The sequence below is a fragment of the Cladophialophora immunda genome (genome assembly GCF_000835495.1).
Source record: "Cladophialophora immunda strain CBS 83496 unplaced genomic scaffold supercont1.4, whole genome shotgun sequence".
NCBI lineage: Eukaryota > Fungi > Ascomycota > Eurotiomycetes > Chaetothyriales > Herpotrichiellaceae > Cladophialophora > Cladophialophora immunda.
The window spans coordinates 1,463,640-1,528,508 of record NW_015622544.1 but is presented as its reverse complement, the minus strand read 5'-3'; the positions used below and the strand labels follow the sequence as shown (position 1 = coordinate 1,528,508).

The following is a 64,869-nucleotide window of genomic DNA, read 5'->3' as shown; positions in this document are numbered from 1 at the left end:
ATCCTCGTCTGAGATGCCCTCGCCTGCTTCCAAGCGCGTCTTGCCTTTCAGGGCCGGTATGTCCAGAAAAATTCCTCTGCACACCATGGGTTTTATGGTCTCTACCCCGAGTTGCACGTAAAGTCCTCCGACACAGGCGTCTGACACGGCTACACCTCCGCAAAGGACGCCATCTCTTGCAACGTGACAGAGTCCATCGATGTGAGTGCCGACATGATCGCCTGTGATGATGACGGCATTCGAGCCACTCCCTCCGGAGTTGCCAGCTCGGACCAAGTCGCCGTGTCGTTTGGAAATCGCGAGCGAAAAAGGGACGTTCGAAGGAGATGATGGCATTCCATTGTGCATTGGCACTGAAAGATCAAAGATGCGAGTGCCTCGCTCAACTGCTTGTAGCAAAGACATTGTGATCTGCTATGGTTTAATATGTAGTGCTTTCGAGGCGAGAAGCCCTGGTCATGCACCTTATAAAATCGTGTGCTTCTACTCAGTAAAAGAGCATTTTTGTTGAGAAATATTTCGGCAGGACAAGGATCGGTCAAGGAACATGTGAAGAGCGATCGGAAGAATTTCGCATCAGTGACAGCAATCGGCAACTTGGTTGGGACTAATGCAATGCACCCACATCCCGAGTCGCTCACTTGGTGCCGATAGACCTCCAATTTCCGACGAATCTAGCGATCTCGCCCCGAGACAGCTCTCTCGGTTCTTCTCTGGACAATACGTGTGACTCTTGATGGCGAACCGCTGGTCATCCTGGCTGGTTCTTGTGAACCAAGAAAGGAAAGAAGTCGCACTGGCCAGAAAGCCAACGAGCTCATCAAAGTGTAATTTCCACACAAAGCCTGAGTTGAGACAACGGCTGCATTCAGCGCTATTCCAATACTCTACGCCTCCGAGGCTACTATTTATCACCCGCTCTATTGTCATAACCAGTAGAAAATCTGTCAGTAAGGAAAGCTCTGGTCTACTGGCAACGAGCACCTTATGATGTTGGACTCCTTCTCGGCTTTCTTCGGTCCGCCTTTGCAACCCTCTGCCGATGCTCTGATCTCGAGCTCTCATCAACCCTGAACCGGCATGACCAGGGGCGGATGGCCGGTGACTCCGGGGTAAGGCGGGGTGATTGCGACTCGGAATGTGCTTCTCCAGAGTCTCCACAACGGGGTCACCCCATACTCTGGGGAACATTTAAGGAAGTATAAGCCATCTCCTTCCCAGCAAACCCATTCTTGCCCACTGTCGGTGACTTTCCTATCCATCCCTCTTCTGCTCCAGACACAATATCTTCTCGAACCATCATGGGTGCGGACGAAATTGACTTGAAAGAGTCTGCATTTAACATTGAAGATACCGGGGTCGAGAGCATCAATAACAGCACTGGCTATGCTCTGCAGCCGAAGGATGGCCCAAGAGTTGCCCCGTCTGGACTCGAAAGGAAACTGATCTTGAAACAAGATCTCCTCCTACTGCCGCTTCTGGCTCTGGTTTACTTTGTCACGTACCTGGTACTTTGCCTCTGAATTGACCCCATGCCGGGGCGCTATGTGGCTGACTTGGTACAGGACCGTAACAGTTTCGGCAATGGACGCAATCTGGGACTTCAGAAAGAACTCAACTTCTCGAATCAAGACTACTCAAACGCGGCGGAATTCTTCTGTAAGCTGTTCCTCTCGCGTAGGACCCTGCGATCAAGCTGATGAGATGCAGTCATAGGATACACTATATTCATGTTTCCCGGCTCCATTGGTCTGCGATTCGTTTCTCCCAACCTGCTCATCGGAGGAGCAGTTGTGTGTTTTGGGTCGTTTCTTTGCGGCATGTCTGCAGCCAAAAGCTACGGCACAGTCCTCGCGATGCGCGTGCTCATTGGCTTCGGCCAGGCATTGGTACAGAGTTCAGGTGTCTACAGCAGTCTCTGGTATACCCGTCGCGAAATCGGATTCCGCAGTGGTGAGTAGGACATGACCTCATGCAACATATTTTTACTGATCAGACACGTAAGGCATTGTATTCTCCTTTTCCACTCTCTCGGGCGCCTTTAGCGGTTTGATAGCTTACGCGCTGGGCAAGCGTCTGAACAAAGAAAACAGCGGACGCTCTCCATGGCAGTGGCTCTTCTTGATTGAAGGGGTCATCGCCGTTTTCGCAGGCCTGTTGGTCATAATCCTCCTTCCAAGATTCCCTGACCGAATCAAACACAGCAAGAAGCCCAGGACCTGGCTTTTCACAGAAGAGGAGATCAACCTCGCCGTGGAACGCAGTGCCAGTGAGTATCATCCATGCGAGCAATTTCTCGGTATCGGTGGGATCAGTGAGCTGACATTCACTCCGTTCAGCCCTGAATAAAGAAGGAGCAAAGGTTGACTTGTGGCAAATCTGGGCCTGCTTCAAGGACCCTAAAAGCTATGGCTATGCCATTCTGAATGGTACTACCGGCCTCTGTCTCTCGTCCGTGGGTGTTTTCCTGCCGACCTTCATCAAGGATTTTGGCTTGAGTGCCGTCGACTCCCAGTTGTACTCGGTCATCCCCTATGCATGTGCATTTGTCACGCTTCTCGTCACATGCTTTTTGAGCGACCGGATCAACATCAAGGGGCCATTCATTTTCTGCGGGTTCCTGGTTTCAGCAATTGGCTACATCATGTTGCTGACCGTCAAGCCAACCTCTGTCAAAATATTGGCAGCTTGTTTCATTACCAGTGGAATGTACCCATCCACCGTCCTGATGGTCGCGTGGCTGGTGATCAATACCGGCGGCTTTACCAAGCGAGCTTCGGTCTGGGCGCTTGCCGAGGTCTTCAGTCAGTGCTTTTCTATCATGGGCGCCAACATCTACGTCAACGGGCCCAGGTACATCAAGGGGCACTCGGTAGTTTTGGCCTTCCTGGTGACGGCAATGGCGACCGTCGTGGCGCTCTCGCTGACTTACCGACACCTCAACAAGAAGCGAGACCGGATTCTGGAGGAGTATGCACAGCGAGGAGAAATCCATCCACACATGAACAAGAGTCTGGAGGAACTGCACGATTTCCACGTCAACTTCCGGTATACTTTCTGATCGGATTAACGCCGTGGGGGAGCCAGATCGGCTTGCACGAAACTTCTTTGGCCCGTGACAATAAGTATTACTATGGCTCAAATGGCTCTCCTTTACCATTTGTGCCGCCTGCCACATAGTGTCATCTAGTCAACACGCCTTGTGACTGGCGTGGTTGCTATGGTGATGAAATACCTGTCACACTTCAGTAGAATTCGACCGCAGCGCCCGTACTAGGGCTAACCACCCTGTCACCCTTTTATTGATTACCGATAGTATGCTCTTCCTGGTATAGTCCTTTCAGTCTCAGCCTTGGGACGCCTGAGCCACGTGACCAGGCTCCGCGCACAGCTTCGTGTTTGGCCGCCGAGTACTCGGTACTTCGTAGGTATTTATGCTCGCTTGTTCTCCGACTCGCAATGCAGGCTTCGCCGCATCCCCTCTCTCGCTCTCTCTGACCGCGTCCCACGCCTACATCGCTCCAATGTCAGCTCCCACCGAACATGAGACCCAAGGCATGCATCAAATGTCGTCAATGGAAAGCGAGATGTGAGTACGACGACATCGCGGGCGGTTGCACACGTTGTCGCGCTTACAACCAGCCATGTGTTTTCGACGCCAGTTTCAAGAGAACCCCGAAGGCGCTGTCGGTGCAGCGGATGAGCGCCGAGATCGAACGCCTTCGAAAGGAGCTTGAGGAAGCTCAATCAACCGCAGCAATTCCTGCGATAACACCAGCGGAGTCTCGGAATGGTGCTCTCGTCTCTCTGGACTGGACATCGCTCTTCCCTGGCGCACAGGATGAAAGCGCAGAATCAGCTCCAGCGGTCCAGCCATCTCAGCCGATATACCTTCACACAGCCGAGAGTCCTTCTACGGAATATCGATCCGTGGGAAACGTCTCCCTTACCAGGGCACAAGTCAACGAACATTTCAAAATCTACTTTGCCCGCTGTCATCCTTACCTCCCCTTCAAAATGACCGTTCGGACGCCGGAAGCCGTTTGGCAAAAGAGCCCACTGTTGTTCTGGGTAATATGCAGTGCAGCTGCTCGTTGGAAGGTCCGACTGGAGCTCATGGCGCCTGTGAGATCAATGCTCGCTGATACCATTCACTCATCACCACGTTCGATTGAAAAGGTGCAGGCCCTTCTGATCATGGCCATGTGGCCATTTTCCATCAAAGCCATCATGGAGGATCCCACGGACTACTACTGCAGCCTGGCAACTCAGATGGCCTTGCAGCTGGGCTTGCACCGTCCCAATCAAACCCATCTACACGATCATGGTTCGGATGAACGAGCCAATGCGCGAATGGTTGATGAGGAAGTCAAAACCACAACCTGGCTGGCATGTTTCATCATGAACCATAGGCAGTCGCTCTGTCGCGGGGTGCCGCAGTCAATCCGAGTGGACTTCCATTTACTAAAAGCCTTTGAAAACAAGGCCATCGAACCCAGATTGTCGGGTCTCTGTCGAGTCTACAATCTGGCGATGCAAGCGAATTTGGCCATCGGTGCCGACGCTCCCACAACATCTGGGATGCTGGAGCCCGAGAAAAGGCTAGAAGCCGTAAATCTGTGGACCGAGCGTTTCGCATCGCTCCAGACAGAGCTTTTTCGAGATCGGATCGACGATGTGGTCAGAACTAGCTTCTTATACCTAAAACTGCAAGTCCTATCATTCGCGCTGCTCGATGATATGCCAGTCTCACCAGGGATCCTCGACTGCGTGGAGGTTGCAAAACAGGACGCATACGAACTTGTCGATCTCTGTGGCAGCCAGAACCTGTCTCTAACTCCTGCCAGTGTCCGCTACGCTATCTGCTTCGCGGGCTTTGTCTTTGTCAAGATTCTCCGGTCGTCCTATAACTCTGCGGTTGAAGTACTCCAGGATAACATAGAGCGCGTCTTGGAAGCACTCACCACGACCACAAGCTCCGCGGAAGATACTTTCCGCAAAGCTTGCATTACGATACAATCCCTCATGTCGATCGAGGACAGGAAGCTCTCCTCCCCCATCTGCACTAGACTCGGTGCATCGATGGTGTATGACTTGTTGCGTATATGCGCGGAGCACAAGTACGGACCGATAATAGACGAACAAAGGCTGGACCTTGATTTCTTCGAATGGAACCTTTAGACTGGCTTTTGAACAGGCTACAGCGAGGCTCGACCCAGAAGATTCCACCGAGATGACCACCATCTCGGACTATTTCGCCGTCTACCATGTCTGTTATGATCTTTTGCCAACGTTTTGTCACAATCTTGGCAACCAAATCTGCTGAAATCGCACCGATCTGCAGCTCTTTGAACGACTCAAATTCACGCGAAACCTTATGTTAGGGCCTGGAGTTCGAGAATGATTGATCCTTGGTCTGGCATAACCCAAATTAGCCTTTGTCTGACAAAGAGACATGTGATGGCCTGACGCCACGCATCCTATGGTGCGAAAAGAAGTCGAGCACAAGCCTGCTCATATTCGTCCCATCTAAGAACTGAAGTCTCCCATAGGCACGGACGGAGCAGAACCCCATGACGTGTTCGAGCCTTGTGCACCCCTCACCAGAGAGATGCCCGAGATGTATCTGTTCGAGGCTGACTCCTCCGAAGCATGTATTGCTCTGGGAGCGGCGACAGGGCTCAATCTTGGCAGGAAAATGCCCGGAAAGGTTTGCTCCGCCTCTGTCACTTTGGCTGCTTACAAAAGGAAGAGTCTGCAGGTCCTTTACAAACAGCCGCACGAAGTCCGGTGTGGTGCTGGATGCATTCGACAGTCACCACGTGGAGGACCCCGTGGGATGCTTGTGCCAAACATGTGCAGAACGACTCCCGAGGACTGCATATCACTGCGACTTTGCTCGTTTGTACTGTGCTGAACCGCGGTCCCGTGGCTGCTGGCATTGGTGCTGCATCGTTTGACCATCAGCCGTTGGAGACCGAGCCACTTGTCCAGATTTGGATCAGCAGCTTATGCTCCGGGGGGTATTCGCCATCATCAAAAGAACAGCCACAGAAAATCCGATGAGGAATAGACCGATGCATGGTACTCGGCACGTCGAATTGTCCAGGCGCCGAAATGGGCCTAGTAAGCCTGGATCGGCATGAAGACGCCGAACTCGGCCTCTTCAGCCTCGTGCGACTGGCAGAATGCGGCGAGAGATATACGCCTCCACAAACGATTGACCTCTGGCCGCGGCGAGGTGATGGATCTCGATGCTATTGAGCGGTGTTCGCGGGAGGCCATCATCGCAGGTGTCTCCTGTGTCGAGAATGGGCATCATCTATCGTGCAGATAAACACAACCGCTGCCTCCCTCCTCTTAAAAAAAAAAAACAAGGCATCTCCATTCGAGCCATTTGGGATTTCATGGTTCAGTGACCTGAAAAGATGGTTTGCGGTGCGGATGAGTAGTGGTTGATCGCTGACAATGTACTACACCACCATACCCAGTGTGTAGGAAGGAGAGGTGAACGCACGCACGTACACACGTATGCATGGATACACTTGTAACGCACCATTTCTGGCCCCTCGTAGACGATCTCAAACCCAAGCTTCACCAGCCCAAGCATCATCCATCTCAGTCACAATCTCTCTCTCTCTCTCTCTCTCTCTCTCACTCACTCACTCACTCACTCACTCACTCGCACCACTGACACGTTCCTGCGCGGTAGTAGTATCGCCAAGACAGTGCTACATAGTCCCCTCAGCCTTGCATAACCTGGCACGCCCCACTTTTAACCGCGAACAAGGCTGAAGTGATATATACTACTTCCCTCTGACAAGGTCCGGCAGTCCCAGCAGCAAAGAAAAAAGGGAAGTGATATATTTTTAACCCCCCAAATATCTCCCAACATTAGCCCCCCCAAGTGTGAGAAACCACACACACAACAACAACAACAAAAAAAAAGGACCGGCCAACCAACTGAAGTTCGAACCAGCACTTGGAGACCCCTACAACTTCAAGTTGAGAGGGGGGGCTATGTTACAGACACGGAAAAGGTCTAGTGGGTTAGGTGGGAGGGGCCTTCCAAAGGGGACACGAGCTTGCGGTAGGGGTCTCGCTCATGTCCCTGCCAGAGTACCTGGTGGCTGTTGTAAGATTGCTCGAGAACGCTCTCCACCGGGGAGAGGCCAGGAGCCGCAACACCTGCGAGGGAAATGGTGGAAGGTATACTAGAACCCGCCACTAGATCTTTTTGTTCCGTGGGTGGGAGAGGCCAGGGGAATTTCCGCTGTTCAACTCCCAGCCTCAGAGGTTCATATACATAAGTTTTTTTATTCTCCCTAGTTGCGAATGAATAAACGTAGGATTCAGCTTCACTAAAGACCCGCCCTGGACGACTTGACAGTGGCGAGAAACCCAACTCTTGGCTGTGTTGTGTCTCGCGCAGCCGTTTGAAGGCGATCCCTCTGCTCAATCCGCGACAAGGCACAACTTCCACATTCACCTGGTCCAGACTCCCCAAGTTCCATACAAATGGATATCCCCAAATTGAACTTCTTTTTCGCCTGATCGCTCAATGCAAAGCGCCAAAACTGAAAGTCACAAACAAGGGCGATCCTGTCATCGGAGGCCGATCACGCTCTGCAAAGAATATAAGCCCAACGTCACGTCACGTCAGCTCGGCCAAGGGGATGCTTACCATCTCGAGAGTCCACACTCTTCGAATCCATACTTTGAGTTTCCCGTCAACTCCCTCCACATCAGTCAACTCAACACCCTCCCACCAGCATCGCCGAGCCGGCTTGCGCCAGAAGAGGAGTAGCTTTTGAGCCATGCCCACCACGTTGCTTCCTGCCAAATCTCCTTTGATGTCAGTCCGCAGTCTTGCAAGCGCGAGGCTGCAAATGACGGCCTTGTTTGGTTCTCCAGCTCGATGGCCCCAAGCGTCATCATGATTAAAGCCGCTACATGCGTCAGTATATCCATCTCGGCCGATCATTTCGTGGAACATACCCTGCCGTCAGCATTTCAATCAGATGTTGCTCGGTCGTGCCTGCTTCTTCACTCCGCTTAAGACCGGAGAAGATTCCGTCTTGCTTGAGTAAGGACTTCCCAGCGGCGCGCTTGATTTCGGTCATTTCCGGCTGCTCAATGTCGGCACGAGGAGGGATGACGTAGAAGTCAAGATCCTCTCTCAAGACAATGATCCCCGCTCGATCTTGAAGCATATCTTTGGTCGAACCCTGTAACGGTTCGATCGATATGGGGTCATGTTCTGGCGGGGTGGTTGGGGAGGGAGATGTGGATGGTATTGATTGAGCCACATCTCGGAAAAAGTTTAACATATACTGAAGGGAGGCTGGGTCATACTGTGAAGGATATGTTACATCTCCGATATAGATACAAGGATTGCTAAGAACAACAATGGGATGGGGACTTTGAGAGGGACGTACGTCGACGGGATAGACATCGCCCTCATGAAACGAGTTCATGTGGCCGTCTGGGAGGAGGCCATTGGGGAATAATGATAGTAACACAAACTCGGGCAGAGTCAACAATTCATCACGGGAAAGAGTGAAATGTGTTCCCCTGTACCATGGTCAGCCTTTTGTTTGCTGGCTTTCAGTGTATTGGGGGAAACCAACCTCAAGTCCAAGGTGATGTGTTCATCAGCTGCCGCCTCGCCTGCTAAATGCCCACCAAGTCAGTCTACATCACCCCCCTTGATTGGCTTCGCCACTCACCTCCTAGGGTGTTGATTGGTGGGCCTGTTTGTTGAACTTGTGTGATGATGCTGGCCGCACCGCCTGCTGCCGCCATGAGGTATGTGAACGACTCTAGGGGACTAGAACCTTCGGTATATGGGGGCGGCGGCTCTCCGTCGTCAACAGCTTTGCCCGAGGAAGACTGGGCCTTGGTATCTTGTGGTAGGGCAGCTTTTGTCTCGCGCTCAGCCTTGGACCCGGGTTCGTCTTCGGCGAGAGCCTCCTCGAAGGAGGGCGCCGGGGCAGAGGCTAAAAGCGAGTCGCAATAGGTCTCGGTGACAGTAGCTCTGATGCGGTCGAGCTCGGCGTCGGAGGGGAAATAGAGAGAGGAGAAGGGAGGTGGTCGTGGGGAGGGAGGACTCGAGGAGGACGCTTCGGACCGGGGGGAATGAGGCGGCGGAGCAATGTATATCTTGTCCTCGTGGTCGAGCTCGGTGTCGTCGTTGTCGAAGGAGTGGTTGAATCTCGACAACGCCGTGATGGGCGAGTCTCCTCGATCAAATGCCGGAGGTGACAAGGTGACTGATTGGGTGCCGCGAGTGTGCAGCAAATAATCAAGCGACCAATGTGGAAGTCGTGTTGAATAAACGAGGCAAAGCGCAGCAACGGGAACGGGCGCGGAGCAGGAGATTTGATCTTGACCGCGGACAGCGATCGTGCGAGCGAAGCGATCGCGAGGTGCGATGTTGATCAAGGAAGAGAGGGACGGTAGAACATTGATTGAGTCACGTTAAGCTGGACATTGGCGTCTGGAGGTTGGGATTGTAGTATTGTACAGAGTTGCAGCAGAGTCACGAAGTTGGCGAGGCGAGTTGGATCACAGCCGCCAGACCAGACAGAGAGGGTCGAGTGCACCGTTTTCCCCATTTCCACGGCAGCCGCAGATGGGACTGTTGTCCGTTGGTGTGGCTTATAAGCGCCTCCCGGGCGCCCAAGTCCCCTGGCAGCAACCACTCGTTACCTGGTGAGGCCCAAGAGGAACCCGTAGCGCCTGCCACGCTTGGGCTTGTCAATGGTCGCGCCACCACCGCTTGCCCATCTTTAGCACGTACGCGGTCCGCCACCCCTCTCCTTGCAGTTAAACCCCCCCTCCCTCCCCCGATGGTATTTTCCCGACTTTGGGAGGATGGTATGCCTATGTGCTTTTATTACTGGGACGAGATGAAGATTCTACCGATTAACCAGTCGAAGGAGTCGCATTGGGATATCTCAAGCATGTTTGTACAGTCGTTGATGGCTTCTTCCCTTCTCCTTCAAATCTCGAGGCCAACTTCTTGCCTGCTCCCCGAGCTGCTGTGTTCCTCCTCAACACACTCTCACTTTAGCGGGTTCAACTTGTCAAAGACGCCCTTCTCTTCGCCAGCCGGTCTAACATCTCCGGTTCCTTGACTCGGAGTGAGAGTCTCGCCGCCAGATCCGGTGACAGTGCTGCTCTTCCCTCCCTCTGCGACGCCTGCAACCCCTGCGCTCTGAATGGCGCTCCCTGTGTCGAGATCGACGCCCTTGTTTGCCGCTCCAGCGTGCCCGCTCGTCCCGATGATGCCTGATCCTGCTCCAGCGCCTGCGGTTGTCGATGCTCTCTTCTGGCCTTGCAGGCCAAACAGTTCCGAGTGCGAGGATGCAGGACCTTCTGAGGTGCCCGTCGTGTTTGCCGCCTGGCTGTCCGCCATTCTCAAGACCAGGATCAATTAAGTGCAGTAGACAATGTTGCGGTGGTTTGGTTTCTGGTTGTCAAATTTCGCTTTGCTTATGGATTGATTTCTTGCGGAGTGTCACCCACGGCTGGTTACGAGAGACGCGCCACCCACAGATATATCATCCTGAACGCACCTACACAGCCCAGTCCCTTGTTGAGTGTCGCTGCTACAATGACTTCACCTGGCATTATCTGACGACAGCAGCATGACGATCATTGCAAATGCTGGAGGGCAGGGAGGGGCGCTGTGGCTTCGGAAGAGTTCTCCGATCAAAGCGGAGGAAGCTGCCCTGAGCCTTGTCACACGACAAGCCATGAGCCGGAGTCTAATAGGAGCAGTCCGCCATCCCTCAGCTTCCCGGTCGTGCAGCATGATCAGCGAAAGGGTCCTGGTGTGCCCAAACAAACAGGCGTCTCAGGACGTGGTGCGAGAACAGAGCTTGATAAGGAAAAGATTCAGCATTGTCGAAGCTGACTCGCCCACCAGGAGGCGAAGGGTAGATCGTACGCGATCCTCGTGATCGTCTAGAAAAGCCTAATCCGATGCCTCTTGCTATCTCGCTCAAGAAAGCTTGCTGGAAGCTTTTTTGAAGAGCTGCAAAGCGTTCCTGCTACATAGTTTCTCCTTGTCGTCGTCACTGGCAAACACCTGGGGCAGGTATTCGTCGTGCTGCTTGGACAAGGCTTGAACCACCGGCAAGGGTGTGTATGGGAAGTCGCTCCCGAACAGCATCCTGTCGACGGTGACATACTCCAGCAGCCCCTTTGCCTGCTCCGGGAACGCCCAGCCCGCCGTGTCGAAGTAGAATTGCGTGTTGAGCCTCTCCTTGACCCAGGCCGGAGTGACCTCGTTGGCAGATCCCCCCAGCTTCATGATCTCGGCCACGCTCGAGAACCGGTTGATCAGGGGCGGGAATGCCCCTCCGACGTGTGACATGTGGAACGTGATGTTGGGACATCGCTTCACGGTGCCGGTCAGGAACAGATTGATGACTGCGCGGGCACTGTCGAACAAGAACTCAAACATTGGCCTTGGGAACTGAGGGAGCGGAGTCGCCGCGGTCCCGGACGACAAGCACGGCGTGGTAGGATGGATGAAGACAACGGCGTTCCTGCGGTTCAACTCATCGAAGACGGCATCAAAGTCCTTGTGCCCGAGATACGTCCCGTGGAAGTTGGTGAGCACGACAAACCCATCAGCATTGAGGTGATCCAAGGCATAGGAGATCTCTTGCAGGGCGCCCTCAACGTCCGGCAGAGGCAGAGAGGCAAAGAAGCCAAACTGGTCGGGCATGCGCTTCTTCAGGTCTGCCCCGACCTCGTTGACATGTCGGGCAAGCTTTCGGGCAAGCGCATCGTCTCCGGCCTTGAGGTGGACTCCAGGTGTGCTGATGCTGAGGATTGATTTGGTCACGTTGATAGATTTCATCATGGTGAGATGACTCTCTTCGCTCCATTCCTGACCCGCCGTTAGCTAGCTATGTTGCTTGGTTGGCGCCCTGCAGACATACTGGGACCGCTGGCATGCCGTCAGGATTCTTGTGGCCATTTTCAGCGAGTGCCTTGCGGTATTCTCTGTTGGATGGCTGATTAATAGGACTTCGCGCCTATGAGAATGAACTCACGCTGGCAGGAAGTGGGAGTGGCAGTCGACTTTCGGGTAGGGAGACATTTCTGGATTGCGAGGAATGCGCTACCGAGTGTGTGAGATTTCAGTGCGTCAGATTCTGCAAGAGACGGCCAGTCTCAGATTGCCAGGTCAGATCTCGAGAGTGCTCAGGGTATTGATATAAGATGGACGTGTCCGAATATCGCGGGGTTGAGATGTGCGGAGGCCCGCTGGTGCCCGCGATTTCCCACATGCTACCGTAAGGACCGATCTTTACCCGCCTGGCTGCCAACTTGTGGGACTGGAACAGTGGTGGGCGAGTTGGGAACAGCGAGCTTTTGGAATGTCCCACGGCTCACGGGGATTTGTGCAACACCCCTCGCCTGTTCGACTGAGGCTGATGACCAACACTGGGAACTCTCCGTCGAGTGTGTCCCTGAATTGCTTCAACAATGGAGGCTGGTAGATGATGTCGTCCCTCCCTTTGCAATACCAGAACCAGCAGATCTATCGACACCTGGGGACGGCCAAGGTCGTGGTCCAAGTGTTGAACGCAGGGTATGATATGGCCGTCCTCGACTCCGGCTGGTCTGCTCGAGCACATTCAAGCCAGACCTGCCTCCCATCACCCAGCCAGAGCCTTGCCTATCATCTCCTTTGCCCTCTCACTCAGATCCATCGCCAACGCCAGCTCCTGCCCTCTCTTCCCCATCTTCACCCATGTCTTCTGCAATATCCCGATGATCTTCTCCTCGTCGTGCCCCTTCTCGAACTCGTCAAATTGGTCGTCCAGAAACACCAGACAGGCCACGTCCTCGATGACCTGCGCGTCGGCGTCGCCCTTACCTTCCCCCTTTTTCAGGTCCTCCTTTGCAATCAGCGCCGCCACTTTGCCCGCCTCCTCTTCGGTGTACGAGCATTCCACACATATCTGCTTGACCTGCTCGGCCTGTCGATTTTTGAGGAACGTGCGCCAGGCGAAGTACCCGGCTTTGGTGCGGGGGTAGCTGTCTCGAGGCACTTCCCAGCGCCGGAAGTGCTGTGCCCGGGCAGCCGTGACAAGCAGGGGACCGGCATTTGGGGTGTGTAGGTCGAGGAATTTGGTCATTTTCTGAGCATAGTGCAGCTCGTAGGGTACTTTTTCGCCTTTGATTTCAATCGTGTTCGGGTCCTCTCTGTGAGCGGTGTCTATTAGTTCCAGTGCCTTTGACACGTCGGGAGCCATGACAAGATATAGCGATAGTTGGATCGTGAGTTATACTCCAGACAGGCACCAGTCTTGTCGATTTGATACCGTTGTAAAGAATCGCAGGAGGGCAGAGCGCAATTGAGTTTCGCGGCCGAATCTGCCGAAGGTTTCCCTCCAGCAAGACTATGATGTCACACTGCAAGTCGTGGGATATCGATGCGATCTTCCCTTTCATGTGTTCAACCCGGCATTGGGATCCCTACACAGTGTACAGAAATGCTACCCAAGAGCTCAGCAGGTTGGAAGAAATATCTTTTGCACTCACGAAAAGGCGAGCAGAATAATCCTGAGTTGAGGAACCCTACGCCCTAATCTATAATCGCTCGAGACGCCTGACAACCGTCCGGCGCTCTGCCCTGGCTCAGTTCTAGCTGACACCAGGAACCTGTTGTTCCCGCCGTATTCAAGCACCGCCCTCCCTCTTCGCGTACTCGTCCTCCATACGCTCCTGATACAAGGCATCAGCCTCCTTTGAGGTAATCCTCTTCTGCTCGCCCACTCCTCCACTGGTAATGCGTCCTTGGGGAGGCTGTCCCGCCCCTCCGTTTGCAATGTAGTACTGTTGTTGTTCTGCGGGGAGGGTAGTCTTTGTTTTCGTCGTGGTTGTCTTCTTGTGGCTGGCCGAGGCGCCTAGTGACAGGGACCCGGAAACAGCGCCTGCGATAGAGGCGCCGGCGTTGGCGACGGCCTCGGACGTCTTTTTGAAGAACCCAGCATCGTCCGACATTTTGGCGTGACTCTGGCAAGTTCGGGAGGTGGAGGAGGATGGTTTTTGGAGAGTTAAAGACTTCTCGATCACAAGGCAAGTAGACGGTCGGTGTATCTTCAATCTGGCTACCCAGTGGTTAGGGTGAAAGTGGTTTGGATGGGGGGTGGTGTTGGAACTGGAGAGGAATATATTTCCTTCAAAGGTGGGAACTTTCCTTTCTTTGCACGCCACAAACGTTCGACCCAGTGCCACGAGGGAGGGGGGCCTTCAAAAACAGGTTTTGGGTGCGATATTACCCTTTTTCGGGTGGTGCTTCGCACATGTCAAGGGCTCAAGACGAGGCACCGACGATGTGCCTGAAGATCACAGGTTGATGTCATAGGGGATCTTCAAATGACAGGCAGCTGAGTGTTGTATCCGTTATTACATGTCATTTGAATTGCTCCCCCCCAAAACTGCACGTTGGTCGGTATTTTACGGTACGCTGGTTACGGGTCGCTGTGATTGGCCCGAACAGATAACTCAACCTTTGTCGCAGAACAATCGACGAGGCTGTGACTCTGTACGGAGTACAAAGCTGGGACAAAGCGCTGAACGAACAGAATAGATCTTTGTCCCGTATACATAGAGCTGCCTGAAATAGCAAACACCCATGATAGATTGATTAATGCGTAAAAGTCCCCGCTACACCCGGCGCAAGAGAAAAAGCACAAGCACTTGTTTCCACCTCCTTGAATCTTCAGCCTCGCGGCCCTGTAGAAATATATTCTATATTCATCAAGATCCACCGCAACGCTATACGGCATAGTCAAAGACTACAATCCATCCATAAGCCGCCCGTCTCGCTCTCTGTTGGCGCACAAGGCTGCCTTGCAAATATTGAGCTGTTCGCATAGCCTGGTGTTCAGTACAATCAACGGCCCTGCAACTGCCTCACCCATTGATTCGCTCCGGCAGCCTTCGAATAAAAATTCGATATGCCTATTCACTTCATCAAAACAATAGAGCCCACTTGCATCTGCCTCTACCCTTTATTCCTTCTCCCACAAACATCTTTCCCCCAAACCTAGCGTCCTTTCGAGCCCTTACCATCCAGCGCCCACTCCTACCAACGCGAGAGAAACACGGTCGCAATCGCCCTCGCAAATCGTCGAGTTCACCTCACGAGAAACACTTTCACCTTCCGCAGCTGTCGTAAGCCCGAGCAGAAGGTTAGCGAAAAGCACGAGAGCCTCGCACCACCCCATCTCCTGAAACCGCCGAACAACTTCAACACATCCCTCAAACACCTCCACCATGCTGTCCTTCAAGTGGACTCTCCTCTTCTTAGTCTGGCTCATCAGCAATGTTGCAGCCATACCTCGCATCACCACTCAAGACATTGAGATCTTCGTTGGTGCAGCTGGCACAATTGGCTTTGCGGGCGTTCTCGGCTGGCACCTCCTCAAAAATCCAAAGAAAGCAGAAGAACAGCTTGTTGCAATAGTCCACTCACAGAAAGGTGGTATCCCGGTCATGCATCCCACTTCATTGCCTGCACCAACACCCACACCCACGGCCCTTAAAGTCCCCAACATTATCGAGACAATAGTATCGAAGAGCAGCCCAGATGTGACTCCTCGGTTCTTCGCGGTTGCAGCATGGCACAATGGCACAATCATCCAGGTTGAAGAGATTGTCAGATTCCGAACTGGCGACCTCAACGACAGATATCCTACCAGCTCTGTTACTGTGAACAACGAAACTTGCATGCCTCATGAATGGCTCGATCATGAAATTCCCCAAGCTAGCGATGTTTTCATGGACATAAACATCTCCGAGACTAGGCCGTCCGCCCTCAACGTATTCTCTCCTCCATGGGACCTTGCATCTATCTTCGTGAATGCACATGCAGACAGAAAAATGAAGCCGGTCATTGAGTTTGCCAGGAAGAGGTTCTTCGTCGTCCGAGACTTGTTGAACAAGGCACTCGCCATTTTCCTGAGACTGGTACCTACTCATCCAGCAAAGGCTGCTTTTATTCTGGTCGGCGTTCCACTCGTGACCAAATTCGGTCCTGCAGCGGCAAGGAAAGGCCTCGTGTTGTTGTGCCGCTATGCTCCTCTCGCCCTCCTCTACCTGCAAGACAACCTAGACAGGTTTATCGAGTGGCATACAGGGAGAGAAGAAGAGCCGGAGCCCATCGTCGAAGCCGCCACTGAGCCATTGTCTGTTGAGGGGGTAGTGCCTGCCCCGGACTCGACGACAAATATTCCACTGGACGCAACAATTGCCACTCAAGTCACGTCGAATCTAACAGAAACTCGCAAGGACGATGATGAAGAGAGCCTCCCCCATCAGACTGTGGATGTCGAAGAGAATCTGCCAACAGCATCATCATCGGAAGACCCTCCGCTAATTGACCGCGAGAATTATACCGAGACGGGAATCTTCAAAACCAGAAAGTCGCCGTGGCAGAGGTCCAACAGTCAACACCGAATACCCCGGCGCATACCCCTGAGGTCTAGCAGACTGGAAAAGACAGCTGTTGTGACATCGACCCAGGAGTCAAGAGAACTGCTTCCCAACGAAAAGCCAGAAGTGCAGACTGAGGCTTCAAGCCTGCGGTTGGCAGACGTTTCAATTGGGAGTCTCGAACAGCCCCGGCCGGCTCATCTGATCGCGCAGGGACCAGAAGATACCGTTGCTCCCGAATCCGAAAATACGCCTCTCTCACAATCGAGTATGAACGTTTTACCTGCTTTGAAAGATATTCCCGTGCTCGAGAAATCGCACGAGAATGAGCCTGCAAATAGTCAGCTTTGGCCAACCGCTGTCAACGAACATGACCTCGTGGTGCCGGAAGACTTCATAACAGATGATTACGGCCTTTCGACAGACAAGTGTCCCTTTCAGCCCGATCTAAATCCCACTCCTCTGTTACAGCACGAGCAAGAGCTAGCTACCGTTCATGATTCCGAGCCCAGTTTCAAAGAGCAAAGTATCACGATGGTGCCTGAGTCTGTCGACTCTCCCGCTTGTGCACCCATCTCGTCGACTTACTCGGAGGACGACAAGAAGGACGAGGATAATGAGCCGCAGGAACAAAGTAGGAGGGGAGAATATTCCCTACGACATCCGACTGTAGAGGATGACGAAGAGGAGGACGTTAGTCCAAAAGCCTCTGGTCCGTCAACAGGTATCCTCGAAGCAATTGCGGAGGAAGAGGGGCCTACAGAGAGCAGAGACAAGTCTCTTCAGGACGACGCTGGCAGCAACAACAGCCAAGCGAGTGACATTGGTTTGTGCAGCGAAGGCATTCACTCCCCGAGCCAGCTTGGCACGGTTGACATAGAGGAACGTTTCCAGGAACCGACTGAGTCTCCTGCTGGATGGACCGACAATGCAACCGGAGCGACCGACGACTCTATCGACTTAGAAATCGCTGACTTTGGCGGCTTATTCGATTCGGACACTCCTGTCTCGACCCCGTCAAAGCAGCCGGTTGTCGATCAATCCAGCGGCGCAGGAAGACGTCGTCCTGGTGGACTCCGCAGTCAGACTCGAACAGCACTACCGAAGACGAGTCGGCCTGAACAAAGCCGTGGAGTGACATTCGCAACAGAGTCTGACGGGTCGGTGGTCAGCCATACATGTCATTTCCGCGCAGAGGAGGCGCCTGCAGCATTGCGAGAGTCGATGGTTATAGATGCGCAAGGTCCAACGGCCACAGGTGTTCGTTTATCAGCCGAAGAGTCGATTCCGGTGATTGCTGCATCCGCTGGTGAGCAACAACAGCTCAAATTTGCTGCAGAGCGTCCCGCTCCTGAACATCAAGCCCCAGACCAAGAGCAGTCCCTCAGTACACCTGGAATCGATCCTGCCTTCTTGAGGTCCTTGCAGTCGTTCAGTCTCATGTCTGCTGAGTACCAAGCGCAATCTATCGCAGAGACTGCGTCGAGAGCTGCGGCCTTCTCTCCTGCTAGCGGCCAGGCGAACTCGGGTCCCATAGAAGGGATTGGCGATGGCGGTCATGCGGACTCAGATCCCATGGAAGTGATTGAAGATGACGACCAAGCGGACTCAGATCCCATGGAAGTGACTGAAGATGCATCAGAAACCGACCCTTTGCATCTCAGGCCGCACAAGAGCGCCACAGATGACGGCATAGACGAATTCTTGTCAGCCTCCATGAGTGGTTTATCTTTGGGGCTAGGAGCCGTGGATATGGAATATGAACATGACGGGCCTGCAGCTCAGATTCCGTTGGCCAAAGAAGCGCTTCAGACGCCCCCCTCGCAAGTGCAACCGCCTGTGATACAGGAACAGGCTGCTGTGATAGTGCCAGGATATGAGCCCGCACTCCCGACTGGCATGGACATTGAACGGGATGGCTCAGCCACTCCGGAGCAATATGACCTTTTGGAATCCCATTTGCATCCTACGGAAATGCAGGAAGAGTTAATGACGCCGGAAGAGGTGGCCGCGCTCCTTGAGTTCAATAGTGGCGCAACGTTTGAGATTCCCCAGGCGGCAAGCAATGACTCTGCTGATCAATCGACATACCAACCCCGGCGGTGCGAAGAAAACCCCCTTCAGTCTCCACTTCCTGGTCTACAAATCCACCACGAGGCAGACCTGGAAGCTGAACGTCGCGAAAAAGTGGGGGGTGTTAAGCGCAGGCGGGACGACAACAACCTGCTACCTGGAGAACAGTACCCTGGCATACTTGCACACAACCGGGCCACTCGATATGCGGGTCTGGGCCGAAAGCTCTTGCCAATGAAGTCTGTGTATTTCCGATGCGACCCTTCGCTGCGAGATATTCTTCTTGAAGACTCGTCGCAGCAGACCGTGAACCCTTTTGCAAACCTGACATACACGGTGGCGCCGGTGAATCCTGGTAGCCAGGTTTCCCGGAATAGCGACGCCCTACCGGGTGGCACACAATCTCAGGATAGAGCGAATGAGATGAACGAAAATTCTCAATACATGGTTGCAGGCGGTGATGGTGACGATGGGTTCCAAGGACAAATCGACATGGCAAGCCAAACCACTCCAGGTGAGGTTGAGGGGGACACTGAGAACCAAGGAGAAATGGTCAGCCAATATCCTCCACTTGATGACGACGTCTTCGAATACACGACCATGTTCCCGGAGCCCGAAGACGATTCTCAAGGTCATTCGGACCCATTAGACGGTGAGTTCGAAGCGGCTCAACTTGCATATGAAAGGCAAAGAACGATAGCCGAGACTCACCGCAGAGGAGAAGAGACAGGCGAGAACCAAGATACGACGTCCTCCTACTATGCCTTTCCTGCCAACGCCGAACGCGGTATTAATGAAGATGAGGAAAGTGGGACAGAAGAGAAATCGGATGAAGAGGGTGGAGAGGACCCTTGGAGCTATAGCGATGAAGAAGACAACGACGGCTATGGTGGAGGATATGGGTACGGTGATAGTGGAGGATCTGAAGACAATGGGGAATATGGGGACGGTGATAGTGGAGGATCTGAAGACAATGGGGAATATGGGGACGGTGATAGTGGAGGATCTGAAGACAATGGGGAATATGGGGACGGTGATAGTGGAGGATCTGAAGACAATGGGGAATATGGGGACGGTGATAGTGGAGGACCTGAAGACAATTGGGAATATGGGGATGGTGATAGTGGAGGATCGTCTCAAGAGCGAGGATTGGGTGACACTGAGGAATTCAGTGACGAAGGCGAAGAGGAGGAAGAAGAGAGCGACGACGACGACGACGACGACGACGACGACGACGACGACGACGACGACGACATCCAGTGGCGAATCTTTCCAGGAGAAGATGACGGCTTGCCTTGCAGGGAACGAATGTTCCTTGAGCTCGACCGGCTTCAGGCAAAGGTCCCCCAGCCTCCCGACATCCAGGAGCCAAGACGAATATTCGTCAACCGTCGGCGGGAATACCAGCACGCGTCTGTGGTTAAAAACGTCTGGTGGTTTACCACACCCACAGGCAGTGAATGGTTGTGGAATAATTGGGAGGGGATCAGAGAACATGGCTGGGATATGATTTACCGTTGCCAGGACCTCGTTGAGGACCAGGAGCAATTGGAAGGCAGAGGGTGAAGCGCATGATTGATGGCAGCAAGAAGATGCCGGCGCCCGTCCTAACACACAATCGTAGTTGTGCCAAAGAATCCATGCTCGAACATTTCCACATACCTCTTGTTGTTCGAGCTTCTCGCTCTCGCTCTGTTTAAAGGCACCGACAACGTGCCGACTCCGGAAAGCAAAAAGCGACGTCTGGTCACACGAGTGTTAGATCGGACTGCGGCCACGATAATCTGCGAGGTCTTTTCTACTCCCCGGGATCTAAGTAACTGCCGAACTTCGCTGCTTTGAGATCGACCAGAGGAAGACAATAAACGAAAAATGGCTCATACACCCAACCTTGTGCAGAATATGGAGTGGAAGACTAATTGATTTAGTCAGCCGGCCACCTTTTTCCTGGACCACCACCGCCCCATGATTATGATGGAGGCCGCCGGGTTGGCTTACCAGAGGCTGCCATGTGAGGAGCCACTGACGGCAGATTCGGCCGAGTCGGTTGGGGCCGAAGTCCAGTTTCGAGAAGAGTCGAACATTGCGAGAATGTGCATCCGAGAAATCGAGGGGAGGAGAGGGCAAGATGAGGCCACTCGGACCATTCATCGGGTCCGCCGGTGCGAAACGACACCGAATCCGACAATACGATCGAACGGCGCCATGTCAAGCTTTGCAGATGTCTGTCTGCAATTGGAGGAGAGGCCGCAGAAATTTACGGAGACGGAGGCGGAGCTCGCTCGAGGGCGGAGCGGATGAAAGGAAATTTTGGATTGAGTTGTAGTCCGTCCGTCTGCGATTGAATGTGACCTTTAGCTGAGGGTCAATCGAGAGAGGAAGGGGAGAGAAGGCAGATGCGGAAATACGTAGGAGGGAGGCAGGCTTGCCGTGAGCCCCCTGGCCATGGAAGCAGGTGCCAATGACAAGAAAGAGACCTCGTTCACTCATGCGGGAGACCGCTTCGAGGCTGATGAAACTGATTTGTCGTGGCGGGAAAGGTGAGGTGAGGGTTGCGAGCTGCAGAGTTGCCCAGTTGAGACGGAATTGTCGTAGTCTGATACATCCCGGGGGGAATCCATGGACGAAGCGAACGAGCGGTACAAGCCATAGTGTCATGGGCTATGATGGTCCCATGTTCCCATGGTCCCATGGTGGTTCATCTTTTGCTGACCGCAGGCGGGAACTGAGAAAGGAAATAAAGCCTTGGTAGCATGCCAGTCTCCGGCCAAATGCCTTAACCCCGGGGACCTACAGATGGCCAGAAATGGGATTGAAGCATGAAGAGTTGATCAATGATGGAATCGTGAATGACTGGAAGTAGCCGCTGGGCGTGGCGCCCATCGAATGAGAATGGCGGCAAGACACCGGGGGGTTCAGGACTCTGGAAATGCAAATACTGGTGCCTGGAGCCTGAAGCCTGAGAGTTGGGGGGCTTCGGTATGATGCTCCCCTTTGAGCATGGGTAACCCCCACCATCTGGTACAACGGGCCCCTAACACACGCAGGGCAGCAGTTGGCGGGCAGGGGGGAATTCACTTCCCACTCTGAAACCCGCAGGGCTGCCCGCCATCGTCATAGCCGGCCGACCGACTAACAAACTAGGCTTGGTGCCCACACGCTCAGCAGCTATGGTGATGGCGAGATGGGTCCCCAATCCCTGCCCACTGTCTCCCCTCGTAAATCGTATCTGATCATGGTCCTCGTTGTGACTACTTGATACACTTTCAACCTTCCTGAAATTCCTGAATCACAACCTCTTTTTCTGCCTGAATTATCGCCTTTGTACCACGTCCTCCTTTTTCCTTTCTCGTCTTCCATTTTTCCCAGTGCCTTTGGTGAGCTTTGCCGTCCGCAAAGCCTCGTTCCTCCTCAGGCATCTCTGTCGACCTGCTGCTCACTCAATATCAATCCTGTCCCATGCCCCAGTGGCGAAGGGCCCCGTTTCAAGAATTTCGCGTACACAATGAGTCCAGTGGCTTACTCCTCCTAAACTATCCGGATCTCCGTCCTCTCCCATCTGGGTGCCTGCATTCAGTGTAGTTCCACGAGTCCCTCTTCAGCGTATACGAACCCTCCTTGAGATACTACGGGCGGTGGCGGCGACTCCGGCAAGTCATCATGGACCCTCGTGGCAGCATTGATGGCTTGGGTTATGACATGTCCCAATTCGTTTCTCCGCAGCCTCCGCAAATCTTTGGCGCATATAACCCAGACGGCACTCCTATACCCCCGACCCTACCACCTGGTGCATATTTTGGCGATTTCAATGATGGAGGAGCCGACGAGAATGATCCCAAACGCCGGCGCATTGCAAGGGTGCGCCTCCATACATAGCTACCCAACAAGAACCGTACCTTCTGACGGTGACTACAGGCTTGCGATATGTGCAGAAAGAAAAAGATCAAGTGTGACGGCAAGATGCCCAAATGTGGCCACTGCATAAACTACAAGACGGAATGTATCTTCACACAGGTCGAAAAGAAACGTAATCCTCCAAAGGGGTATGTAAATAGGGTCCCGCGCAACAACATTGCTGGGGTACTGATAGCCGTGACAGAGCCAAATATATTGAAGGCCTCGAAAACCGCCTCGGGCGCATGGAGTCGCTCTTACGAATGTCTGGCCTTCTCAGTGAAGAAGAAGCAGGAAAGACAGACTTGGGCACGTTGGAGAAGCGTCTCGCCGAGAAGGCCTCTTCAAGGGATTTCCCAACACACAAGACGACAGACTCTCCTGGCGCAGCGAAGAGTGGCACCAACTCTGCGGCGGCCGAAAATTCCCCCAGACCTGCCTCACAACGGGACTCCCTTGAGACTCCTCGGGACAATATCACTTCACCGAGTACAGATGGCGAGAGACCAGGCAGAGAGGACGTAGAAAATCTTTCCGAGGCCATGTGCTCGCTTGTCACCAACAATGTTGGTGAGACCAGATACATTGGTATGTATTCTCTTGCCTGCTTTCCATATCCGCGTCCCCTAACACGTCTTCAGGATCGTCATCGGCCTTCTCCATCTTCTCGAGTAAAGGTATCGAGTGGGTCAATGAAAAGACTGGAGACACTTCCTTCCAGGAAACCATTCAGAATGCCGTCAACGAAGACGACACCAAGTGGCAGTACTGGAAGCCTGAGGTATTCGGAGATATCTTCGTCCGCCGAGTCTTTAAGCCGCTGCCGCCAAAGGAAGAAGCTATGTCCTTGTTCAAGGATTTCTTTGAGAACTTCAACTGCATGTTCCCATTGTTCCATGAACCTACCTTTATGCATCTTGTGGAGAAGCAATATTCCAAGGACCCGTACGAAGGAAGCGGGTGGTGGGCAAGCATCAACGTCGCCCTCGCCATTGCTTATCGCATCAGGGTCATGAGTAATGTTGTTCCGCAAGAAGACGACCAAAAGGCGTGGCTTTACCTGAAGAATGCCATGGGCGTCATCACTGAACTGACCATGCGAAACACTGATCTTCTCAGTGTCCAGGCCCTTCTCGGCATGGCCCTGTTCCTCCAAGGCACACCAAATCCTCAGCCATCCTTCTTTCTGATTGCTGCTGCTATCAGATGTTCACATACAATAGGACTTCACAAGCGAGGCTCCGCGTTCAACCTCAACCCCATCGAAGTGGAACAACGCAAACGAGTCTTTTGGATCGGCTATCTGCTCGACAAGGACGCCTGTCTTCGGGCCGGTAGACCGCCTGCACAGGACGATGATGACATGAATGTCGAGCTACCCTCGGAAGACCCCCCTGATAACATTGGAAATGTCCCGTTGGCAGACGGTAAGAGCAAGATTAACCTCTTCCGTCTCATGTGTGAGTTTGCCATTATTTCAAGCAAGGTCTATCGGCAACTCTACTCCGTCCGAGCTTCGAAGCAGAGTGACGGTGAGCTTCTGAACACCATCGGCGAGCTGGACAAAGAATTGGAGGCTTGGAAAGACAGCATTCCTCTGGACTTCCGACCCGAACACGAAATCAAAACGTCTCATACTCCGCTCATTCTCCATATCGTCGTCCTTCATTTCTCCTACTACAACTGCTTGACGACAATCCACCGGATGTCCGTTCACCACGGCTATTGGACCAGTCGACTTTCGGAATATGCCATCCAGGGCCTTAACGCTCGACCCCTCAATCCAAGGGTCTTTTCTTCTGCGGCACTTTGCGTTTCAGCTGCACGGGCCTCGATCCACCTCATCAAATACATCCCGCAAGGGGACTTTGCATGCGTCTGGCTAATTCTATACTTCCCGGTCTCGGCACTTGTCACCCTTTTTGCCAACATCCTGCAGAACCCTCAAGACACCCGCGCAAGAGCTGACATCAAGCTGATGGACCTTGTCGTCAACTTTCTTTCCAATGTTGCGCATGACGAAGGCACTGGATCGTTGAATCGCATGCTCACTGTATGCTCGGAGTTCGCCCGTATTGCAAGAGTGGTGATTGAAAAGGCCGAGAAAGAAGGGTCAAAACGGAAACGCAGGCTTGTGCCCGAGGAAGTCATGCGCGTCAATCAATCAGCCATGGCGCAGGTGCAGTCACAGATCAATGGGCGCAATGCTGGATCTCGGAGATCGAGCGGCGCGGGAGCCTCACCACGGACCACGACGAGCACCATACCACCGGCTTCTACAACCGCCGCACCTGTGACTCCCATTGCGGGTAATGCCACGGCCAACAACATGAATCATAACAACCAGTTCTTCAACATGCCAGCACTCGACAACGATTATGCTGACATGATTTCGGCGCCGGGCCTTAGCCCAGACCTCAGTAGTCAGCAAATGCCCAGCTCGACCATGTCGCCTCTCAACGTCGGGTCTTTTCAACAACCATTTGTCCCTCAGGACTTGTGGCAGATGCCGATGACTTTCGAGTGGGATTGGGCGGAGACGTTTGGGCAACCCACGTATAACGACTTTATCTTGAGCGACAATATGAACGAAGGGATGATGCCTCAATGATGGATGATGGAGATATACACCGTGCCAGCATGTACATGAAAATTACCTCGGTCAGCCTTGAACCTGCAACGGCGTTCATGGCGAGAAGTGAAAGCACTCTCTGGTGGAGAGAGTAGGGCTGTTCCCGTTGGGCAACACTGTACCAATACATGATACCCCATTCTTGCGATTCGAACTCTCTTGCACCGTTCCCTAGTGTTCCTCCGTCTCCTGTGAATTGTTCCTGCCGGTCGGTGAGCCGCCGAGGTATGTTGAACCCGTCCGGGGTTTGCTTTCTGCTAGCAGTATCCTCTCTTGTCTGCGCAGCCTTGGCTAATATTGAAAATCTAGATACCTTGGCGCCTTGATATACTGGGTTGGGTCCGGCAGGATGGTTTTAGCAATCAGCTTCTTGAAATGGCCTGCGCCTATTGAATTGATTCACTTTGAGAACAATATCTTCTTTTCTCACTTCTCTTCCACCACCATCTCTTCTACAAAAGTCACACCTGCGACCGTCTTTTCCCTCTTCGACCCTTACCACATTCTTGAAGTCCTTCTGCATTCAGCCAGAGTGTGTTCTTGCCCAAATCTTCAAACTCACACATCACCAGACACCACTCCGCTTCCTGCGACACCAGACTTCCTCCTTCGTGACCAAATCTCAATCTCACATCTCAACAGACACCACCCTACTTCCTGCGACACTAAACTTCCGACCTCGAGTCGCGTTCCCGCAGAAACTTCTCCGCCAAGGTGTGAAACAAAGCCCTCCTCGCGAAAACATCATTGTACCGGTCTTCGTGTCTCGGCCTCCTCCGCATCAGACACCAGTGGTGAGTACATCTTCGCCACCAGTGGTCTGGGCAGCTCAAAGGAGGCGACTAACACATTGTTTCAGGCTTTGTACCAGCACCTCCTTTGCAGGACACTGTCTGCCTAGGTCAACAAAGGGAAGTTGCTTGGTTGTTTGTCAACAGACCAGCACCTTCAAACAAAAGAAAGACCTTACGGACAATTCTCTCAACCCATCTACTCTCTCCGTCATACTGCCACCCTACCGGCCAAGCTCACCCTTCACCGAATTCCTGACCTTTGGTCTCTCAAGAGAATAAATACATACATCCCGGCCAAGCACAACTATCCCGGCCTCTTCAAGCGGGTTCGGTGATCACAATCTTATCAGACATTTCCGACAAATCATCCTCCTTCCGCGCAAATACCAGAGTCTCAATCATGGCAAGCGATCACATCTTTTGGATGATGGTCTGGGACCGCTTGGGCGTGTATGACTGGTGGGCCGCTTCTGCTAAAAAGCGAGCCAAGTACTCCTCTGCCACCGTCAAACACGAAGACTTCCCGCTCAAGGCGAAGGACTTTTCCGGCGGCTCTCTGTTTGCGTCCGAGCCTTGGATCGAAGGCCAACGCTTCGTTGTACCCAAGGTCACAACTGGGGCCATCAACCACCACGCAATCGACAAGAATCCCGTCCTCCTCAAGACATGCATCCCTCTGCCGATTGAAGAGGGGGTCTTGCGACCAACGTGCCCGGTGATCCAGCGACAACCTCGCGTCGAAATGCCAGGCGGCATCGGCATGAATGAGGTCTCTTACCTGCCCAAGTCCTTCGTTGGACGCAACGTGGGCTTCCCTCCCGGGGGTTCACTGTCACTCGGCATCATAGCCGTTCTGTTGGCGCTGGCGGTCGGTCTCTGTTTCTCCCACCTCGCCAGTCGGCGGAAGGACTTGGTCCATGAAGGCCAAATGGGTTCCCTCGCCAACAAGGTCGAGAACCAAAAGACAATCAATTTCATCCTGAACGACCAAGTCAGGACTCTTCACAAAAGCAAGCGAGGTATGGAAACCGAGCTGCAAGACATCCGAGGCAAGGTCGACAAGGTCCGAGAATCTGTCAAAGCCATGGACGAACTCACCAAGAACCAGCAAGCAATGCTGGAAGAAAAGGACTCCTTGATCAAGAGGCTCGAAGCCACCCTGGCCGAACAAGAGGCTAGAATCAAGGAGCAAGAAGCCACCATGGCTGAGCAAGAGGCTGCGATCAAGCGGCACCAAGACACCCAGGCTCGGCTGGGCGAGATGGAGGAGCTTCTCCGACAGAAGGAGAAAGCGATCACGGAGAAGGTGAGCGCCATCGCGCGACTTACGGAGGAGAAGCAGGCGGCCGCGGAAGAGGCGAGCGCCCTGGGCGGCACCCGGGACCGGCTGACGCAGCAGCTGGAGGAGGCGACCAAGGAGCTGCGGTCCGCGACCTATTTCGACAAGGACCTCTCGCGCCGGAGGGAGGAGCAGTTGGCGAAGCAGAACAAGAAGCTGCACGCCAAGGACCTCCACATCAAGGCGCTCAAGGCGCAGATCGAAGGGCTCGGCCAAGTGCCCGCCCCCCTGCCACCGCAGGGGGACGCCACTGCCGCGCCGGCCCCGACGTCTGGACAGCCAGAGCCGCCTGCGTCTCTGGCGCCGACGGCGACGCCTGCACCTGGCCCGTCCGCTCCCGCGGCTCCCCATCAGTCCGTGATGGAGAGTCGTTGGGCCGATGCGGCTCCGCTTCCTCCCAGCCAGCCTGCTGCATTCCGCGGCGGGTGGCAAGGACGGGGCCGCGGACGTGGCAGGGGTGGACGTCGACCGTGAGGTCCTTGTCGGAATGGAGTAGGGCGAACCGAGTGGGTGGATGACGGGCGATTTGGCAGGACGGCCAGGTGGAGGACATTGGGCATGCAAGGGCAGTTATCAAGTGCGGCATCGACAGAGGGGACAGCAATGGCAGGACGGCCAGGTGGAGGATTACGAGGTACTCAAGACAAGCGCAAGTCGATAGTCAATTCAACACTGCCCACATTAGATTCTCAAAGCTCCGCTTTCACCCAGTCTTACAAACCCAAACCCTCCGCAAAGTCCTTGCATGTGGTACAGAAGCCCCAAGTCTTTGCGCAGTTGAATTCGATGCTGTCCTGGCTGCTCGAGGGGCTTGTCGTGCCCGCGCCGTCAGAGAGCAGAACCACGTCGTAGCCTTTCGAGAAAGCCTGGGCGCCAACAACCATCGAGCATCAGCGACGATTGAACCTTGCAATCATTGCAAAAGCTCAAAGGGAAAGATAGATGCAGGGGAGGGAAATGGCGATGCCATGGTGACTTACATCCTGAAGACTCCCACCGACACACTGATCCGTGTTCACTCCGGTAAAGAATAATGTCTTGATGCCCTCTTTCTCCAGGAACTCTGTGCACAGGGTGCTTGGGCCCCATAGCCCGGACATGCGGTTCTTATGGATCCATACGTCTGGCGGATTGGCTGTCTTGCCGTCCGCTTCGTACGTCTGTTTCAGCTCCGGAGTCAAGTCAGCATTCCACGTATCGCGCATCAGAAGTCGGCCGCCTTGGATGGTGCTCCCGTCATCGAGGGTCACTGGGCCAACTTCACTGCCCAGTCCCTTGTAGATGCGCGGATTCTTGCCCGAGGTTTCGATCTGAGGGTCTGGGAATTCGTGGCACCCCTCGTTGACGCCGTGCGAGTCGACCGCGGCTTGCTTCTTCGCGACTTTGTCGTAGGATTCAAATTCGGCCGCGAGAACGGTTTCGAATCCGAATGCGCGGAGAGTGCCCGGGGCCATGTCGGCGATCTCTTGGTCGGTCAAGCCCCAATTCAACCAGATGATGCGGACGCCGGCTTTTCGAGCCGCGGGGATGGCGTACTTGAGAAGCTGCTGTTGAGCGATGAGACCTTTGGAGTCCTTGGGGCGTCCGAGGTTGGGGGAGAGGAAGAAGTTCTGCATGTCGATGATGACGAGGGCCGATTTGGGTGGGTGGATTGTGATGGGGAGGGTGGTTGTCTTGACGGTGTAGTTCGGCGAGGGAGTGGGCGAGGTGGGCGTCGGCGGGTGCGTGAGGTCGAAGCCAGTCTTGGAGTCATAGAGCCAGAAGGTTGCATTGGGATTGCCGACGACGCCTTTGCGGTGGTTTGGGTCGTTGTTGTTCATGCTGGGGATGTTATGTTGGAGGGTTGACGGCACGAGGCTGGGGCGGAAAGGGGTTGCAGGAGATATCGGCACCTGTGGGAGTAATTGAACTGGTCAGTCTGGTGTGCAGCAGAGTTGGTGCTATGGAATCTGAAGAGACTGGCTGGAGAGACAGATCCCTTGCGAAGATAGATATAGCATGCACAACAAACATGGGCGCATTGGCTCGTGTGCCCTCATCATCGCATCCCTCACAGACTTGCCAAAATACCCCGCAACCAAAGAGATAAGAAGCTCAAACGGGAAGGAGCGGCTGCGGGCGTGTGTGCATCTACCGGCCGCCTCTTGCTTGTCCTACGGCCATCTCCGTCCACAGGTCTTGCAATGCCACGGATTTTCTATTGCTATGTAACAAAGGGACTGGCCCAGAATGCTGCCCCAGGATACTGATGATGATGCCCTGGTTAAGAACCTCCCTCTTTGGCGCCTCTGTGGTGCCCCTCGCGGCTGCCCTCCCGCTGCTCTTTCCACGAGACTCACTAGACTTACTAGCCCACTAGCGGTGACGTCAAGTACCTATAACAAGTACAAGCTACGCGGACTAGGCTCAAACAGGCATGACTCTCTTACTACCTACTAATTGGCCGGGCACGAGGTCCCTTGGTGTCTCTACCCCACAAATTGCACAGTCCAAAGCAAATGCGCTGGTAAATAAATCGAAAACTGGCCACAAAAGCGCTGCCCATCACCAGACGCCCATTCAAAATCCCGCCCTCCTCCACCGCCTCTTGAGCTCCAAGCCACTTGATATTCTTATTCACTCGCATTGACTCTTTCTGTGCATAGCGGTCCTCACTGATATTCCATTGTCTTCTCATTCTGTTCACAGCTTCCTCTCCGCAACCTCTCCGCTCCCGCAATGGCTCTCCTCCAAGCTCGGGTCAAGAGCCTCCTGTCAGGCGACACCTTGATCATCACCAATGCAAAGGGTGCCGAACGGACCTTGTCTCTGGCCTACATCAGTGCCCCGAGGTTGAAAAGAGAAGGTGACGAGGTCGGTGGTATATCCCTCACGAGACCCAGAACTCCCACCTGCTAACCCGCACCAGCCCTTTGCCTTTCAGTCCCGCGAATTTGTCCGCGAGCTGGTCCTCGGCAAGGTCATTCAATTCCAAGTCCTCTATGCCATTCCCACCACGAAACGCGAGTACGGACGAGTCAGACTCCCCAACGGTGCCGAATTGCCCGATCTCATCGTCCAAGAAGGCTGGGCTAAAGTGCGCGAGGACGCTGGGAAGAAAGAGGACGACGAAGATGCATTGGCATACCTGGACAAGCTGAGGTCGTTGGAAAGTGATGCAAAAGCTCAGGGCAAAGGTCTGTGGGCCAAGGGCGGTCAGATCGAGAACTCGTCCGAGGTCTCCGACCCAAATGCCTTGGTCGAACAATACAAGGGCAAGAAAATTGAAGCTGTCATCGAGAGGGTTCTGACGGGAGACCGCTTGATTGCTCGTCTCATGCTCACTCCCTCAAAGCACATTCAGACCATGCTTGTCCTAGCCGGCATACGCACTCCCGCGACCAAGAGAACCACCCCAGAAGGGAAAGAGGTCCCGGCTGAGCCTTACGGCACCGAGGCACATGCCTTCGTCGACGAGAGGTTACATCAGCGCAAATGCTCCGTTGAGCTGCTTGGAGTGACGCCGCAAAATCAACTCATCGCAAATGTCTTGCACCCCAAAGGAAACATCGCCATGTTTCTGCTTGAGGCTGGTCTAGCTCGCTCCAATGATCAGCACGTCACCTTACTGGGCAATCAAATGGCCCAGTTCAGAAACGCCGAGAACGCGGCAAAGAATGCCAGAAAGGGCGTCTTCACCGGCGTGGCGTCTTCCAAAGCCGCCGGAGTGCAGGAGGCGGATTTCACAGTCTCCAGGGTCTTGAATGCTGAGACGATCTTTCTTCGAACACGATCCGGCGAGGAACGCAAAGTGACTCTTTCCAGCATCCGTCAGCCCAAGCCGTCAGATCCGAAACAATCTCCATTCGGCGCTGAGGCAAAGGAGTTCCTCCGGAAGCGACTGATCGGAAAGCACGTCAAGGTGAGCATCGATGGCAAGAAGCCGGCTTCGGAAGGCTTTGAAGAACGCGAAGTGGCCACCGTGACGGTGGGCGGAAAGAATGTAGCTTTGACGTTGGTGGAGGCCGGCTATGCGTCTGTCATTCGACATCGAAGAGACGACGACGACCGCTCACCCGACTACGACGCGCTGCTCCTCGCGGAAGAATCGGCTCAAAAGGACGGTAAAGGCATGTGGTCGGACAAACCTCCTGCGGCTAAACACTATCAGGATTATTCGGAAAGTCTACAGAAAGCCAAGATGGAAGCCTCGGTGCTGCAAAGACAGAAAAAGGTCCCGGCTGTGGTCGACTTTGTCAGAGCTGGTTCTAGATTCGTGGTTCTCGTCCCCCGCGAGAACGCGAAATTGACTTTTGTCCTTTCCGGCATTCGAACGCCGAAGCCAGCCCGTCAGCCTGGCGATAACGCTGAGCCTTTTGGACAGGAAGCCTATGACTTTGCCAACCGAAGATGTATGCAGCGTGACGTAGAGATTGACGTGGAGGATACGGACAAAATTGGCGGGTTTATTGGCACCATGTATGTTGGCCGCGAAAACTTCGCGCGAGCTCTGTTAGAGGAAGGCCTCGCCGAAGTTCATGCATATTCAGCCGAGAAGAGCGGTCATGCAAATGAGCTGTTTGCGGCCGAGAAAAAGGCCAAGGAGGCTCGAAAGGGCATGTGGCACGATTGGGACCCAAGCAAGGACGCCGATGAAGACGAGGCTGAACCTGCTGCCGATGGTGCCAATGGCACAAATGGAGAGGGAGCTCAACCGACCTCGAGAAGAAAGGACTATCGCGACGTCATGGTGACACACGTCGACGAGACCGGCAAACTCAAGGTTCAACAGATCGGTGCTGGAACCGCAAGCTTGACAGAGCTCATGAATGCATTCAAGTCCTTCCATCTGAACAAGGCCAACGACCAACCACTGCCCGGTCCACCTAAGGTTGGCGATATCGTTGCTGCCAAGTTCACAGTTGACGATCAGTGGTATCGAGCGAGAGTAAGGAGAGTCGACCGTGACGGGAAGAAGGTGGATCTGATTTACCTCGACTATGGCAACTCGGAAACTGTTCCTTGGACCCGATTACGGCCTTTGACTCAACCACAATTCTCCACCCAAAAGCTCAAGCCACAGGCGACTGATGCCGTCCTGTCCTTCCTTCAACTTCCCACCTCCGAGCAGTATCTCCGAGACACCGTTGATTTCATCGCGGAACAGACAGACGGCCGAGAGCTGGTGGCGAACGTGGATTACGTCGCTCCGGAAGGAACGTTGCATATTTCTCTGCTTGACCCGAAGGTGTCCAACAAAATCGATGAAAGCATCAATGCAGAAGTCATTCGAGAAGGATTGGCCATGGTCCCAGTCAAATTGAAGGCGTGGGAAAGGCAGTCCGCAGACACGTTGGCGAAGTTCCGAGAGCTCCAGGAGGAAGCGAAGAAGGAACGGAGGGGTATGTGGGAGTATGGTGACCTGACGGAGGACTAGTTCAGAAGCAGCAAAACATTGGCAATGTGACTGACTAGGCATGGATTCAATGCAGCCCGAGCGAGTGAGGCGGGCATGAATGGTCTATCCAAGCCTCAAAACCAACAATATCAAACATATTTTTCCTTCTGCTCGGCCCCTTCAACCTCCTTCACCCACCCCAATCTATGCATCACGTTCATCTCGACGGTCGGCGCCTTCTGCAGTAAGTTGACATCATCGAGTGTACCCACCTGGATGACCAGAATATCTCGCAGCCCTGGCCCGTGCGGTACTGCGTAGATGGGACTCCCACACTCGGGACAGAAGGCCAGCGAGAATTCAAACCCTTCGTCGACGTGCGTTGTCTTGACCGTCTTCAAGCTGCCGTTTGTGAGGGCGAACGAGGTCGAGGGCACGGTGAGGTTGAGAGACGTGAATGCGCCGGTGATCTTGCGGCACGGGCGGCAGTGGCATGTTTTTGTTTCCTATTTTTTTTTTTTCCAAATGAACATCTCTTGCTCCCAGCCCGGCGTGGATGGATGGGGATGGGGCTGTTTTACCATTTGCGCGACATGGAGATCAATGTCGAGATTATACGTGACGTGTCCGCAAAGACAACTGCCTCGAACCATTGCTGGGATGCGTCTGTACGCGAGCTATCAAGTGTTGAAATGGGGGGATGTGCCGTGGTAGATTCGCCTACTGTCAAGACCGTGAAGTGAAGAAGGAGAGAATATGTCCAGTCTCAACAGGACAATGTCGGACAAGAAGATGGCTTTGTCCGTAATGCTGATGCGTATCGGGTTGTGATTGACGATATGCCAAGACGAGGTAATCCTACACGCAGCCACAGCTCACCCCTCTTTGGACGAGGCTGATGCCGCCCTGTGCTCACCCTACTAGGGAGGGACTCTTGAAAACGGCCATGGTTGATTGGCCTTCCAAGTCTGCCGCCACGGCGCCCTGTCCAAGGCACTTCCACAAGTATGTCCAGTGAAAACGCGGGCTCTGTCAAAAACAGCGTCGCTGGGTTTGCGCTTTAGGTCTTGCGCGACTCGACTCTCCTTTGACCTGTACTTGTACGGGTATGGCACTCTGGGCACTACCAAGTGCAAAGCCGCTGCGTGGCTTTTCGTTTTCCGTACTCCGTGGCATAGGAGGGGTTCTCAAAATTGCTTTATTTTCCCGTTTCACGGGGTGACGTCGCAAGCGAAGCCTAGGTTATTTTGTGTCTAGGAGGGTAATTCAGAACGGATTCTCCTCGAGGGTCTCGTCGGTATGCCCAATCGGGGTAGGGACCGCTACAACAACAGCGTCCGCAGAATGAACCTCCCCGCCCGGGGGGTTGGGGGGGGGGGGGGGGTCCTAGCATCTCCAGACTCGTTTGCTCCGGCACGCTGCCAGTCGTCTCAAGTCATTTATGATTGGCTAACGCATGGTCAGGATCCTCAACTCGGAGAGTAGAGGTCGGTAAAGGCCAGGTCCCAATCTGTCCAGAAGATATCGCCTGGCTGAAGATTGGAAGCGTAGGGATTGGAAGCGCTCGAAGCGATGCCGCTCGGAAACACCAACGGTCCCAACCTGGCATCGGCTGCAATGGCCTCGTCCATAGCCGCAAGGGACACATAGTCATTATCGCAGGTGGTAGGGTGAGATGATGCGCCGGGCGACTTCTCCCTCGAGCCCTTGTCTTGCCCTTTCTGGCGGCCACCGCTGGCGTATGGATATTTTCTTTGCCCTTCTTCGCTTGCAAATCGCGCGAGTGCACACCTCACAATGTCGAAGGCCAGATTTTGACTCATTCGTGAACGGACTCGGCCTGTCGGTCTCGATCCCGGCGAACCTTCAGGTCGAGGAGGTCTGCCGGGACCCCGGGAGTCTGGCTCCTCCATGTGCTGTTCCTGTATCCTTGGATCTGGCAGTTGACACACGAATTCGATAATGTCGCAGGCTCGAGAAACCGAATCATGTTTGAGAGATGTTCGATCAGCCTTCAGGGCTACGAGCGCTTTTCGGATCGTGTTGTCAGCGACGTCTCTCTGGACGGGAAATTGGGAGAAGCGCGTGACTCTGAGAAGGAACATCACGGCATACACCAGAGCCGCTCGTTCGAAGCCAGTCCAAGGCCGGTTCTGTGGACTCAAGCCACCCGACATCACACCGGGCGAGGTTTGGCTTTTCTGCTTGGGAGGATTGGAAGGATCCAAAATAGCGCAAACTATCTCTATGGTTCGAGTGGCGATGGAGAATCCCCGTGAGGTATAATATCCCTCCCGACCGTGGTGTATGGCTCCATCGTGTTCTGGGTCTGACGGCTCCGACGCGACAGCGAAGGAATAAAGACGCAATTTCGTCCAGAGCCACAACACGAGCACACTAGGGTCCCACTCATCCCACTCGCGGCGCTCGAGAGCATCGAGGTCTGCATCGAAGACTTGGATGATATGGCCAGGCTCTGGAAGCAGACCATCCGGTGCCCCCTCGAAATGGCCCAGAATGTTGGTAAAGGAGAATGATATGAACGACATCTGGAGTAGAGGCTTCAGGATCATTGGCATCCGTTCTGGCCATTCTCGGAGGGCTTGATTGATTGAGTGATCGACCTTGAAGGTCGATGGCACTCCTAACTGGCTGCTCACCCTGTTTCCCCGCCGGGTTCGTCAGTCATACGGTTCGGATCACAACCAGGAGGGTTTCCTACATTTGATTGACGATGAAACAAGCTATCCAAGTCCTCTGGCGCGTGGAAATTGCCGATTCATCGGGGAGGGTCCAATTGACAAAGTCCACCAGGAAAGCCGGACGATGCAATCCCAAAGCCAGAGACTTGTGGACGGCAGCACCACAGTACAGCCAGGATGGGTTTTCAGTTGATGCTCCATACGGCAAAGGCCAATATGCCAGAATCAGAAGGGCGTGGATGAGTGAGATAGATGAGGCGACATTCCCAAACAACTCGTTCCCCGCAAGGCTCCGGATTGGGCCAGACAAGACGACGGCCAGTTCTCGTCTAGTTATCGCAACCATTGCCCAGAAAAGTAATCGACACGTCGGGGATTCGTCGACGATGGTCCTGATGTCCTGGAGCAAGGGGAAGAGTGGATGATAGTGATTATAATATCTGAAGATGAATATGAATTGCAGGACAACGACTGGCATGGGTAATGGGCCTCACTCTAGGAAGATATCACACGCATCATCAATGGTGATCGTGACTGTTTCAAGGACGGGAGCATGGGAAAAGAATTCCCTGGTCGAAAGCATCAGGACCAGCTCTTCCTTGCTCGGCAGGTCTGCATTGGGCTGTTCACCTAGAGCGCTGTCCGCAGAGGTTCCATTGCTCTGGGGATCCGGTTGCTCGAGAGAGGTTCTCGACGGATTGAGCTCAGACGTGGGTGGAGCGCGGAAAGTCTCGCGAATGTCTTGAATTTCTCTTTCTAGATGATTAAGACGGCTAGAGAATCAAGGCCTTAGCATGTCGACTTGTGGGCACCGCAGTCCAACTGACTCTCTCATTGCGGTTCGTTGATAGTCTGGGTTCACTGTACAGCTTTTGCCCGCCTTCTGACATCTCGAGCAGGCCGCCGGGAACATGTCAGTCGAATCGCATCTCATCTGTGAATTCATTAGAGGCGTAGGAGAAAGCCGCGAAATGTCTATTGCAATCTACCTTCAGTTGTCGACAGTGCACACAAGCGGCACCTTTCTGCCTCTTGCGCTTTTGCGTCGATGCCATGGCTCCTGTGCCCCGGGGTGAAGGACGAAGTATTTTGAACGAAGAAACCCGTCCAGCTGCACAAAAGGCTTTGAGAACGAGGGGACTCGTCACATGACACGAGATGCCTCGGCTTGTAACTGGCAGGACTGCCAAGATATATCATAACTATTACAGCTAGCCCAAGACTAGCGCCGGTAACCTCTATGTTAATCATTCGAAGGTTATATACGGAGTAGTTAGACAGGGCTTAGGACCCAATAGAATTTTATCATATTCCTCTATTGAGTTATAGGCTTTTGATGTCCACTTAACTGAGCTCTGACATCAAATGGGCCTTGGATTGAGCAACACTAAGCGCTCTCTAGGCACCTCCTAGGCAAAGACACGGGGGACCAAATCTAGTCCCTTCGATCCCATGCGGAAGGAGACTGTCAAAGGGAGCCACGTACTCGAGTACTCCGTGTACATCAGAGGGTGGATCGGGATAAGATCGCCCAGCATCTTGAATGACGAAAGGTGGTCTTGTGAATAGAATGGAAAAACATGTCACTGCTTTTTCGCGTGACTTTACCGAACTACGATCGCTCCGACAGTTGTTCGGGGGGATCTGATTTCACACCCTCAGCAAACCGACAAAAGCATGCAACACCCTGCACCATCTTCAAAGCCAGAACCTGAAATCAGGATGATCATCACACACTTCCTCAATCCCCAGTCTTCGCTTCTCGGCCGCCTCGGGAGTGTGCTTCTCCTTCTCCTTTTTCTGGTTCAAGCGTCGGATATACAGGATGAAGAAAGGGACCAGAAGCGCGGAGAGCGCCGCGGACGCGAATCCAAGACCTTTGCCCCGGTGATACTTGGGTGCATCGGTGAAAATCTCCAGTCCCATGAGCGTAAAGCACTGACCAAAGATCATGATGAAAGCCAACGATCCAGCTCTGGTTGCTTCCACGTAAGTACACGTCGCGGAACCGAAGCTCGAAAAACGACATACCTCTTTGTGTAGCCGATGATGTTCACAGACATCCAAGATTGTATCAGAGTGACCTGTGGATAGCAACCCATGCCGACCAAGAAGCAGCCCGCATAAGACAAGTGCTTGGAGGTGCTCAAAAGTAAGATCAGCCAGCCCGCGGCCGCCACCGCGAAAGCCATGGCCAGGAAGATGCCACGCTGCTTTGTCCTGTCCGATATAGCACCCAAGATGACCAACACGACGGCAATGCACACATACACTGGAATGGTCAAGAGCTGAGTGCGGACAGAACTGTACCCCAAGCCTTTCAAGATGACGGGGAAAAACGACGAGAAGGAGGTCAGGCTGATGTTCATCATGCTGTAGAAGAAGGCTGCAGATTATACGGTCAGCCAATCCACCTGCCCGTCCGCATGGATGGAGATCTGCCCACCGTAACACCAGATTTTTGGATCTTTCAACACCGCGACAAGTTGGTGGGCCTTGATGCCAGTGTGGGGGGTGTTGTACGCCTGTTTGGACCGACGTATAGCGATCTCTAGCTCGGCCGGCGTGAAGAACCACCGCGCTCGTTCTGGGACGGGAGGGAGCAGCACCATGACGAAGAAGCCGCAGCCAACACAGATCACGCCTAGTATGGATGTCAACATGTGTTCCATTTCTTTCTCTTTTCAAGGCAGTGAAACCCCTTACCCTCAATCAGGAAGATCCACCGCCACGGCAGCCATCCATGCACAAACGGCATGTCCTTGGCGATGCCGTAGGAGATCAGACCATTCATGGTTCCCGCGACGGCAGACATGGCGAAGAAGATGGACCCTCGTGTTGCAAGCTCGTCTAGCTTGTACCAGAAGGTCAAGTAAAACGCTCCAGCTTGAAGGAAGGCCTCGAAAGCGCCAACGCCCGCCCTCAAGCCGGCAATCGTTGCCCAGTGCGTGGCTTTGCACATCCTGTCCGACCACTCAGCGGCTGATTGGGTAGTTTGAAACGAGCATTGGTCGACTTACACGGTAGTCAGCAACCCCCAGCCGATCATCGCAATCCCAAGCTGGAAGTGTGGCTGTATTTTTCGTATGAAGACGGTGGCCGGAAGTTGGAAGACGATGTATCCAATGTAGAAAAAGGCAACGCAGTTGCTATATTGCTGGGACGTCATCTTGAGCTCCTCGACCATTCCCGCCACTGCGGCGTTACCAATGTCGCCGCGATCCTACAAAGACAGCCATATCAATCATCGGCCACCACATCACGGCGCCACGAGAGGAAGGCGTACTGCTCACCATCGAAGCAAGAAAATACATCAACGACAGCAGGGGAAGGATGAGAAGGTCCAGCTTCCAAACTAGCCTGCGCTCAGCCTCCCTCTCTTCTGGAGACAGCTCGACCTCGGCGTGCATCTCGAGGCCATTTTCCTTCGACCCTTCGGGCCCTTCAGAAGGTCCCAGTCCAAGACCGTGGTCCTCGCAATGAAGGCTTTCTGGCTCTTTCTGAATCTCCATGGCCGGCAGCAAAAATTCGGTCGACTTCTCAATGCCAAATCAATCAAGGAGAAATACTGGGCAGCCCCGGCTTCTCTGTCCAATTTATCTACCTCCACAGGCCCAGACTTTCCGGGAGTCTGGCCGTTCTGGCCAAACTGGGGCGGGTGCAGTTGCCCAAGTGGATCGCTTCGAAGCGGTTTCGCTTCAATGCCGGAACCGGCTTCACCTCCATCTGCCGCAAGTCTATTCACAAATCTTTGCTCGCCTGCAAGATGTACAGAGCTGTACCGCCAAAGATTGGCTATGATGTTGGGGCCTGCCAACCAATTGTCGAAAGTCATCCGTTCAATTGACCCAGTATTCGGGCTAGATACTGTAGCTGCGGGAAGATAGGGGCAAATTCTGTCGCGGCCACAGCCCTCTGTAACCTGTACACCAAACTTCTCGACGTTAGTCAGTACGCTCTGCCTATTCTTTGCATCAATTTGGCCGACCGTCATGACATAAACACCTACGCGTACTACGACAGCCAAGTTCTGTGACAGGGTGAACCGTCTGCAACCCCATGGGGGACTATACGCGGTGCATACTTAGAGCTACGATCTCGCTCCCATGCCAGGTGTTTTTGATTCTTGGATCAGCTAGCTATGGAGGTCACAGAATGGCCAGAGCGTTGCTAGGGCTTGCGACACCGCCCGGGATGTCCAATGGCTGGCTCGTGAGAAAGAAAGACCACTTTTGCCTCTTCTGGCACTCTTCCGCCAACTGCTCTAGGTTCCAGACCTCTCCGATCGGCATGCCCCAGCCAGCGAGAAATACTTCATGGAGAGCATGCTGGAGATCTGATGCGCGGTCCGGTGGCCACGCTTCGTACGCGTTGGTGTCTCCTGCGACCGCCGCAAAGCCCATGTCCCAGTGCCATTGAGCCATCCCGATGGTGTTTGTCACCCCGACGAAGTCGCGATTGGGCCGCTCAGCAAGCGCCTTCTTCTCCTGATCGCTACACTGGAGATAGTCTTCGGTCCAGCCGGTACGGATGAGGAGGATGTCTCCGGGCTTGAACTCGGTCCGCTGATCCAAGGCACACTGCACGAGCTCGTCCTTTGTGATCCGATGCGTGGTGAAGGCGCTGTAGTGGATTCCCTGCCTTTTCACCCACGCTCGATAATCCAGCAGCACTCCGCGCCCGACAATGGACTTTCTGGCCATGGCTAAGTCGGTCAGGTGTGAATTGGGAAAAAAGGAGGGGAGTCGTGCGAGAGCATATACCTTGAACACCGCAGCGATGATTAGGTGCAGTCCCCGAGATGTCTTCCTGCGTGGTATTGTTGTAGAATCGCCTCGCACGTTGATACCCGACGTGCCGCAGCCCGTCCCAGTGACTGGACCCCTGGGTGTTGATTGTCAGGACATCATCGTTGCTCCTTTCTTTGATGTTGAATTGGTGAACGCAGGGTTTGCGCTCCGGGTTCATCGGAAGAAGAGGCAAGTTGATCGGGAGACTACACGTCAGTGCTTGTCAGGCGCCGGACTTTGAAAGCTCGCTTGCGAGAAAGGTTGATATGAAGCTCTCAATGGTTCCGCTTACTTGAGGCTGATTGTCTTCCCCGTCACGATCTCGTTTTTGGCACCCAAAATCCTCTCCTCTGTCAACAGATTCAACGTCCCCAGTTCATCATCCGGTCCGTAGAGGCCCCACGCAGAGTAGGGGGGATGTGATTCTTCAAGAGGCAGCGAGGCGAACGATGGACGCGACATGTTTCGTCCAACACGAAGTGCTAGGCCATAATTGCAAAGTGACCGTGGATTAAACTTATATGGATGCCCAAGTTATTCTGCCCCAGGTGTCAAAGTCGGGAACAGGAGAGCATGACCAGTCTGGGGGGAGAAGGTCGCCCCGCAAATTGCACAATTGCTGAGGCCCTGTGTACACACCAGGGTCTTGCGATGTCCCAACCCTTATGCCACTCACAGTCAAGCTCGTACACAGAGGACAGAATAGAGCACTGCGTGGCCCGACTCTCGGGGATGGTATGTGGGCGGGCACAGCCTCCCCAAGATGTCCGGGCGAATTCGCTTGCGAAGCGGTTCCGGCACACAGGGGCCATTTCACGACTGTTCCACCTCTCCGCCAGCCTGACTCGACACTGCAGAATTCACCGTATAAACAACGAAACATGGCTTGTACATGAAAATGTTGTTGACGGCTTTGACCTATAGCTCTGGAGGGCGACAGACAAGATGCAGGACGGACTTCGTATCTTCACGCCAGTTGGCATGCTCGGCTACTCGTTCAGCGAAAGCACATTTTGGGACACGTTGAAAAGGGGCGTAGATGCTGTCATCTTGGACAGTGGCTCGACCGACAGTGGCCCGTCGAAACTGGCACTTGGAAAGCCCACGGTGGCTCAGTCTTCATACGAAAGAGACCTTGCAATCTTGGTCGCTGGTATTCACCATTACAAGAAACCGCTTTTGATAGGTGAGAGACTGTCCTATTCCTGGCAACATCCGTTGTGTTGACGGGTAGCCCTCAGGATCCGCCGGAGGAGATGGTTCCAACACTGGCGTCGACCTTCTAGTCAACATCATCAAAGACATCATCAAGCGAGAAGGGTACCGACCGATGAAGGTTCTCCGTATCTACTCCCAAATCGACAAGGATATCGTGCGGAGCAAACTCAAGGCTGGATTGATGCAACCGTGTGGCGAGGCCGTACCTGAGCTGAAGGTCGAGGACATTGATGCTGCGACCAAGATTGTGGCCCAGATGGGCATGGAACCGTGGCTAGAAGCCATGAACCAACACCCCGACTTCGACATCATTGTGGGAGGTCGTACATACGATCCGGCCCCGTACGCCGCCTTTTGCGCGTGGAAAGGGTTGACCGACATGGGCACGATTTACCACATGGGCAAGATTATGGAGTGCGGTGCTCTCTGTGCGACGCCGAAAAACAAGTCAGCATTGGCCATCGTCCGTGACAAAGACTTTGTGGTCACTCCCTTAGACCCCTCCTCGATCTGCACGGAAGCCTCCGTTGCAGCCCATACGCTGTATGAGAAGACGAGACCCGACATTCTCCTCGGACCGGGAGGCGCCCTCCTCTTAGAGACTGCAAAGTACGAACAACTACCGGATGGGAGGAGTGTCAGGGTCTGGGGGGCAACATTCATGCCGGAACAGCAGTATACGGTGAAATTAGAGGCCGGGAAGCTGGTTGGATTCCACAGTATGTGTTTTGGAGGCTTTCGAGACCCGATCCTCATTTCGCAGCTCGACGATTTCCTAGCCCGTGGCAAACAGCTGGTGGCGCAACACGCAAAATACCCCCACGAGCTCGAGTACCGGGTATACGGGAGGGATGCCATCATGGGCCCGTTGGAAAAACGGACTGACACGCCGCATGAGGTCGGTGTCGTCGCGCACGCCCTCGCGGGTACGCAAGAAGAGGCCACCAACGTTGTGCATATTGCGAGAGTACATATGATGCACTCTTCGTACCCTCATCAGCGGGCGACGGCCGGGAACTTTGCCATGCCATTTGCACCACTCGACATCCCTCTAGGGCAAGTGTCCGAGTTTTGTATGTACCATCTCATGCCGATAAACGACCCGCTCGAGCATTTCCCAGTGTACGCCCAGACTGTCGAAGGATCCAACACAGCACCGGCCCTTCAGTTGCCTGCCACAGCCAACGGCCACATCATGGAGAAGCCGACGACGAATGGCCACACTCCAGTCGAGCAACACTGCGAACCAAAAACGGGCTCGGTCCTTAACAAAGAGCCACCTCCCGGTCATACCTTTCTCGCAGATCTGGCCACCTACGTCCGAAGTAAGAATGCCGGACCGTACGAGCTCACTTTCGACGTCATATTCTCGGATGCGAAGACCAAGGATCGGGTCAAAGCCACCGGTGTCCTGACTCGAGCTACAGTGGCTCGCCTGTACGGAATCAAGGAAGACGATGTCATCGCCAGCCTATGGTGGGATCAGGCCTTGGCTTTTAAAGCCACCATCAAGCGACCCCGAGTCGGGGGTGGATTTTGGGAGCGCGATAGTCACGGGTCGCAACAACACATCCCATTGATGGAGCTACCTGTGCCGGTATCATTGGACTCTTACCAAGGTTGAGCGAAGGGTTGAAGGAGGTAACAAGTTCGACTTCACTAGCAGGATTGTCGGTTGGGCCAAGCAGGATTCCCTGTCCTTGCCGATAATCAGGACATCGCAGATGTTCCGCCAAAGTCCACGAGGATGGGCTCGAAATTCTCCGTTCACAATGATCCTAGCGCGTGCGAGTTTCGTCTTGTCGGCCGTTCACCAATTTCATCCGTATAATTGGCCCCTACTGCATTCGTTCCATCGATTCGTGTGTCTGAAGAAACGCCGCCCTCGCCACTGCCGAAGTCGCCTGGTTCAGCCTGAGATACGAACTTCACCCTGGCCTCTCTTGTGTGTGCGAGGGAAGACAAATCTTGGGGAGAAAGGCACCTTGCTAATTGACCCCTGTTGGTGACCACTATCGGACAGATACATGGGTTCGGCCATCGACGAGACTCTAGCGAGTGTTTATCGAACTTGTCGATAGTCGGGATCTGCCTCTACGAAGATCTTGGGGGAAATCCCTCAAACGGCAACAGTCGCATAGACGGTGCGTTGCTCTGCACACCTTTGTGGACATCCGCGCTCTTAGGGTCATCTCCTACTTAACTTAGCAACTATCTCCCCAAGAGGTGCAGGTCGCAGCGATGAGGCCAGCGGAAAACGTCCTTCCGACTTCGTCGCACTTATCTTCGTAGCTGGGACATCGACGGTCAGAACGCCGCTCCGACTATTACGGCGGGGCGTAGATAAACCAGAAGAGGTAGCCACTAATATTAATATTATTATTATAGCTTAAAGTCCCCGTCACGTAGCTAGTGGTATCTTGCCGCCTTAAATGGACGCTACTGGAATATGACACGTGATCTCAGTGAGCAGTCTCCTCTGGTTGAAATATTACTGTGCAGCCTCAACGCCGCACCACAGCCTCAGCGCCCAGTAGCTGAACTACCTGGGGCTTGTCGAAGATACCGATGTTCCCGCTGCCTGAAGCTGTCCCTCATACCGCACTAGTACACTCTCTATAACTCAGCCTATCGTAGTCGACATTGATCATGTTGCCCTGATTCGAACACTGGCAGTGTCTTGAATGCTTCCTCGGTCCGGCAACCTAGGCCTCCCGCCCAACATGAGCACCAGTCTGACCTGACTTATTCTCCTTGAGTGCAGCATTGTCAGTCGGCAATGGCTTTGCCTGTGTGAGACATACAGTCAAACTTGCCTGATGGTGCGGGAACTCAAACAGCGACAACTAGGGCTTCCGGGGAAATTACTCCCGCAGGTGAAAGCGTACCAGCCTTTACTCAGCCTTGAGACTCAGCCTTGAGACTCAGCCTTGAGATTCAGCCTTGCCGGAATAATTGTTTGTCCGCCCATCGGCAAGGCGCCACAAGCGAGCCCTTACAACCTGGGGACAAGCGAGGATCATGCCAATTCTGCTTGAATCTGCAGGGTCTACAATGCCGCCCAATGATCATGCCCGGGCATCGCAACAACTGTAAAGCCAAATCCTCCTCATCTTGCCGGCTGTGTGAGATCGTGTCTTGATTCAATCCACCGAGTCGCAAAGATCGCACGTGGCCGATACGCTCGATCTCGACCGCGCATCGAACTGTCCTTGACTTCGCCTTCACCTGCGCACGTCCCTTCCCACGCATTCCCACTTCACCAGTGAATCATCGCTCCGCACCCGCGACCCTCCTCCGCCGTGCATCGCGCTAGAACTACCCGTCCCTATCTGGTGTCTCTGCGACTAGATGACGAAATCAATTCATCCTGTCTGGCCTCGGCCTTGTCGATAGCGATTCCCAAACCCCATCGATCCCACGACAGAAGAGCGCAAACACTTTCGGCTGGACAGTCATCCGTCTCATCACTGTCGCAGTGGACTGAGGCTGTTGCACATTGCCCCCGCAGTGCACGCCAACAGTATCCGGCTACAGACGACTGGTCCCGGTCGTGGAAACAGTGGCCGCGATGTCCTCGGATTCACGACATCCTCGAAAGAGCCTCGAATTCCTTGACGATGGCAGGCCCCGGTTTCACGGCTGCTCAAGAATCACCGAGTATGAATACATGGGCAAACTCGGCGAGGGTACTTTTGGCGAAGTGTCCAAGGCCAAATCCAAGAGAACAGGGCAGATTGTGGCGCTGAAAAAGATCTTGATGCACAACGAGAAGGATGGCTTCCCCATAACCGCACTGCGGGAGATCAAATTGCTGAAGCAACTCGACCACATCAATGTCTTGAAGCTGTCAGAGATGGCCGTCGAGCGACCGAAGAATGCGAGCAAGAAAACCAGCATGTTCATGGTGACGCCGTACATGGACCACGATCTTTCGGGGCTCCTGGAAAACCCGGACGTCAATTTTACCACGCCACAGATCAAGTGCTACATGAAACAACTCCTCGAAGGCTGCGCATATCTCCACGAGAACAAAATCCTACACCGAGATATGAAGACCGCCAACTTGCTCATCAACAATCGAGGAATTCTCCAGATTGCAGATTTCGGGCTGGCGCGTCCTTATGACGACGAGCCTCCCAAACCGGGTCAAGGAGGTGGAGAAGCCACCAGAGAGTACACTACCTTGGTTGTGACACGATGGTATCGACCACCAGAACTACTCCTCCAGCTGCGCAAGTACACCACTGCGATCGACATGTGGGGAGTTGGTTGCGTCTTTGGCGAAATGTTCAAGCACAAGCCCATTTTGACTGGAGACAGTGATCTGAACCAGGCCAGGTTGATCTTTGAGCTGCTGGGATCCCCTACAGAAGAGAATATGCCTGGTTGGCGCGAGCTTCCGGGCGCAGAGGCGATCCTGGAGTTCGAGCAAATGCCGTCTACACTCAGTCGTCAATTCCGCGACCTCGAGCCTTTAGCCCTTTCATTATTGAGCGAGCTTTTGAAGCTGGATTGGCGAAAACGAATCAACGCTATCGACGCCCTCAAACATCCTTACTTTCACTCTGCACCCTACCCAGCGAAACCTGAAGACTTACCCTCTTTTGAAGAGTCGCACGAACTGGATCGAAAGAAGTTCAGAGATCAGCGAACTAAACGACCGCCTGCACCGGCTGGTGGATCCGTAGGTATCGGCCCGCAGGGAGAATGGGGTATCAGTGGGAGGCCACTTCCACCATATGAAGGAATGCGTGGCGGCGGTCCTCCTCATGGTGCTCGCATACCCGGTGGCAGACCTCCATACGTAAACGGCCACAACAGTCAATCCTACAACAGACGACCACCCGGCCCGCCTTCCCAGAATGGTGCGTATGGTGGTGGGGGTGACTATCGAGGTGCGAATCCCTATCCACCTCATCGAGACATGCCACCATATGACCAAGGTCATCGTCCTTCTTATGATGAGTCGTATCAGCGACGACCCCCTGGCGACCATCCACTACCACCACGACTGCCACCTGCAGAGGTCGACTCGTATCGCCACGGCCCGCCAGATGGTCACCCTTATCGTGAGGATGGGCGCGGCCCACCTCCACCAAGATCTCGAGCTCCCCCAACTGCTAGTGGCGGCGCTGGTCCTGCAGGCGGTAGCAACCGTGACACATATATCCCTCCATACTCGAGTGCCGACCCTCATGCGGCCCCGCCTAAGCATCGACGCAGGGATGATCGGCCAGCGTACCGGGATGGACCCCCTGACTATGGCGAACCATTACGCTATGAGGAGCCTGGTGCGAGAGAAGCACCAGACAGGGACCGGGACCGAGAGCGAAGACCACGGAGTCGAAGTCCATTACGGGATTGGGAACGGGATATGCACGGAAACCGGGATAGGAGAGACAGGGACCGAGAAATGGGAAGAGACTACAGAGAACGAGACAGAGACAGAGGTGGTTATGGCGGACAAGATCCGTATCGTCGATAGGAACGACGAGGCTTCGGATATGGTGGTACAGCCATCGGCAACGGGAGGAAACACACACTCGCCGATTACTACAGGTTCCTACAAAGCGGTGTGGTGCAATACCAACCTCCACCATGGAAATGATGGTATTGGCTCGAATGGCTTAGGATGATGACGAGGATGGGGACGAAGGATGCGTTCTTGCATTTGCATAGCGAACGGGGCGCGATGGGATCGATTAAAACAGGGCAAGGCAAGCACAGCTGCACGATTATAGGGCGCAGCATTAGTCTCTGCCCTTCACCGCATGGCGTTCAATTGGTTGATGAAGGGCAGGGCAACACCGGGCTGATGCGAATCTCCAAAGCTGGGGGTCGGAAAAAGCAAACAACGATGATACCCCCGAGGGACTTTATGTCACCTTTCCAGTTGAAAGATTTGCTTGTGGGAAGGATAAAGAATGGGGGCTTTTGTCTTTCTTTCTATTAATGCCGGAAATATATACTTAGCTATAGCATTGAAGATCAAGAAAAGTTTTCGACATGATCGTCTCCTCGATAGATGCTACTGTAATGCCTTTGTGCTCCGAACCTAGCAGTCATTTATGCCACCGGACAAGAACCAGGCGCATATCACCCAGGGAACATGAACATGGACATGGCCATTGAACATGGGCCCCCATATATTCTACGCATAGATGGACAGATGGACGGGGTGATGATTGGGTAGAGATTTCATTTCATTTTCTTTCATTCAAATCGATCTCACGTCAAGCCCGCGAACAAGTCGTCGATGACGTCCTTCCCTTTTCCTTTTCCTTTGCCCTTGGTGTTGCTTCGTTTAGGCTGGCTTCTGTTCCTCGTGTTCTCCTTCCCGGCACCGGTCTGCGCAGTAGTTGTGGTCTGCTTCTGCTTCTGCTGGTCTTTGGACACGGTGGCTGTTCCCGTCGCGTCAAGTCCGGACGGCGGAGCCGGTGGATGGAGAGGAGGAGGGATACCAGCGGAGTCTTGGGATGTAGTTGCGGTGGCAGGATTCTTTTGGGAAATGGCTAGTGAAGCTGCTGCGGAAGCCGAGGGCGAAGGTGCTCTGGATTTCTCGGCCGCTGGGGAGGGATCCTCTCGCCTTCGTTCCTTCGTGATTTCGACCGGCTTGTACTTTCCAGCAACGCCATCCGTCGCAGTACCAGCTGCCGCTGCCTGGTCTCTCCTCCCGCCAAGGGTTGGATTTCGGACCGTAGCTCTATCAGGCCTTGTGCGGGTAGTGGGTTTGCTCAGCTCCTGTTCCTGCTTGGGGCCACTTCGCTTTCTCTCGACCACTTCTCCCAGGTCGTCACTTTCATACGTTCTCTCCACGACCTCACCGCTCTGCGAGCCCGTAACTCTGATATTCTTCGCCGTGAGACTTCGTGGCTTGGCAGCAGTTGCTGTGTCGGATTGGCCCCCTCTGGTTGCCGTAGTCACCGTCCTTCCCTGCTCGACTTCCTCTTGTTGGCTTGGGGTCGGGAGACCCACACTGCTCACCAGGTCGGCAAGGAGCCCTACGAGCACACTTCCCAGGTGTGCGAATTGAGTATCACTCACGAGTCCGGAAAAGCCGAGGTAAGCCTTCGGCACCAACACCTGACGAGTCCAGTCGACCCAGACGTCTTTCTCTCTGCGGATTTGTGTTTCGCGCTCGAACCTTTCCCTCGCGTCTTTGGCGTCCACGCCGCCGTGCCCAATCAGACCTCGCAGAGTGCGTTCCTCTTGCTCGATGAGGACCAGTCGTGAGACAGCCTTCCTCAACATGGACAGCGATTTCCACCACGGTTGCGTCCGATGCTGGTTCTTGTTGCGGATCCAGATTTTGTGAAGAACGGATTTCGCGAACGATAGGGTGAACTTGCCCTCCCCATCTGACGTTCCTTGAGGAGTGGAGAGACCAGAGTCGGGTTTTGGCCGGCCAGTCAGTCGACGGAGATCTCGCGGCGGGTGAGGACCAAGGCGTCTGCCTCCCGAGGCCCGTCTTTTCTCTTTCGTTCGCACTCGGCCATGAGCCTGAGGCTGGCTTGCTGGCTGTGTGTGTGCCATTTTCCGCCGCTTTGAGCTCCGCGCGTCTGCATCAGCCGTTGAACCGGAGCGAGCGTTCGTGTCCTGGCGTGGGCCCATCTTGTCGGCTCCCCAACTCGCCCAGGACCAATGGGATGGAAACAGTGCACTCTAAAGTGGCAGCATGTTTGGTTCATATCATCTCACTCCGCATATTTGATTCGAGAGCCTGATAATAGCAGCTCTGACTATTCTGGATGGGGGTGAAAGAGGGGATGAAAATGCAAGGCTTAGAGTAGTTATTTTGGCATGCGGCCTAGTATAAAAACGGTTAGTTAATATTCTGGAACTAGTACTTAAATGGAAAGGCCCATATTGGCACTGCGCCTTTCCCGTTTTGTGCATCATCTTCTTTCTACCGCTTCTTCCTCAACCGCCGTCCAGCATACCATCATTCACCACCTATCCTCGAGTAACAGCCAGCCATGAGATGCCACTCTGCGGTGTAGCAGCAGCATCAAAGGTCTCTCTAGGGAGCCCGAATGCCGTTCACGAAAAAGCTGAGAGATCGCGCTGCGACCGTTACTTGTCTCAGCCGTCAGCTTACCTACACTGCCCGACTCTCCGACTTGAGGAGGAGTGAGCAGATTGCGCTAGGGTGTCGAGCAGATTCGCGATTCTACTTCCAGGTACCAGGCCCCAGGAACCTAAGCTCGATACGCTGTGGAACTGCTAGTGGAGGCCTGTGAGATCTCGGATCCCTGTATCCGCCTGTCAGATATGCGCTTGCCGATGTTTCTTTTTGAGGCAGAGGCCTCCATCTACCGAGGGCACTACATCCTTCTCGCTATCGACCGAGGCTCATACGCGCCGGCCTAGCAGGGAGCCCCGTCCTTTTGTTGAGGACCGATGCCCCGATCATAATCATTTGCTCGGCTTGCTAAATCCGTCCGTGAGCAAGGTCGGGGCCTCCGCACCGTCGCCTCAGCCGGGCTCAGGTCCACTATGTACATTCCTGGGCCTCTCTTTCATACGCAGAAGCCGGACGGGTGGAGCATGTCTCGCAAAGGCAATTGCAAATCCAACCCCGGTGGGTGGTCGGAGTAGTTGCCCACACATCCCGCATGAGACATTGCCCAATGCGGAGAATTTGCTTGCACATGTGAGTCGGAGCAGTGTGGACTGACTTGAGCCATAGCATCAGGCCTGTGCCAAGGTACTCTTCTGACAATATGACTTCCCAAATTAAATTATACGAACACCAGCCTCCACCAAACGCCTTTCTCCCGCTAAAGGCCGTTTCAGGTCTATTCTCAATCCCTCAGCCTTCTTGCTTATGTTCGCCGAATCAGACACAAGGTGACTCCTGGATTTGTTCCGTGTGTAGATATATTGCCATGGCCCATCTTCGCCATTTTGGTCTTCTTCTCGCCTCCATCCAAACACTCCGCTTCCAGCCTTCTGACTGCCCCCCTGCACGGAAGAAACAGCAAAACAGCATTCCTGTCAACATGCGGAGAACCAATAACATAGGAGTCTTGGCTCTAGGCCTGGCTTCCTCCATTCGAGGCATCTCAGCAGGCCTCACATGGCCATCCGCCTATGACGAGATCGAAGACATCATGTTCCTGAACAACGGCTACAACGCCAGAGAATTCCCTATCCTCTTGCAACCCTGCACTATCGTCAAGGAGCCAGGCCACTCAATCGCTGCTGGCCTCATCCGCACAGCCTTTCACGACATGGCTCCTCATGATGCTTCAACGGGGGTGGGAGGTGTTGATGCTTCGATCGGGTTTGAATTGGACTCGAGCATCTACCCAACCAACACTGGCATTGCGTTCAACAATACCATGCACTTTTATTCTCAGTTCTTCAACAGCCGAGCCCCTATGGCTGATTTGGTCAACGTCGGACTCTATCAGGCCGTGAGAGCGTGTGGTGGTCCGATTGTGCCCGTGCGGGCTGGTCGTGTGGATGCTACAGGTCCTGGCCCCGTCGGTGTGCCTCAGCCTACCGACCCAATGCCGCAGATGATTGGGGAATTCAGACGCATGGGCTTCAGCCCCGAGGAGATGGTCGCAATGGTTGCTTGTGGGCACAGCATTGGCGGTGTTCATTCTGCTGAGCACCCTGACATTGTCCCTCCGTACAGCACGCCGCTCGGTGTTCAGGATCTGGACTCCACCAACGCTACCTTCGACAACGCCGTCGTCACCGAATATCTCGACGGCACAACTAAAAACCCTCTCGTCGTTGGCGCTAACCCCGCCGCTTACTCTGACGGACGCATCTTCGGTTTGAACAACCGCCGGACGGTATCTGCCTTGGCCGATCCCAACGCCTACGCCGGCGCCTGCTCTGGAATTCTTGCGAAAATGGTCAACACTGTCCCAGCCGGTGTGCAGTTGTCCGATGTCATTGCTCCTTATGAGCTCAAGCCCGCGAGCCTTCAGCTCAACGTAGCTGCCGATGGACAAAACCTCCAGTTCACTGGGGAGCTCCGCATTCACACCAACGGCTTGCCGTCTTCCTCCATCTCTAGTGTTCAGCTTGTCTACAAGGACAGGACTGGAGCGGCAAATGATGCATACACAATTGCTGCTTCTGCCCTGGGCGATGCCAACGGTTTTGATGATACGTTCACGGTATGTTTAGCCCGCTGCATCCCAGCATCGGTGATACTAACAGGTCTCCTAGTTCTACGGTTTCGAAGGCACAATCCCGGCCCAGACCTCGATTTCATCTTTCACTGTTGTTGTCAGTCTTACCAGCGGCTCAACCCAGACTTTCGACAACAACGGACAAGGCTACCCAGTCTCGGACTCGATATTCGCACAAACCTCGTACTCTTCTCTCGCTGCGACGGACGGCTCCGGTAACCAGCAGTTGACCGTCTTCGCTGCTGCCCGCAATGGCGAAACCTACGACCCAGTCACCCTCTCGGTCGATCTCATCAACCCAATCACATATAACAACCTGCCCACAGTCAGCAGTGTTCCTACGCCCATGACAAGTGTGTGCGCAGGCCAGTACTACACATTCTATTCTGCCACTTTCGGAGTGCCTGCTGCTGGTGCAAACTTCACCAAATACGACGTGACCGCGAGCTCCAATGGGGCAACGGTGTCAGACAGTTTCAAGAGCCTTGGTGGCCTTCCACTCACGGCCAGTGCTGCGCCGTCATGTGGCGCTGCAAAGCGAGCCGTCAACTTTAACGCATGAAGCTGTGTTGGCATGAGAAGGGAGTTGCAGGATGATTAATACCCGAACTCATGAGTATTGTATTATATGGCATCGGTTAGGAGGATCCACAGTCTAGAAGGAACTCCCAGGGAACTTGGATGAGGAGCATTGGGAGGCGCATGTCCATTTCATTTTGTCCGTTCGTCCCATTTGTGTTGCATGAGTGCATTTTGCACGCGAAGGATATACCACAGAGCGATGTCAACGAATCTATTTAGCAGGCTTATATTATTACGAGAGTCACTTGGAGGCCCTCCTCGAGAATGTTCACACAAAGTCTTGTCAGATATCTCGCGGCATTCATTCTCAGCCTCAGACCATCTAAGCATTTGCATTCAGTAGCAAGCAATCAGAAGCTTCGGGCGCAAGCTTGATGCCAAGCCCCGCCAAGCCCTTGGCACGGGCGCCGCGCCGCTTCCTCCTCCTCGGGCGGCTGGCGCTTTTCCCACTTCAACCACCGTGAAGGGAGTAGCTTTCTACTTCCTCCCGCCCTCGGAATCTGGCCCCTCCCCGTGACGGCTTGGGAGTGGACGACTGGAGAAACACCATCCTTTCCCTCGCTAAAAAGAACCACGAGGTCATGAAGAGCGGCAGCCTCACCAATTTCTACCCCACCCATCTGTGCGGACATGGCACTTGCACAGCCGTCGGCCAAGGAGCTTAGGGCGCGGTCAGCTGTTAGAGACGTGCCACGAGGAGAGTCGTTTCTGAGGCTCGAGCATGCAAAGCCAATGAGAAGGATGCTTGACTCGTGTATGCACGATTGTTCAGCCCTCAGCCTCACGACCGCTTGAACTGCAACGAGCTTTCGCGGCCTTTTGCTCCGCCTTGAGGCGTTTTATTTTCTCATGAAGTGCATACGGTAAATATATAGTTGCGAGGGCCCTCGGGACCTTGTTGCTGGGGTTTTGTTTTTCCCAGTGATCGCAAACATGTATCTTTTGGTCTTCTTCTGGCTGCTAAGTGTGGCCTCAGCCTTACCGTCCCTACAAGGGCGAGATGCTCCATCTTATGTTGCGCTGCCTTTGACGAGGAAACGATCCGTCAGTAGCGCAGGGCACAGTCGACGAGCCTTCAGCTCTTCGCTCTCGCACAAGAACCTGGCGCACTATACCATTGATGTCAACGTCGGGACTCCTCCCCAGGCCCTGAGCCTGGTCTTGGACACGGGGAGCAGTGACATCTGGGCGTACAGTCCGGATGCGAAATCGTCTTGCCCGAAGTGTACTTCGACATATTGTACATTCCTCCTCCTCCCTTTTTTGGCCATGATAGTCGGCGTTTAACTTGGTGCAGATGATCCCACAAAGTCCTCGACAGCTGAGAGCCGCGACGACATCGGCATCTTCAACATCAGCTACGTCTCCGAGAACTCTGCGGTGCTTGGCTACTACGTGGGCGACACCCTCAAAACGGGCGGCGTCTCTGCCAACGTTATCCTCGGTGTTGCCACAGAGGCGCATGCCGGCGACCCCCCTGGCGGTATCATGGGCATCTCCTTTTCCGCCAACGAAGCGAGCGTCTTCCAAAGCGGTATCAAGTATCCGGGCTACATCGACAGCCTCTACAAGCAAGGCATCATCGCCGTGCGTGGCTATAGCATCTTCCTCAATGATCTCAGTAGGTCGAGCGTCTTTGTTCGTTTCACGACCCGCACACCCTCCTAACACACGTCCCAGCTTCCACCGACACAACTCCCGGCACGATCATCTTTGGCGGATACGACAAGAGCAAGTGGACGGGCGACCTGGTCCCGTTCGCCCTCGTGGAGCCCTCGCCGGAAGGAGCGATTGAGCTGGACATTGGAGGGCCGGTGATGGCCTTCGTCGTCGGCGGCGAGACCTATGACGTGCCCAACAACCAAGCATACACTGTGCTTCTCGACACGGGCACCACGTTCACCTACCTGCCCAAGTCGCAGTTCGCCGTGATCGCGGGCGCGCTGGGTGCGGAACTGTACGACGAGGAGAGCGGCGATTACGTCGTCTCGTGCGACTACGCCTCTGACCCGGGAGGCATTGGCTTCGAGTTCTCCGGGCCCGGGGGCGACGTCGTGATCCCCGTACCCTGGCCCGAGCTGATCCTCCCGGACTCGGGCTTGCCCGACGGGGTGTGTTGGTTCGGCCTGGGCCCGAACCCGGACGGCGAGGGCTTCTACACGCTGGGCGACACGTTCCTGCGCTCCACGTACGTGCTGTTCAACTACGACACGTTGACGGTGGGCCTGGCGCAGGCGAGCTACGACAACAGCTGCAGCGACTGCGTCCTGCCTTTGAAACCGTCCTAAGGTCTGGCTGGGACACACGAATGTCGGTTTGCCAACGTTGCTGTTGTCTTGGCCGAGCATGCAACTGGTACACATAGACAGTACCCTCCCAATTCATCCGAATCTATATGTGTGTGTATGTAGTAGTGTATGGAAAGGCAATTAGACCTTGATGCAATGGCTCCCTTTTCAAGCATTCCCAACCCCAGTCCTCAAACCCTTGTCCAACCCCGGTCCCAACTATGAATTAGAGAATGACTTCAATTTTCCGAGTCGGCATGATCAAGGCCCCGAGCCACGCGTGCATGACGATGATAATCATACCCCATCCCTCCCTCCCTCAGCCCCCACCCCGATCACCAGCACAGAGATGTGCCAAAACACGACAAGCCGAACCAACAAAGTTTCAAGCGCGGAGTAATTATACGCACCAGTACGCTCACCCCCGCGAGCGTGCATGTGGCGTGCCTTACGGTAGGTGCATACTTGTACGTACATTGCTACCCTAGGCGCGAAAGAGGGAAATTCGGCTCAGCCGAGTTTCCCGTTTTGGTCTATGGCCGACAGTATTAATGACCGGGGGGCTTATGTCCGAGATGCATCCACATGGCATGCCATGCCATGCCATGGATGGACAGAAGAGCCCTCCAATTTTTCCAGGGTGGGTGTGTCTATGTATCTGTGTGTGTATGTCACAGTATGTGTAACGGGTATAAGATGCAGGCCTCGCCTCGAAGGCTTCCTCGTATTGACCAGAGCAGAGAAACCACAGGAAGTCAGCACAGTCAAGGCTTTGGCGAGAGCAACAGACTGCATCGAGGACGCGAGACAGTGCACACAGTTGAGGAAACAATATCAGCCCAGTGAGCCACAAAAAAAAGGCATCGGCCATAGAGTCTCTCGGCAGCAGTCCGAGGACGGAACTCTCTAGCGACAACCTCAGTCAATACGACGGCAATGGCGCACAGCACCACCGTCCTGATCACAGGCGCAAACACGGGCTTGGGTCTTGAAACCGTCAGATCTCTCCTCCAGTCCGCCAACAAGACATACACCATCCTCCTAGGCGGGCGGAGTTTGGAGAAAGCCACCATTGCAGCGAAGCAGGTCAAAGGGGAAGTTCCCCAGAGTCAAAGCGAGGTGGTCCCAGTGCAGATAGACGTCGAGGACGATCAGTCTATCAAGAACCTGTTCGAGAGTCTGGAGAAGGACTACGGAAGGTTGGATGTGCTGGTCAACAATGCCGGTAAGGATTCTGGCCCCATTGTAATCGAGTCGACACGATTTGTTCGCGCACAAACCCCTCGAATCCTCGTCGAACAGACAACGTGCTGACCGTGTTGCTTCTTCTTTACGCCTCGATAGGTAGTCAATTCGACCTAAAACTATCCTCCGGCGAACTCACCATGCGCCAGGTGTGGAACAAATCTTGGGACGTCAACGTGACAGGCACGTACGTCCTCACGTACACCCTTATCCCGCTCTTGCTGAAGTCTTCCGACCCTCGATTGCTGTTCATCACAAGCGGTACGTCCACACTCGGGGAGAGCACAAATCCGGCCGTGATTGTCAATCACTCGCCTGCGAACAAAGGCTGGCCGAAAGCCGGCGGTGGCTTCGCGGGGGTAGGAATTCCCGCGTACAGGTCGAGCAAGACTGGGCTGAACATGATGATGCGCGAGTGGGTCAGGGTGTTGAAGGAGGACAATGTCAAGGTATGGTGTGTGAGCCCGGGTATGTTGGCAACGGGGCTTGGGCTGGGCAACCCAGAGCGATTGAAGCTGCTGGGTGCCTTGGATCCGAGCATCGGAGCAGGCGTGGTCAAAGATGTGGTCGAGGGAAAGAGAGACGAAGACGTCGGATCTGTGGTGAGGAGAGATGGGATCCAGCCCTGGTGATGCTCGAAAGGGGGGGGAGCGAGTCAACTTTGCGCCTTGCAAAGAGTCTAACTATGCATCCAGCTCCGAGCGAGACGGCTGGTTGCATTTCTCACCCGGTTCCGAACTCGCCCGGATATGCTGGTGGGCCGTCTCGACCCAAGATATTCGACTCAAATGTCATCCAATCCATACTCTCGAAATCATTGCCCATAAAATTGAAGGGATCAAGAAGTCCGAAAGACAGTTCTCGGTCGCCTGAAGGATAGTACTGGTTTTCCTGAGATTGTAACAAGGACGGCGCTAGGTCAAGATCCTGTGAAATGTGAGCATTGTTTGACTGGTTTATGTGCTGTGAGAAAGCCTTGTTTGTGTCCGCCATGTTTGGAGATTTCGAGCCATCCAGCACAAGACGGATGGCAATTGAAACCCGTACAGCATCCTTGCTCTGGCTGGACTTCTCGATACATATGACAACGGCCTGCTCGAGGAGGGCAACGGCCTTCGCCTCTGAGGCAGCGTCGATGGACGTTGGTATACCTTTTGGGAGACTTTGGCGCCGAATGTGGACAATCAGACAGAGCACCATAACACCAAGCAGAAAATCGTTCATAGTAAAGTTGGTCAACATCCATCGCTCAGCGTGCAAGAGGCCGCCAGGAGCCATCTCTTTGTACATGGCGATGAACTGGCCGACGAGACGTGTACCAGCATTCACACATGATCGTGTGCTTGACAAGTTGCCGCGGGCCATATATCGCCGATGGAGGACCAAGAGACTCTTCAGATAAATGAAATTTATGTAGAGTCTTGTCATGATGACAAATGGGGAGTCCGCAATCGACTCTGATAGAGGCCGCGTCCTTAGAATTTCAGGCGTGGTCTCGTACATCCATTGGATTTCTTGATCGAGTTGAAGGACCTCCGATTCTGTCTTCTCCTTAAACGAAAGAACATCCTGATATACCTTTCCGAATCCGGCCATTTGTCTGTCCTTGACTATAAACCACAGGAGCCTTGTCATTTCGTTCTCGGGGCGGGAAGGGGGGAGTGCGCTGGAGTCTTCGTCGAAGTCCGAGTCCATGAGATTTCTCGGTGACTTGGTGTCACAATTCTCTAAGCAGATGGTGCTTGGTAGGCCGAGTTGAAATGAGATCATGAGGTCCATCTGCTTACACGTGGACCAAAACCGCCGGCGCATTTCCCCCTCAAACACGGTGAAAGAGCCAAAAGAGTCAGGATCCCGGTGATAGCCCATCTCATAGGCCATTCGCACAACCATTCCAAGAATTGCTCCGGCTTCGCGGGAGGGGTCGAGACTTCTGAGATTTTTGAATTGGGCATATAGCCCAAGTGCCTCAACCGCCAGCGGTTGCAGTCGGTAGTATTCTCCAAGTACTAGACATTGCCCGGCGGCTGTGTGAAAATTGGAGCTGGCAGTGGTCATCGGTTCATCCGACAAAGAACCCCCATGCGCGCCTTTAATTGCAGTAGCTATGCTGCAGACTGAGAACAACATGGAAAGCCAAAGTGGATTGACACTCGTCATCTCGCCCCAGAATTCTCGATACTGGCGCTGGAAATGATAGGCATGAATGAATGGGACAATGAAAGTTTCACCCTGCAAGTAGATGGCAAGAAGCCGATCCACCTCATGCCTGGGAGGAAGATATTGAGATAGGATCTGTGCTGAAGAATAGTTGCCAGAGAATCCAAATATCAGCTCCTGGCAGCCGCTTGGAGTGCCACAGGTTGCGGACAGAATGTTATCATTATCCCCTTGTCGACCAGGAGCTGTGCCTGCCAGGGCAGCCTTCAGCTCCTGTATATCCTCCAGTATGGCTGACCAATGCGTCGAGCCGACATATGTTGCAGAGTTGGGCTCCTCATGATGCCCACCAGATGCATCACCGAAGGGCGCAACGGGCGGTGGCAACACCGGTTTTACAGGTGCGGTGTGCCTACTAGCACGCGCTGATGCTTGATTCTCCATCAGTTGGCTGACCAGCGACTCCAAATGTAACAGTCTGTCTTCGGCGACTGAGTGACGATTGCTATCCGTGTTTCCGCCACGCGTGCTACTGGAGAGCCGCGGGTAGTTGCAGAGGACATTGTCGCCTCGTTTAACACAGCTTCCGCAGGGCTGATTGCGATCACATTTCAATTTGGCCTGTTTGCATGGAGTGCACACGTACGACTCTCGGGGCTTCCTGATGACTTTGGCTCTTGTAGAGTCCTGCACGTTGTTCTTTGTCACGGAGCGGAATCTCCCCGTCAAGCCGGTGAAGTCAGACATTTTTGCGAGGCTCGGGCCAGGGACATCCCTCTCCATCGACAAAGACGGTGTCCTCTTGCGAAATGACGTTTGCTGGATGGATGGAAACTGGGCGTCTGCTGAACGATAGAAACTGGGCGTCTGCTGGATCGATGGAAATTGGACGTCTCTCATGAGCAAGAAGCCGCATGCGATATGATGACGGCTGGGCCGGGGTCGGCCGTCGTTGAGGACCGCGGCTTCGCGATTGTACTGCGGAACGTATCAGGATCAAGGCAGGGCCGGCATCGATGGCTCGATGGCGAATTCACGGCGTGTTGTGAAGGGCTTGTGGGCGCTCAGAAAAACAGGCCGTCGTCGGCGTCAGTTTCAGGAAAAATTGACTGCGGCACGCGCCCGCGCCCTAAACCAACTGTGTCGCCGGGGCGATTTACAACATCAACGACAAGCAAGGACTTGAACCGGAAGAGTGGATTGAATCCATTTTGATTGAGTAAGCTAATGGATCACTATGAGTGATCAGTACACGCTGTGTTGATGGTACATGATTTGTCTTCAGAAAAGTCCAAGCTCCATCCCATCTCACCGCCGCACATGATTTCATAGAAGACCCTGCTCACATTTTTTTTTCTGAAGAAAAGGCAAAGAGAAAAGGAAAACTTGCAAGTATTAGGGGATCGCCTGTGTAATAACACAGGGGGGGACAAGGGGCAAAGATAATGATGACTCGATGACAGGGGAAGTTGTCCAGCGCGCTTTTTCCTTGCATGTCCAGGTTGAGACCAACTTGATCTCAAAAGACCAAGTGTCTCAATCCATTCCGTAAGTCAAGCAGGAAGTTCATCCAAGCCGACAGGCAAGAAGCGGCCCTCCAGACCACAGGTATTGATCACCACCAACAGTCCATGATGCCAACATGGTGTGACCTGAAACATCGAAAGACGTCCAGCGCCACCATCATGTTTTGTGTTAATAACGTGGAAGATGAATATTGCCCATGTGTTCAAGCGCAGGATCTTGTAGGCGATAGCGAGGTGTAACGCCCAACTCGTTCTCAGCACCAGGGGTGCCTCGGTCGAATTGCGAGCGGCGACGACGTTGTTCCTCACGATAGACCTGGCCTTGTCTAGGAGCGAAAAGTCCTATAGAGAGCAATAGTCAGTATGCTGAGGTCGTAGACGAGATAAGAATAAGTATGCTCACGGAGAGTTGCGGCAGGGGCGACCGGCAAACGGGTCATAAGGACTGCGGGTGTCAATCACGAAGGGAAGTCGAGGGACTGTCGGAGGTGCGTTGTTTGCGAAAGCCTTGGGTGCAGTCTTCACATTGGGCTTGTTGGCACGAGCAACAGGCAAGTAGACACCGTCGCGGCGAGTCTCATCAACGTTGAATCTTCCGGTGCGACGCAAGAAATGGCGACGACGAAAGGCAGCAGCACCACGGGGTGGCATGGGGTACCAGCCGCGATTAAAACGAAGTGGGAGGTACAGACCAACATGCTCGGCATTCTCGACTGAACGACGCATCTTAGAGTGGTTGTCAGGGCCAGGAAACTTCTCCTCTTGACCAGCATTTGGAACGTTACCAGCGACGAAGAGCTAATGATGGTCAGCTGGGAGTCAAGGCACAGAAAGACTCAACTTACCTTGGGGCGAAAGGCAGGATGCTCGAGCATGACGGAAGAGTTGCGAAACTTCTGGACAAGACAATCCTTGCCTTGAATGGCTGCGCACAATTGTGAGCTCGTTCCGGTGATGACACGGAGAAGAAAAGACACTCACTGGCATAAGAGACCTCGGCAATCTTGTCTGAGGCAAAGCAGTTCCAGCGCTTACCGGCGCGAGCAAGGACGAACTAGAACCACAGAAGTGAGTAAGGGGAAGGAGAGGGGGGATGGTCAGATCACGAACAGGAATAATGGACTGAGCCTGGAAGAGAGTTAGCAGCAGCAATGATCTGGGGGTAAGGACGAACTGACATCGACGAAGTTGATGAAGGCATAGCCGACATTGCAGTTGTTTGCGAAATCTGGCAGTGGTTGTGAGCATCTGGAATGGTGAGAAGGACTTGAACTTACCAATGCGGAGGTACATGAAGTCGTAGCGGCCACGACTGGTGACATCAAGGAGATTCTTCAACATGGGTTGATCAACGCGATTTGGTATGTTACGGAGCATGATCTATTTGTAAATATGCTGTCAGTTGATATCATGAACGTTGATGGGGACAGAGACTCACAGTGGTGCGAACATCAAGTCCTGCCTGGATACGAGCGATGTCGACGGCGTTGTGGTTCATGGCCTGGTTGAGGCGACGACCATTGCGAAGACCATCACGCTGGATTGCATAAGCGATACGATCATAGTCAGGATCAAAGGGGACTCTCGAACGACCAGTGACAGAAAGTTGTTCGTGGTGATCCTCGTCGAACTGAGTCGGAACACGAACATCAGGCTGGAAAGCCGCGACATCCAGAACAGCACCCTAAAATATGTTAGTCTGGGGGAGTATATTAGAGGGAGACGACATACATGGATAATGGTTCCACGAACGACATCTCTGGCGACATCAACGAGGTTGGCATTGAAGAATTCCACATGAATCTCGCGGATGTGAGTCTGAGTGGGAGGTATGGTATGGAAAGCCTTGACATCACCACATTGGGCAAGGAGACGTTTGATTTCAGCAACAACCGGGGCTGCTTCAACTGCTGGGGCAGTGGCATGGCCGTTGTAGTAGATGCTGACGATGATTTGTCCTTCATGGTCGGTGACGAAGGATGGGTCTCCACCAGTATCAGACACGTATTTCTTTGCTCGAAGAGGAAAGATGTAGGAGGAGGGCATGATGGTTTTGGCGACTTCAATGGCTCTCTTTGCGTCGCGAAGATCAGCGCAGGACAACATGAAGAGGCCGCTCTGGATCGCGGTGGACTTGATATCTCTGATACTTGGCAAGCGTTCAGCCTGTTGATGTTAGTATAAGCGTGAACATGAAAGATGGTGGGATACTTACGGGGAAGTGGCGGGCGATGGTCTGAGAAGTGACTAGCTGTTGCACACCAGTGACAACGAAGGAACGAGAGACACCTTCATCAATGCTGAACTGGCCTTCAGTGATGCTGAAGTCATGGAGGTGGATGCCAGCCACGTTGTTGAATGGGGTTTGGTCAAGCTTGAGCAGACCGAAACCATAGTGACGGGCATTGGGATGCGCGGGAGGGGGCACAACAGAACGCGGAACTCCAGGAACATCGATTGGATAGTACGCGAACCTAGCAGGCATGCGAGTCTGCTGAGCTGTCAGTGCATCTAGTCCACACAATGTTGGTGCTGCAAAGTCTTACTGCGATGTTGTCTTGAGCACGGTCAATGTATCCAGCCTGGGTCTTGCCATCTTTCTTCATGAAGCCATTGGACAGTCTTGGAGTGAAGACTTCGGCAGTAGGAGAGAGTTGCTGGCCTTTGGCTGCAACCGGGGCAGTAAGGAAGACATCCTCTTCGGACTCGTCGCAGACACTGAAAACAGTCAGTGGGGTATCCAACGACGGTGATGAGAAAGAATGCCAACTGTTACACTTACCTGGCGTGCTTGGGCTTGGTAGAACGAAGCTTCAAGACAGGACGACCGAAGTCGGAGACACGACCCTTGGAACCGAAGTCGGCCTCAGGAGTGAATGCAGTCAGGTTGGTGGATGGAGTTCCATGATTGGTTGTCTCATCAGTAGAGTGAGGAGAGGAAGCCATGGCTGGACCACGTGGTGGAGACATGGCTGTACGGTGCTGGCAGTTAGCAGGTGGCTCAAGCACACTGAGACGGGGATGGGGAGAGTGATTCTGGTGGCGATTGAATTCGTGTGCAAAAACATCACGTTTTCAGTGGAGCCATCAAGAAGGGCAAGGTCATCGAAACCGATGCCATGGTTTCTGGTACGAAAACATGGCAAGGGCAGGAAGGTTGATGATGTGCGATTGGGATAATCGAACACGCTTCTTGGTTGAGAAGCGAGTCGAGGGCATTGGGCATTGGGCATTGGGCAGACTCACCAGAAGTGCAAATTTTGAGGTTAGGGAATGAGGTGACGCGCTGAAATCAATGAAGAGAGTGTGCTGTAGTAAGGAATGTGATGAGTGAGGACGAATACCAAGAAGATTCGAGGAATTGGATGGTGTAGAAGGAGTGTGAGGATGGTAAAGGAGCGTGAGAGAGGGTGGAAAGTGAGGTGAGTTGAGATGAGAAGAAAAGAGGGAGCCAATTTTTTCGTGGGAAGGAGCGGCTGGGAGACTGTTCATAACAATCCACAACGGGAATAGACCGCTTCAAACGACGACAAATACCTCGAATGACGGACTGAACAGTCGGCCGGGCGATAGAGCAATGGGGTGACAGCACGACCAAGTGAGAGTTGTCGACTTTCACCGGCGAGGGGGGTTTTCACATCGATTCCACGCTCCCAGCCGCACAGGCCGGTGCCTCGTCCACAGAATTTGTATGCGCGCTGACCATCCCACAGCCGCAACCTGCGCCAGCGAGTGTGTTCTGGACGTGGCCACAGTGAGCCCAAAACCTCCCCTGGACTCTCACTTCGCACCTTACTTTTCGACGACATCGTGAGCGGCTGGGTGTCTTCACCGAATTTGCCACCCGGGCATCGACGACACCATCATCATCCTCTTGGCTTTCACGGTCTCAGCAAGCTCTGTCATCAGCTCGGCAAGGGGCCTCATGCGCAGTGGTGATTCTCTTGATGGTTTGTCATTGAACCTGCCTTTGAGACCTGAGGACAGGCCACGAGCTTGTCCACCCCGTCACAGGCCATATCTCTGCATTGAGCTCTTTCATCATCATCATCTTCTTCTTCTTCTCCTTCATGTCTTCTTGCTCAGCCATTCCCCGTATCAAAGGGCCAGGTTCGTTGACATTATTATCAATGGGCAGGTGCAACGTTCTTCTCTCCACATCGTCCTTCGTTTTGCCCTGCATTCACACCTGACATTCTGCAGACATGTCTGCTCTTGAATTAGACGCCTGGAAGCTGCGCCTGGGCAGTGCGAGTGCCCCAATTCTCACAGCCTTTACAATTAACCTCTGCGACCCCCTGGATTTCTCAAGAGGAGGATCACAAGGATGACATTGGGACGACGTTGGGAAGAGAAGGAAACAGCGAAGTCGCGAAGTTGATCCAGGGTGGACAGCGAGGTGGCTTGGCCACCACAGCGCTAACGCTATATGGTTAGCGTTGTTGCTAACACCTCTGACACCTCGCTGTCACGGCAAGTCTGCCGCCTCCTGTTCTCCTGTTCCCGAGAGGAGGAATCACAGAATCTATCATATTCTCCTTTGCTGCCCACTGTCGCACACAGTGAACGTTGCTACAAGACGAATTGATTGCTATTTGCTCTGGTCCTCACAGCTTGCTTTGTTCCGCCGTCCTTTTCCCATGCTGCCGTAAGCCTAAGCACGTGTGATCTGACCGGCTGCGACGCGGATCAGAAATTCAGACATCGGGACTTGTCTACGCCGTGAACTGCCGCTTCTTCCAAAAGACAGAGTAGCACTTGCGACAATGCCGTCGCTAGTGCCATACAGAAATGACATGAACAATGTGCTTCAGCAGGTATGGGTGCCCACGCCATGCCATCGTGCAAATCTAGGCTGACACCGCTGCCTAGATTGTTACCTCTTCGTCAGAGGCAGACACGTTAGATCAACTGATTCCATACATCAAAGATTACAGCTACGGAAACAAGACTGCCCATCTGCTGAGCCAGTTGTCCGACCTTGCCGGGGAGCGAGAGACTGAGATTGAGCGCCAATGCAACACGAACCACCAGGAGTTTGTAAAGTCTGTCAATCAGCTGCTCCGGATCCGCGAAGGCACCGTCGCTCTCACCAACGAGATTCTCGAGCTGAATCAATCCATTCAAGCCAGCACTGAGCGCCTCGTAGATCAGAAGAAAGCCCTGGTCGAGTCCCGGGGCGTTAGGCAGAATATCGAAGACGCCCGCCACTCTCTGCAGGATTGCCTTGAAGTTCTTCGCCTGGCGAACCAGGTCCAGGAGCTCCGTGACCAAAAGAAACACTATGCTGCTCTCCGAGCACTGGACGAGTTGCAAAGCGTCCACCTCCAGAACGTCACGCAGTACGAGTTGAGCGAGCTCATCCAGAAATCGGTGCCGGCGACCCAGAAATCCATCGCTGAGGCCGTCATGGCCGACCTCAACACATGGCTATTCCGTGTCCGAGAGATGTCCCAATACCTAGGGGAGTTGTCCTTTTACCACACGGACCTTCGCAAGCAGCGGCTGCAGGAAAGATCCGAGAAGACTCCCTATCTTGCTAACTTCAAACTCAACTCTGCCATCGAGCTGGTGGCAGACGAACACGAGGAATTCGACCTGCTCAAAAGCGAAGACCTCGAGGTT

At 53.9% G+C, this 64,869-nt stretch overlaps 18 protein-coding genes across 20 annotated transcripts in view; 9 read left to right on the top strand and 9 right to left on the bottom strand.

Annotated features, from left to right (window-relative positions):
* Positions 1-3,543: 3,543 nt before the first annotated feature.
* Positions 3,544-5,261, top strand: PV07_06920 (uncharacterized protein; the record flags this gene model as incomplete). Its single annotated transcript, XM_016393951.1, has 1 exon — positions 3,544-5,261. One exon carries the CDS (start codon positions 3,544-3,546, stop codon positions 5,179-5,181), a length of 1,638 nt encoding a protein of 545 aa, XP_016247370.1. The 3' UTR covers positions 5,182-5,261.
* A 1,953-nt stretch (positions 5,262-7,214) lies between these two features.
* On the bottom strand, positions 7,215-9,565 carry PV07_06919 (uncharacterized protein). The gene is made up of 6 exons (XM_016393950.1): positions 8,730-9,565; positions 8,631-8,673; positions 8,439-8,574; positions 7,999-8,354; positions 7,685-7,949; positions 7,215-7,626 (listed from the first exon to the last, which is right to left on the bottom strand). Exons 1-6 carry the CDS (start codon positions 8,803-8,805, stop codon positions 7,606-7,608), a joined length of 897 nt encoding a protein of 298 aa, XP_016247369.1. The 5' UTR covers positions 8,806-9,565; the 3' UTR covers positions 7,215-7,605.
* A 322-nt stretch (positions 9,566-9,887) lies between these two features.
* Positions 9,888-10,992, top strand: PV07_06918 (uncharacterized protein). Its single transcript, XM_016393949.1, has one exon. It carries the CDS (start codon positions 10,324-10,326, stop codon positions 10,654-10,656), a length of 333 nt encoding a protein of 110 aa, XP_016247368.1. The 5' UTR covers positions 9,888-10,323; the 3' UTR covers positions 10,657-10,992.
* Positions 10,993-11,008: 16 nt separating this feature from the next.
* On the bottom strand, positions 11,009-12,118 carry PV07_06917 (uncharacterized protein; the record flags this gene model as incomplete). Its single annotated transcript, XM_016393948.1, has 3 exons — positions 11,009-11,905; positions 11,958-12,021; positions 12,072-12,118. 3 exons carry the CDS (start codon positions 12,116-12,118, stop codon positions 11,009-11,011), a joined length of 1,008 nt encoding a protein of 335 aa, XP_016247367.1.
* Positions 12,119-12,680: 562 nt separating this feature from the next.
* On the bottom strand, positions 12,681-13,280 carry PV07_06916 (uncharacterized protein; the record flags this gene model as incomplete). Its single annotated transcript, XM_016393947.1, has 1 exon — positions 12,681-13,280. The coding sequence occupies one exon, from the start codon at positions 13,278-13,280 to the stop codon at positions 12,681-12,683; it is 600 nt and encodes a 199-aa protein (XP_016247366.1).
* A 169-nt stretch (positions 13,281-13,449) lies between these two features.
* Positions 13,450-14,339, bottom strand: PV07_06915 (uncharacterized protein). Its single transcript, XM_016393946.1, has one exon. The coding sequence runs from the start codon at positions 14,029-14,031 to the stop codon at positions 13,708-13,710; it is 324 nt and encodes a 107-aa protein (XP_016247365.1). The 5' UTR covers positions 14,032-14,339; the 3' UTR covers positions 13,450-13,707.
* A 7,460-nt stretch (positions 14,340-21,799) lies between these two features.
* Positions 21,800-25,464, top strand: PV07_06914. Of its 2 annotated transcripts, XM_016393944.1 has the most exons (5): positions 21,800-22,398; positions 22,456-22,583; positions 22,640-23,022; positions 23,076-25,291; positions 25,376-25,464. In XM_016393944.1, exons 1-4 carry the CDS (start codon positions 22,201-22,203, stop codon positions 25,043-25,045), a joined length of 2,679 nt encoding a protein of 892 aa, XP_016247363.1. In that variant the 5' UTR covers positions 21,800-22,200; the 3' UTR covers positions 25,046-25,291; positions 25,376-25,464. The 2 variants fall into 2 exon arrangements, with proteins under 2 accessions (XP_016247363.1, XP_016247364.1); XM_016393945.1 differs by having other exon boundaries at positions 21,800-22,583.
* A 796-nt stretch (positions 25,465-26,260) lies between these two features.
* Positions 26,261-27,673, top strand: PV07_06913 (uncharacterized protein; the record flags this gene model as incomplete). Its single annotated transcript, XM_016393943.1, has 1 exon — positions 26,261-27,673. The coding sequence occupies one exon, from the start codon at positions 26,261-26,263 to the stop codon at positions 27,671-27,673; it is 1,413 nt and encodes a 470-aa protein (XP_016247362.1).
* Positions 27,674-27,912: 239 nt separating this feature from the next.
* PV07_06912 (uncharacterized protein) lies at positions 27,913-29,019 on the bottom strand (the record flags this gene model as incomplete). The annotated part of the gene is made up of 2 exons (XM_016393942.1): positions 27,913-28,065; positions 28,180-29,019. 2 exons carry the CDS (start codon positions 29,017-29,019, stop codon positions 27,913-27,915), a joined length of 993 nt encoding a protein of 330 aa, XP_016247361.1.
* A 689-nt stretch (positions 29,020-29,708) lies between these two features.
* Positions 29,709-32,746, top strand: PV07_06911 (uncharacterized protein). The gene is made up of 2 exons (XM_016393941.1): positions 29,709-30,052; positions 30,108-32,746. The coding sequence occupies exons 1-2, from the start codon at positions 29,918-29,920 to the stop codon at positions 32,613-32,615; spliced, it is 2,643 nt and encodes an 880-aa protein (XP_016247360.1). The 5' UTR covers positions 29,709-29,917; the 3' UTR covers positions 32,616-32,746.
* Positions 32,726-33,349, bottom strand: PV07_06910 (uncharacterized protein; the record flags this gene model as incomplete). Its single annotated transcript, XM_016393940.1, has 2 exons — positions 33,158-33,349; positions 32,726-33,082 (listed from the first exon to the last, which is right to left on the bottom strand). Exons 1-2 carry the CDS (start codon positions 33,227-33,229, stop codon positions 32,726-32,728), a joined length of 429 nt encoding a protein of 142 aa, XP_016247359.1. The 5' UTR covers positions 33,230-33,349.
* A 696-nt stretch (positions 33,350-34,045) lies between these two features.
* On the bottom strand, positions 34,046-38,790 carry PV07_06909 (uncharacterized protein; the record flags this gene model as incomplete). The annotated part of the gene is made up of 9 exons (XM_016393939.1): positions 34,046-35,237; positions 35,299-35,718; positions 35,773-36,051; positions 37,014-37,253; positions 37,310-37,664; positions 37,725-37,922; positions 37,985-38,241; positions 38,299-38,501; positions 38,572-38,790. The coding sequence occupies 9 exons, from the start codon at positions 38,788-38,790 to the stop codon at positions 34,046-34,048; spliced, it is 3,363 nt and encodes a 1,120-aa protein (XP_016247358.1).
* A 5,516-nt stretch (positions 38,791-44,306) lies between these two features.
* Positions 44,307-47,328, top strand: PV07_06908 (serine/threonine-protein kinase bur1). Its single transcript, XM_016393938.1, has one exon. It carries the CDS (start codon positions 44,858-44,860, stop codon positions 46,772-46,774), a length of 1,917 nt encoding a protein of 638 aa, XP_016247357.1. The 5' UTR covers positions 44,307-44,857; the 3' UTR covers positions 46,775-47,328.
* A 143-nt stretch (positions 47,329-47,471) lies between these two features.
* PV07_06907 (uncharacterized protein) lies at positions 47,472-49,029 on the bottom strand. Its single transcript, XM_016393937.1, has one exon. It carries the CDS (start codon positions 48,898-48,900, stop codon positions 47,518-47,520), a length of 1,383 nt encoding a protein of 460 aa, XP_016247356.1. The 5' UTR covers positions 48,901-49,029; the 3' UTR covers positions 47,472-47,517.
* Positions 49,030-50,291: 1,262 nt separating this feature from the next.
* Positions 50,292-52,005, top strand: PV07_06906 (uncharacterized protein; the record flags this gene model as incomplete). Its single annotated transcript, XM_016393936.1, has 2 exons — positions 50,292-51,428; positions 51,481-52,005. 2 exons carry the CDS (start codon positions 50,292-50,294, stop codon positions 52,003-52,005), a joined length of 1,662 nt encoding a protein of 553 aa, XP_016247355.1.
* Positions 52,006-52,951: 946 nt separating this feature from the next.
* On the top strand, positions 52,952-54,450 carry PV07_06905 (uncharacterized protein). The gene is made up of 3 exons (XM_016393935.1): positions 52,952-53,265; positions 53,323-53,646; positions 53,706-54,450. Exons 1-3 carry the CDS (start codon positions 52,959-52,961, stop codon positions 54,311-54,313), a joined length of 1,239 nt encoding a protein of 412 aa, XP_016247354.1. The 5' UTR covers positions 52,952-52,958; the 3' UTR covers positions 54,314-54,450.
* Positions 54,451-58,995: 4,545 nt separating this feature from the next.
* PV07_06904 lies at positions 58,996-62,987 on the bottom strand. Of its 2 annotated transcripts, XM_016393933.1 has the most exons (13): positions 62,491-62,987; positions 62,027-62,216; positions 61,791-61,962; positions 61,460-61,735; positions 60,976-61,410; positions 60,683-60,928; positions 60,522-60,624; positions 60,423-60,472; positions 60,355-60,372; positions 60,226-60,298; positions 60,090-60,169; positions 59,648-60,042; positions 58,996-59,586 (listed from the first exon to the last, which is right to left on the bottom strand). In XM_016393933.1, exons 2-13 carry the CDS (start codon positions 62,212-62,214, stop codon positions 59,571-59,573), a joined length of 2,052 nt encoding a protein of 683 aa, XP_016247352.1. In that variant the 5' UTR covers positions 62,215-62,216; positions 62,491-62,987; the 3' UTR covers positions 58,996-59,570. The 2 variants fall into 2 exon arrangements, with proteins under 2 accessions (XP_016247352.1, XP_016247353.1); XM_016393934.1 differs by having other exon boundaries at positions 58,996-60,042.
* A 784-nt stretch (positions 62,988-63,771) lies between these two features.
* Positions 63,772-64,869, top strand: part of PV07_06903 (uncharacterized protein) — a 3,254-nt gene continuing 2,156 nt past the window's right edge. The window contains exons 1-2 of the mRNA XM_016393932.1: positions 63,772-64,061; positions 64,117-64,869. The exon at positions 64,117-64,869 is cut by the window's right edge and continues 2,156 nt beyond it. Of these exons, the coding sequence (XP_016247351.1) occupies positions 64,011-64,061; positions 64,117-64,869 (804 nt within the window). The 5' untranslated portion in view covers positions 63,772-64,010. The remainder of the gene's footprint in view (positions 64,062-64,116) is intronic.

Coding starts and splice junctions, on each gene's coding strand:
- PV07_06904 (XM_016393933.1), bottom strand. CDS start 62,214: ATGTCTCCACCACGTGGTCCAGCCATGGCTTCCTCTCCTCACTCTACT. Junction 61,736..61,790: donor GTGCTCAAGACAACATCGCA/GTAAGACTTTGC, acceptor ACAGCTCAGCAG/ACTCGCATGCCTGCTAGGTT. Junction 60,625..60,682: donor GACTTGATGTTCGCACCACT/GTGAGTCTCTGT, acceptor ATTTACAAATAG/ATCATGCTCCGTAACATACC.
- PV07_06905 (XM_016393935.1), top strand. CDS start 52,959: ATGTATCTTTTGGTCTTCTTCTGGCTGCTAAGTGTGGCCTCAGCCTTA. Junction 53,266..53,322: donor GAAGTGTACTTCGACATATT/GTACATTCCTCC, acceptor AACTTGGTGCAG/ATGATCCCACAAAGTCCTCG. Junction 53,647..53,705: donor CATCTTCCTCAATGATCTCA/GTAGGTCGAGCG, acceptor CACACGTCCCAG/CTTCCACCGACACAACTCCC.
- PV07_06918 (XM_016393949.1), top strand. CDS start 10,324: ATGCTCTCTTCTGGCCTTGCAGGCCAAACAGTTCCGAGTGCGAGGATG.
- PV07_06908 (XM_016393938.1), top strand. CDS start 44,858: ATGTCCTCGGATTCACGACATCCTCGAAAGAGCCTCGAATTCCTTGAC.
- PV07_06914 (XM_016393944.1), top strand. CDS start 22,201: ATGGACCCTCGTGGCAGCATTGATGGCTTGGGTTATGACATGTCCCAA. Junction 22,399..22,455: donor AACGCCGGCGCATTGCAAGG/GTGCGCCTCCAT, acceptor CGGTGACTACAG/GCTTGCGATATGTGCAGAAA. Junction 23,023..23,075: donor TGGTGAGACCAGATACATTG/GTATGTATTCTC, acceptor ACACGTCTTCAG/GATCGTCATCGGCCTTCTCC.
- PV07_06915 (XM_016393946.1), bottom strand. CDS start 14,031: ATGTCGGACGATGCTGGGTTCTTCAAAAAGACGTCCGAGGCCGTCGCC.
- PV07_06907 (XM_016393937.1), bottom strand. CDS start 48,900: ATGGGCCCACGCCAGGACACGAACGCTCGCTCCGGTTCAACGGCTGAT.
- PV07_06919 (XM_016393950.1), bottom strand. CDS start 8,805: ATGGCGGCAGCAGGCGGTGCGGCCAGCATCATCACACAAGTTCAACAA. Junction 8,355..8,438: donor GCGATGTCTATCCCGTCGAC/GTACGTCCCTCT, acceptor TATCCTTCACAG/TATGACCCAGCCTCCCTTCA. Junction 7,950..7,998: donor ATTGAAATGCTGACGGCAGG/GTATGTTCCACG, acceptor TGACGCATGTAG/CGGCTTTAATCATGATGACG.
- PV07_06911 (XM_016393941.1), top strand. CDS start 29,918: ATGGCTCTCCTCCAAGCTCGGGTCAAGAGCCTCCTGTCAGGCGACACC. Junction 30,053..30,107: donor TGAAAAGAGAAGGTGACGAG/GTCGGTGGTATA, acceptor AACCCGCACCAG/CCCTTTGCCTTTCAGTCCCG.